A 72,089-nucleotide genomic window follows, 5' to 3' on the forward strand; every position below is an offset into this window, starting at 1 on the left:
TTTCAGGAGTAATCAGGTAAATGTTTTGTTTATAAATGCTTATTAATCATGATTATGATTGTTTTTTAAACAAATGTATAACAAAACATACACAACACACACTGACATACATTACATATACATATCTCATCATATATTGGGAAAGGGAGGGACCATCAGGGCACCCGATTGAAACGATTTGGACAGGAGCTTGGAACTGCCTCCTCCTTGTTGTTAACATTTCGTGGATTGAGGGCGGGCTCTTCGACCCCATCTATTGGGAGTATTCTGTCAATCGAGGGCTTTATTTTGCAGTTGTTCGTGAGAACTTTCTTCTGGAAGGAGATTCTTTTCCCCTGACGTGGGTTTCGTGCAAGTGTCTCTGCTTGCGGGCCCGCACAACCCTTTTTGGCCCTTCATACAGGAGAATGACTGACCACTAACAACAGCACAATCATGATCAAATCGCTTTTCAGATTATTCCAGTGCTATAGGCAGCTGCCTTGCTACAATAGATGGTAGAACAATATCATCATCATGTATGGGTCGTGAAAATTGTAGCAGGAACGCTTTATAAACCCTAGCATGTTATAAGCTTTATGAATAATGGTGTTATAATGGTCTGCGAAAGTAAGTTTAGAGTTTAGAGTTTAGAGTCTAAGATTACTCCTAAGTCCCTAACTCTTACACATCTTTCCACATTCTGATCACCTAATGCAATTGTGATGTTCGATGCTGTTCTTTTTCTGCTAAATGTTATTAAGTTGCATTTTTTCACATTCAATTCTAACAAGCTTTTTTTACACCATAGATAAAACATATTAATTTCATTGTGGAATACATTGAAGTCTTCATCATTTCTAATTTCCAGAAAGAGTTTCATGTCGTCGGCATATATTAATACTTTCATTTTTTTCAGAATGAAAGAAATGTCATTAACATACAATATAAAAAGAAGAGGTCCTAAATGCGAGCCTTGGGGGACACCTGAAGTGACTTGAATTGGATTTGAATATTTCCCGTTGATCTTAATTATTTGTTGCCGGCCAGTTAGATAGGATTGTAGCCACTTCAAAAGTCTTGTTTCAATTCCTATTTTGTGTAGTTTGAAGAGGAGCATTGATATGTCAACACGATCAAAAGCTTTACTAAAGTCCGTATACAGAGCTTCTACGTGGTGTCCATTATCCATTGCATTAAGGTAAAAGTCTACGAATTGCAGTAAGTTGGTAGATGTTGATCGACCTTTAAAAAATCCGTGTTGTGCTTCAGTTATTCTATTTTTGGTTTGAAGAAACAGCTTATCGTTGATAATTGACTCGAAAAGTTTTGGTATGCAAGAGAGAATGGCTATACCACGGTAATTACGTACGTCAGATTTTCGGCCAGATTTAAAGATTGGTACCAAAAATGAACTTTTCCATATTTTTGGGAAACTTCCAAGTTTTAGTGACATATTAAAAATCCAGAATAGAGGGGCTGTTAGTTCTTTAGCCAATTCTTTCATAAAAGCTGGGGGAATTCCATCAGGACCAGGACCTTTTGAGGCATCTAAATCTTTAAGAGCCTGTAAAATATCCTGCACCTGAAGGTAGTTCACACCCACATCACTTGGAAATTCTGGACAAAATTTGAAGAATTCACGGTCACGATCATCTTCAGAAAACGTTGTATAGATTTCTTGGGAAAAAGTTGCAAAAAGATTGCAATTTTTTTTTAGTTATCCCCAACAGTTCCATCAAGATGCATTACTGCAGGAAAATTTTCTGACTTTAATTGGGTTTTGACGTAATTAAAATGTAATTAAATGTTCTGGCGATAATGTCCATGTCGTCCACAAAGCACACAAATTGACCGGATGTTGTGAAAGTCGTTCCACGGCTGTTGCGCTCGGCTAGTCGCATCACACCTTCCAGAGCGATGTTGAAAAGTAGGCATAAGAGTCCGTCACCTTATCGCAGTCCCCGGCGAGATTCGAATGAACTGGGTTGTTCACCCGAAACCCTTACGCAGTTTTGCACACCGTCCATCGTTGCTTTAATCAGTCTAGTCAGCTTCCCAGGAAAGCCGTTTTGGTCCATGATTCTCCATAGCTCTGCACGGTCGATACTATCGTATGCCGCTTTGAAGTCGATGAATAGGTGATGCGTTGGGACCTGGTATTCACGGCATTTCTGGAGGATTTGCCATACGGTAAAGATATGATCCGTTGTCGACCGGCCGTCGATGAAGCCGGCTTGATAACTTCCCACGAACTCATTCGTTTTAGGTGACAGACGACGAAAGACGAGCTGGGATAGCACTTTGTAGGCAGCATTCAAAATAGTGATCGCCCTGAAGTTCTCACATTACAAATGGTCGCCTTTCTTGTGTATGGGGCAGATTACCCCTTCCTTCCACTCCTCCGGTAGCTGTTCGGTTTCCCAGATCCTGACTATCAGCCGATACAGACAGGTGGCCAACTTTTCTGGGTCCATCTTGATGAGTTCAGCTGCGATACCATCCTTACCAGCTGCTTTGTTGGTTTTGAGCTGGTGAATGGCATCCTTAACTTCCCTCAGCGTGGGGGTTGGTTCATCCTTACTCCGCTGCACTGGCGTCGTCGTTTCTTCCGTTGCCGTGGGCTCCCGTGCCTACGTTCTCCACGCTGTTCAGATGTTGATCGAAGTGCTGCTTCCACCTTTCGATCACCTCACGTCCGTCCGTCAAGAGGCCTCCGTCTTTATCTCTGCATATTTCGGCTCGCGGCACGAAGCCGTTGCGGGATGCGTTGAGCTTCTGATAGAACTTCCGTGTTTCTTGGGAACGGCACAGCAGTTCCATTTCTTCACACTCCGCTTCTTCCAGGCGGTGCTTTTTCTCCCGAAAGAGGCGGATCTGCTGTTTCTGCTTTTGTTTGTAACGTTCCACGTTCTGTCGGGTCCCTTGCTGCAGCATTACCGCCCTCGCTGGGTTCTTTTCCACCAAAACCGTTCTGTACTCTTTGTCGAACCATTCGTTCCATCGATTCCGGTCCACGTACCCGATGGTGCTCGCGGCTGTGTCGTTGATGGCTGCTTTCACTGTACTCCAGCAGTCCTTTAGAGGGGCCTCATCGTGCTCGCCCTCATCTGGCAACGCGGCCTCGAGATTCTGCGCGTATGCTGAGGCGACATCCGGTTGTTTCAGTCGCTCTAGGTTGTACCGTGGCGGACGCCAGTACCTTACATTGTTGATGACGGAAAGTTTTGGACGCAGTTTGACCATCACCAGATGATGGTCGGAGTCGATGTTGGCGCCTCGATAGGTCCTGACGTCGATAATGTCGAAGAAGTGACGATCACGCACCTCTGCATATCACCCATTACGATGAAAGCTGTTCCCAGCTCACGTGTGTTGCCGCTACTCTGGTAGATGGTCTGATTACCTCTAAACACCATAGATCCTGTCCAACACACCTCCTGCAGCGCTACGATTCCGAACCCGCGGTCCTTCAGTATATCGGCGAGTATGCGGGTGCTCCCGATGAAGTTGAGAGATCTGCAGTTCCACGTACCGAGCTTCCAATCGCAAGTCCCTTTTCGTCGCTGTGGTCGTCGCCATTGGTATCGGTTCGCATTCTTCTCTTGTTGATTTTCCGGTGCTAGTCTTTTTTACGGCTGGCTCGCAGGGCCTGACACCAACCCACTAACCCAGGGAGCTGGGCTTACCTTCCCGGAAGCTACGGGTTCTGCATTGGCATTTCCTCCAACTACAGTGCTAAATAGCTAGGCTCAAGCGCCTATCTGGAAGATATTCCCGGTTGAAGTTGTTCTTTATGCATGCATCTATACGAGGTTCTTTTGCTTGCCAGCTTAGAATTCCATTTCGTTGGCGCTTGTACACCGGAGGGAGTACGATGTTAACTACGGAGTTAAGTATTCGGTTTGCTTGGTTGGAGATGAAAGTTGCTGGCCCTCAACTTCTTGTCCGTTCGAGGAAGCTGACGGTTTTCGTACTAATTGCAATGACCGCCTTGTACTTAAATGGAAGTGTCCCAGCTTCGGCACATGCTGACGTGCCAGGAGTAGAAGGGAGTAAGCCGGAATTTTCGCGAACAGTATTATTGTAAATAGGCCCCAGTTTGAGAACCATCTCTTCAGAGGCGCGACAGGTTATTTCCGCTCCATGAAATAGCCAATTACTGCATCAGCCACCCGCAGTTGAACTTTCCTGTCAATTCTGGTCCACTTGTTCGTAATACTCTTCATCAAGTTTATCCTGTTTCTACAAGTGTCTTTCACTAAGTTGAAATGCTGTTTAAAGTTTATGTGTCGGTCGAAGGTCACGCCTAGAACATTTACTGATTTCTTCGTAGGGATGGCTTTCCCATCAATCATAATTGACTTTCGAAGCAATGAATGGTTTCCTGAACAGACGTGTGTCCTGATGCATTTTTCAGCCGAAAGTTCAAACCCGATCGTTTTCGTCCAACGCGCAACGGCATTCATTTTCTCCTTATGGCAGCAGGATGTTTACCGATCACCACGAGCAGGATGTCGTCTGCATGTGTACCCCTTTTGGTAGTATTTTAAAGACGCTGTTCATGCTCATAAGGAAGAGTGTTACGGCGATCACTGATCCTTGCGGGACACCCGTTTCCTCATCCATTGCACAATGGGAAAAAATAGGTATAAAACGCGAATAAGTGCAATATCTTTGCTCGGAGTGGATGGATTCGAATGAATTTTTGACACAAACTGTAAAAATCTCTACAGTTTCCGATAAGGAGGGTGTCATTCACCGCACGATGCTGGAAATCAGTGTATAGGGCCCGTTCTAACCCACTCTCACTATGTTTAACTTCTTAGAAAATCCTGGAATGCAAAATAAATGAATCATTCAGTTCGTGTTTGTGTAAAAACTTCCATAGTATCGAATGGACGGCCTTAAAAATTGAAATACCTTCAAATAACCCCGATATCTCCTATTAATTTAAACTTTCACATGCATCTCTGCCAAGCGTGGAACGCAATTAATAAAAGCAGGACCAACCTTATGTCAAATTCCCGATACTAGAAGTTTTTACGCAAATATCAGTTAAATAAATAATTTATTTCGCCCTTCATTCGGGATTTTCTCAAAAAGATGTGACAAAGAGAGCGTAGGGTAAAACGAGATCAATACACTGATTTCTAGCTTCGTGCGGCGAATGCTACCCTCCTTATCTGAAACTGTTGAAATTTTTGCAGTTTGTGGCAAAAATTCATTTGAATCCATCCACTCCGAGCAAATATATTGAATTTATTCGCGTTTTATACATATTTTTTCCCAATGTGCATTGGTTTGAACTGACGGTTGCCTATGATGACTCTAAAACTTCGATCATAAAGGAAGTTTTCGATAAAATTTAACATGTTACCAGTGATTCCCCATGATACAAGTTGTTAAAGGATCTCTGGCGCCCATGCTTGATTGTCAGCCTTCGCAAGATCAAGTGAAGCCATCTCGATATGGCCACCCGCTTCCAAGGCATCATTTAAGACTTGTCCCAATGCGCCAAAGTACGTTCCGGTCCCGAAACTTGTTCGGAAGGCATGCTGTCGAGGATCTAGACACCGGCTGTCCTCGAGATGTTCCAAGCAGTACTTGAGCAATGAGAAGAATAAAGATAACGTGTTCCAACCAAAAACCTTTTTATGGAGTCCTCTAAAAAATGAGACCAGTGCCAGGCCATGAAATCCGGATCTACACTTTTGATAGATTTTACAAATTTTAATTTAAAAACTTTTTGACTTTTCACTTCTTCGTGAGAAATTTGTGCTTCTTTTCGCCAAATGCTGTTCTTTTGAGTTGTTATTAAATCACTTTTCTTGTATTTTTCTTGTAAAGTTACAGGGATAGAAATCAAAAAATAGATACTTAGACGGGAGCCTGCAGGAATCTTCGAAGGAATCTCTGGATCAATCCTTGGAGGAACTTCTGTAGGAATATCTGAAGGAACTTCTAGAGAAATCCCTAAAAAAAAACTCCTGAAATAATCTTTGGAAATTTCCTTGAAGCATCTCGAAGGAATTCCAAGAGGAACCCCCAATGGAATTTTAGGAGGGTTCCCAGAACTAGATATGGGTTACTCACTTGCGAATCGACTGAAAGAATGGATTGACGAAACCGAGTAAGTGATTCCTGATTCTTTTCAAAAGAGTTACGATTTACTGATGCTCATTACAAGTCCAACGAGTTGCCGAAAAGAGTTGGCTTGACTGCGGACTGAAGATTCAACACAGAACATCGTTAGCTTTCCTAATTGATATTTTTTCATTTGAGTGGACGGCTCGCACCAATGATTCGATTCTTTGGTCGAATTAACGAAAATAAATTAATCCAGTTTTGGCATACCGTCAACGTCCGTACTACGATTTTTTACGAAAAAAAATGGGCAGAAATGTACGAAAAGGATTAAATCTCAGAAATGAGTTAATGAATTGATCAAAAGAGTCGACATTTTTTTAAAAGTGAACCGGAAGCGATTCACTCTCAAAATCGAATCAGTTTTCGCATCTCTTCTAGGAACCCTTAATGGAACTCCTGGAGTAATCCCTGAAGGATCTTCTTGAGCGATTCCTAACGGCCAGGAGAAATCACTCAATGAAATCCAAAAGGAATTCCTGAAGATCTTCTCGAGGAATCTTTTGAGAAACTCCTGGAATAATTCCTTGAGGTATTTCTGTTAAAGAACTTCAGATGAAATTCCTGGAGTAACTCCTAGACTTATCTCTGAATAAACTCCTATAAGAAGCCCTGAAGGATCTTGAAGAATTTGAATCATTGATGGATTCAAGGCGGCATCCCTAAATCCTCCTGAAATAATTTCTGAAGGAACTCACGTCGGACTCCTGAGAGATCTTCAGAAAGAAAATCCATGATAAAACTCCTTCAGGCATCCCTGAATCCTCCTGATGAATCTCTTAAGGAACTACTGGAGACATCTCTGCAGGACCTTCTAGAGAAATCTTTGATTTGAAAATTAGAGGGGTGATTGAAAGAATTTTAGGAGGAATCTCTGAACAATCCTGTAGGTATCTTCGAAAGAACTTCTGGATTACTCCCTGAAGCCTTATTACTTTCGGCCGAATGGCTTGACACCTCAGTATGTGGTTGCTATTAGAAATCATGTTCTGAAAAGTAACCAAGTTTTAGCACGCGACCTATTTTGAAATCTAACATTCCCATCATCGACCCCAACTCGTAATCAATTTGATCGCCCTGCTTATCCTATTGGTGCAAGTTTACCCAGAATCAGATATCCATTAGGAAGAGAACTTATCACTCTCCCTTTAACGCCACAGTATTAAAGATGCAAATTCTTCTCAGTCGTTTACAGCTCCAACTAGCATCATATTCGTTACAGTTCCCACCCGTTTATGTACAACAGCGCAGTCAAACACAGAAGAATGTAATACTCTTGATGTCGCGTCTCAAGTGGCCCCACTCAACTACATCGTTTTGCTCCATCTTCTTTCCGTTTTTTCTTCGCTACATGGAATGAAGAATGTTATCTTTTGCCACTAGAGAAAAGCCTCTTCTTTCTATTTGGATAGAGCACTCAGCACAACGATCCTGCTAATTTCCACTTGTTTTCAGACGCCTCCCATCCGTGCATGGATTTCTTTTCTATAGAATGAGTTAACTGTGAAGACGTTTTTAAAGTTTAACGATTTGTATTACTAGGTATTGGTATTAAGCTAGAGATTAAATGTAATCACGAGAAACAAGGCTTGGATAGATAATCGGAAACTGGTTCGAGTCCTGTCTATGTGTAGCGGGAACGCAGAGCGTTCAGTATACTTCCAACTCCGAGTAGATAAAATTAAGGTATAGATCTGCACTCACTGCTGAACTTAAAAAAAAAAATGGATTTTGATTTATATTTCGTTTCTGGTCTAAAGTTTGCTAGAAAACCCTCCCACCGGCCGTAACTGCCGTCCCACCAATATGTTCAAGTCTTTTCCAATTTTATCGCATGAAGAAGAATTTTCGTCCTTCGGGGGACTGACTCACATGCTTATCGCATTCATTCCTCCCACAGTCGTCGTCGCATCGGTGCCGACGTCCATCTAAGCGCCATCCAAGCCCGGTGGCGACGTTGGAGGTACCACCGTCACGGGTGCCGCATTCTTACCGCTGTGTATGCAACTGGACCACAGGAGACCTCCGCAGGACATGCTGATGACGATGTAGATCACAAACAGAAGGATCGCCGCAATCAGGCAGTACATTCGAACCGATCGCCAGAACATGGTCCGAGCTAGGTTGCGCGACGTCTGCCGGAATGTTACTGACTGTGAAAACAAAAACTTGATGTTATAATTTTTATTGAATACTTCCCAGATGCAAAACTCACATTATTTCGCAAATTCTCCGTCTGATTGACGAGCAGTTCCAGCCGTTCGCCCCGGTTCGTGATGTTCTCGATGTTCTTCACCATGATGTCCTTCAGTTCGTCGATTTGGCCGTGCACCTGGCTGATGGCGTCCACATCCCGAGATTCGCTGTAGTGTTTCATGTCCTGGGCCAACGTCCGGGAGAACTCGCTGTTCATGGCGAACGCGATCGCAGTCGCCACCGTCAGGCCATAGGTTTGGATGAACTTCTTCTTGATTTCGGTCAGGAAGAGGAAGGCCCGTGATCGTTCGAAGCCCTGTTGGTAAGAGAAAGGAAATGTATGTAGTTTGCGAACTATTTGATGAAAAAAAAACAACCCTTATTAATCCACCTAAGAGTGATGGCGCATTTTTCATGCCTTCGAAAACTCAAATCGCCATCTTGAATTTTAGACCACCACACTCCGGGTATCTTCCCCATACCAAATATACCCATATTGCATGATTTAAGAGCTGCAAACTCCATTAAACAGCAGTTATCTTGAATTTTGAACCGCCATCTTGGATTTCAGATTGCCATCTTGGATTTCAGACCGCCATCTTGGATATCTGGTCGCAATTTTTGGACTCCAGACATTTTCACCATACCAAATATACCCGTATTGCATGGTTTCAGAGCCTAAAACTCCAAAAAACAATTACCATCTTGAATCACGTGCCGCCGTCTTGGATTTTAGATCGCCATCTTGGATTTTTTACTGCCATCTTGGATATTCTGGTCGCCATTTTTGGATACCGTACATCTTCCCCATACCAAATATACCCATATTGCATGGTTTTAGAGCCTAAAACTCCATTAAACGCACGCCATCTTGAATTTGGAGCCGCCATAATGGATTTTGGATCGCCGTCTTAGATTTAAAACCACCATCTTGGATATTCTAGTCACTATTGTTGGACTCCGAACATCTTCCTAATACCAAATATACCCATATTGCATGGTTTTAAAGCCTAAAACTCTATTAAATAGCCGGCATCTTGAATTTTGAGCCGTCATTTTGAATAATAGGTGTGGCCATCTTGAATTTTGGGCCGACGTCTTGGAATTTCTGGTTTCCAGTGTTGATTTCGGCACAAAATTCGTCAACCACGCTAAAGGTTACAAGAATCGGCGCAGTTCGATGGGGCTTGGTTCAGTTTTATACACGGCCAGTTCTACCGATGCTGGTCCGGATCACTGAAATGACCATAACTCCGGAACGCCTTGACCGATCCGGATCATTTTTGATAGAAAATAATGTGATAAAATTCAAGTTCGATTCGTACCAAGATCCGAAAAATCGGCCAATGGGATGTGCCTTGAAAGTGAGTGACTTTATTTGTACACAGACATACACACATACACACATACATTTGACGATTCGAAATTGATTTTTCCTCGAAGGACCTTTAAAGGAATTCCAGGAAAAAATCCTCGAAGGAATTCTTGATGGCATTCCCGAAAGAATTTCTGGAGGAAATTCTCGAAGGAACTCTTGAAGAAGTTTCCAAAGGATTTCCAGGAGGAATTTCATAAGGAATTCCAGGAGGAATGAGCGAAGAAATTCCTTAAGGGATCCTTAAAGAATTTTCAGGAGGAATTTTCGAAAAAGTTCCTGGAGGAGTTCCAGAAGAAAATGCTGGAGGATTCCCTGAAACAAATCCATGAATTATTCTTGGAACTCCATGAGAAATCTTGGAAATATGCCTCATTATAGTCCTTAAGATATGTTTGAAGGAACACATAGAAGAATCCCTGAAAGAACTCCTGCAGGCATCCCTGAATCCTCCGAAAAAAACACAGAAAGAACCCCAAGAGAGATTCACGAAAGAATTCTCGGAAGAATGCCTAAAGAAACTTCTGTAGAAATCTCTCCAGAAACCTATGGGTAATATCTGAGTTCTCCTAGAGCAATCATTAAATCCTCCTTTAGAAAACTCTGGAAAATACCGTGGAGAGTTCTTGAAGGAATCCCTGAAAGAATTCCAGGAGGAATCTCTGAAGAAAAATGAACACTAATCTTTCAAACTTCTGTAGGAATTTCGGTAGGAACCTCCGAAGGAATCCCTGGAGGAACTCGTAGACTAAAGCCTAAGGGATCTCCTTAGGGATAAATTTCTGATGGATCTGCTGTAGGCCTCCCTGAATTCTCCTGAAGAAAACTATAAAGGACCTTCTTGAGAAATACCTGACGGAACTCCTGTTGAAATAGCTGAGGGAACTTCTGAAGGAATCCCTAATGAAACACCTGGAGGCATCCCTTAATCATTTTGGAACTACAACTGAGAAGATCCCCAAAGAACTTCTGGAGTAATTCCTGAAAGATCTACTATACAGCAAGAATCCTCGAAAGAACTCTTGGCAGAGGAATTCCAGAAGAAATTTTAGGAGGAAACCTTGCTCAAGCAACCATTTGATGCATTATTTTCTTTCAAGAGGTTTTGAGAACTGCCGTAAGACCAAAATGATTTATTTTGGCTTTTTGAAAGTGTAACCTGTTGGAACCTACAGGACTTTAATGTTACTCTGGTGGTGAAATACCGAGAGGGATCTCAGACGGCACTGTGGGAGAGTAGAATTCCTAGAGGAATCCCTGAGGGAACTCCTAGAGAGATCTCTGAAGGAAATCTTGGAGGAATCACTGCAGAAACTCCTGATTCCTGACGGAATTCTTTTAGGAATTCCTGAATGAGCTTGGGAAGGAATCCCTGAAGGAGCTCCTAGACTAATCTCTGGATAAACTACTGATGGCTCTACAGGAAGCATCCCCGAATCCTCCTGAAAGAATATCTGAATGTACTCCTGTCGGAATAAATGAGAAATTTTCTGAAAAAAATATCCATGATGAGACTTCAAGAGGCATCAATGAATCCTCTTGGATGAATCTCTGAAGAAACTACCTAAAACATCTCTAAATGAAGGAATTTTAGGAGGAATCTTTTAAATAATCCTGTAGAATACCTCGTTCGGGGTCGACATGGGACAAAAAGAGAATCTCAGGAGGTGTTGTAAACGTTCCATAAGGCTTCGAGGAGTTCCAGAGGGTTTACAGGGGCGTTCAGAACTAGTTTTAGGTGATTTCAAGCAGTTTGGAGTGGTTTTTGTTGCTTCTCGGGATCTTCCAGAGGTCTCAGGGGGTTGCAGAAGCGCTCTAAGAGAGTTTAGGGAGCTTCAGGGTAATTCCAGACACTTTATATAGGGTTTGAAATAGTTATAGGGGCGTTTCAGGGGATTACAGGGGTATTCAAGGGTGTTCCTGGCGGTTTTAAGAAATTTTCTGAGGATTTAGAGGCGTTCTAGTGGTTTTCTACGGGTCGTAGTAGGTTTTAACAGTGCACTAGGACGTCTCATGGGGCTTTAAGGGCGTTCCAGAAGGCTTGAAGGGTTTTCAGGGGCCTTTCGGGAGTGTTCCAAGCAGGGATGGGAACACTCACTTGCAAAGAGTTACACTCACTTGGTGTTTTCTCAGCACTGCTACAAAGGAACGGTGTATGACGGACTTTTTCCTTGGGATTTTGTCTACAAAATTGCCGAATACAGTAGAGGTTGCACACGCATACCAAAATCGTGACAGGACTATGAAAGCGACTCTCCACGAGGTGAGTGTAATTTACATTCACCTTGTGGAGAGTAGTTTTCACAGCTCCTTCACGTCTTCGGTATGCGTGTGCGACCCCTACTCTGTTCGGCAAACTTATAGACGAAAACAAAGGTAATAGTAGTTTACGCAACAAGGTGCAGAATGAGTTGTTGGAGTTGGAGTTGGTAAGAGATTAACGAGGTTTTCCAAAGTCTCAGTTCGGTTATCACCCCGGTGGTCGGAGACCACTGCCGTATGTTGTTCACAATTCTTAAATACTTTCATTTGATCGGTATGCCGATTATGGATGAATGTCCCTTGCTTATTTAGCTAGCTGCCGTTGTTCACGTACCGCCCACACCTTGGAGTGTGTTTTGCCTCCAAACCCCTTGCAAGGCTTTCGAGGGGCGGCTTGAGAGAGTGAAAAACCCTTGTTATATTCTGAGTATCGTTTTGTGGCACATATGCTGTTGTTTGTTTGGTCTTCCCTGTCGTCCTATAGGGGAAAAACTCGCACTATCCGTGTTTGGCTTGGGTATAGCCTTGGTATGTGCTCTAAAAAACCCTTGTCTTTGGTTGTGTGTATACTTTTGGTGTTCGGGTGTTTGGTTTATATTTTGTTTAGTAGTTCCGTCTCCTTGAGGATTTCAAGGAGGTTTCTTTCGTTCGTTTCTGTGTTATTATATATCTCTAGTCCAGTTATGTTGTATTTTGTTCTTGTTTCGTCGTATCCTGCGCAGTTCCTTATTATGTGGTCTGCTGTTAGTATATAGTATCTTGGTTGGTCTTCCTTGTGTAGGAGGTATCCATGTGATAGTCATGTGTGGCCTATTCTTAGTCTTGTGAGTGTTCTTTGGTCTTTTACGTTTTTTCTGTCTTTCCACGGTAGTGTGGTTGATTTGGATCTTTCTGAGAAAGGTATCTGATTTTCTTCGCCAACGGTATTCGTGGGACCATACTGTTCTTGTCTTGTACCAGTTGATTGCATCTTGTGCTGGTACTGCTTCGTATTTTGTTCCATTTTCCCTGCCTTTTTGTGCGGCTTTATCTGCTAGCTCGTTTCCCTTTATACCTGCGTGGCCTGGGACCCAGCATATTGTTATATCTTTTTCTTCCACTGCCCTTTGGATCTTCTCTATCCATGGGTGGTGGGATGTTCCTTTGTGTAGTGCATCAAGGCAACTTGCGGAGTCGGTGAAGATAAGGTTGGGTTTATCTTCGAGTGCTATATGTTTTGTGGCTATGTGTAGTGCTTCACTCTCTGCTGAGTATATGGTGCACATCTTGTTCAATTTGATTGTGGTTTCGGTGTTGTTGTGGCTTATTCCACAGCCAACTTCATCTTCTTTGAGTGATCCATCGGTATAGATTACATTATGATTTGGATATTTGTTTAGTGTTTTGAGGAATATCTGTTTTGCTATGGTTTGTTGTCCTCCTGCTTTGACTCTTTTCTTTATGGTCCAGTCTATCTTGACTTTTGGTTCGTACCATTTTCTTCCTAGTGGGGTCTCTCTTTTTACTATCTCTGGTAGGTTTTCGCCTGTCAATTCGGCTGCGAACCGGTTGGCTCGCTCTACTAGGAATTTTCGTTATAATCGTGGAGTTCCATCCATTTGATTGCTTTGACTATGATGTTCAGTTTTATTTGTGTGTTAAGGGGTAGCACCCCGGCTTCCGCCAGTATGGATTCTACCGGGCTTGTTCTTAGGGCTCCGGTTATTGTTCTTATCGTTTGGTTGAATTGCGGTGCTATTATGTCCCACATATCTTCTGTACTTGATGAGTCTAGGTGGGCTCCATACAGCATCTTTGATAGGACTATGGCGTTGAAGATATTGAGCATAGTGGTACGGTTTGCTCCTTTGTATCTTCCCCCTATTGCTTTAATCATATTGCATCTGTTTGCTATATTCTTTTTCATGTCCTTCATGTGTTGTTTGAAGTTGAATCTGCAATCGATGGTGATCCCAAGGATTCTCGCGCTTTTTACTTGTGGTACCCTTTGTCCGTCTATTTGTATTTCTTTGATGTTGGTGCTGTGTTTCGTTTTATTGCATATATGCAGGATTTTTGATTTATGTGGTGCTATCGTAAAGCCTCTGTTTTTGGCCCACTGGTTTACTCTTTTTACTACCTTTTGTAGCATGGTTCTTAATTTTGCTTTTACTTCACCTATGACTATGATGAGTATATCATCTGCATAGACTAGAACTTGTATGTTCTTTTTACTTTTATTGTGAGTGATTATTATTGAGTTCATTGCTACAAGGAACAGTGTGACCGATATCACTGCTCCTTGGGGTATTCCGTTTTCTTGGGTTCTGGGTTCCGATCTTGTCGCGCCCAGCTCTACTTGGAAGGTTCGGTCCGATAAGAAATCCTGTATGTATCTTATCATGTTTCCTTCTATTTCCCATTTTTGGAGCTGGTTGAGTATTGTCCTTCTCCAGGCTCTATCGTATGCCTTTGATAGGTCTAGTAGGGCGCATTCGACGTGTTTGCCCTTTTCAATTGCTGGTCTGATTATGCCTTCAAGTTCGGTGAAGTACTCATCTGTACTTTTCCCCGGTCTGAAGGCGAATTGCTTGGGGTTGAGTCTTTGTTTTTCTTCTAGTACCGTTATGAGTCTTGTATTGATCATTCTTTCGAGGATTTTGCCTACGCAGCTCAATAGCGTTATGGGTCTGTAATTTTTGATATCGTGTGGGTTGTCGTTTTCCTTGGGGATTGGGACTACGAGTCCCGTCTTCCATTGTTTTGGTATGCTTCCATTGTTCCATATGTGGTTGTATGTTTGAAGTAGTGCTGTTTTGGCTTCTATTGGTAGGTGTCTTAGCATTTCATAGCTGATTTCATCGATCCCGGTGGCTTTGCCTTCAGCTTTTTCCAGTGCTATTTCGAGCTCTTGCAGTGTGAAGTTTTTGTTGTATTGTTTGTTACTGTTATGTTTGAATTTGATTTTCTTTCTTTCTTTATCTCTCTTTGTCTTTTTGAACTCTCTGCTATATTGCTTTGTAGCAGATTGATCATAGAAGTAGTCAGCTAGTTTTTCTGCTATCTCCTTTGGTTCTTCCGTTGTGCTAGTTCCGTCAAATATTGTTATTTTCTGTCGCTTCTGTTTACCACTCAGCGCGTTTATTTTGTACCAGAGGTCTCTGGTTTCTGTTTGTTCGCTGTTTATTGAGTTGAGAAATTGTTACCAGCTATCTGCTTTTGCTTGCCTTATTGCCTTTTTTGCTTTTCTTTTGGCCTTGTAGAGTTGCCGTAGCAGCTTCATCTTGGTTTGATCATTGGGAAAGTATCTTTTGTATTTACGTAATGCTGTCTTACTTTTCTTTATGCACTCCGCTACCTGTTTGTTCCACCAGAGTACGTTTTTGTCCTTTGGTGGTGTGGTTTTGGGTATGCTTGCATTTGCTGCGTTTGTTATCTTTTCTGTTAATTGTTCAAGTGTGTATTCTACATCCGGTGTGATGTTTGCAATTAGTACGCTTTGGAAGGTCTTCCAATCTGCTTGTATGTGGTTCCATTTTGGTTTAAATTCGTTTTGATCCGGTTGTTTTCCTTCCGAGATTATTATTGGGAAATGGTCGCTTCCTCTACAATCATCCTCTACTTCCCACTTTAATTTTTCTAGCTTATGGGATGTAATCGTGAGGTCTATTGCAGAAAGGCATGTGTCATTTTTGCTTATTTTAGTGCTACTTCCATCGTTCATGAGGAAGAGGTCCATCTCGTTGATTACATCTTGGACTGCTGTTCCCCATCTATCCGTTTTGAAGCTTCCCCATTCCGTGCTGTGTGCGTTGAAGTCGCCCATCAGTATGAATGGTTTCGGTAGTTGTTTTACTACTTTGGATAGCTCTCTTTTGAGTTCTTTGGGTTTGATCTTCCTTGGGGGGATGTAGATCGATGCATATGTTGTTGCCTTCTTTCCTAGTGTTCTGCATGCTACTATCTGTAACTCAGACTCTATGTCGATTTGTTTGTGAGGTATGGATTTGTCTATGGCTAGGGCCACACCATTTTTGGATGGGTTCTTGCCTGTCATTATGTACCATTTATATTTTCTTTTGTCAAGTCTATCTACGTATTTTTTGTTGTTGAACATTGTTTCTTGTAGTGCTATTACTTTGGGTTTGTATTCGTTGGTTATCAGGTGGAGCTCCGGTATCTTTCCTCGGAGTCCGCATATGTTCCATTGGTAGATTGTTTCATGCTTGACATGTTGTTTCATGGGTGGGTTTTTATTGTCTGTGCTGTTGGTGTTTGTTGTTGGTATATGGTCTGCCCTTTGGGCTGGGTTTATTGCGCTTTGGCTTCTGTTACGTTTTGGTTCTACCGTTGGTGCGGCAGTTCCTATTTGTCTTTTGGGGTAACCCTTGGTCTGTCTTGGATTGGGATTAGTTAGGTTTTTTACGTTATTCATATATTTGTCTGGTTTGATAGGATACAAACTGTCGATCACATTACTCCTATATCATGTGACAAGGGCTGCTTACTACATGGTTCGCCCTGGTGCCATGTAGTTTTCCGTTAGCGACTTCTATGTTCAGAGACCCTCCGCCATTCATCCTCTCAGCACGGAGCTTCACACCTTAGGATTGGGTCTTGTGGGGGAATTATTTTTTTTTTGATTCGCATTGATGTTTGGTCTGTCTTATTCTTGTTTTTGTAATGCATTGGTAGCGTTCGCCGTGTTACTAGGTATTATAGGCTACTATGCTATCCGCTGTTCAAACATCAGAACTTATGCAGAATGGAGATTTTTACAGCACGAGTCGTACATTTATCCAACGAGGCTTGCCGAGTTGGATAATTACGACGAGTGCTGTAAAAATCGAGTTCTGCACCGAGTTGCGTACAACGTTTTTTGCAATTTCATTAACCCTCGAGCAGTCGCGTCTTTGACTACCTGTGCACGCGTTGACCGTGCGGTCACCGGGAATTTGTCATCCGACTAAGAAGACGACTAAAACCTTCCCTGCTAAAACTACTACTCATCATTTTATTCAAATTTTAAACCTTATATATAATTACAATTTTTTGGTTATTTTTTTTCTCCCCCCACTTAACTTAACTTAAGCGCCTAGCGTCACATTCTCCGCTCTCGCTCTCTTTACTAAAGTACCAACATTCTAGTACTTCAAAAAGCGCGAGAGAGAAAGCTCGCGTCTCTTACTTAGTATCTAATTGGAAGCGGCTAGAATGCTTCCTTATATGAGTCACATGTTTTATTATGTTATACTCCGGTAGTTATGCATTCTTTTTGGCTTACCGTATGCCAACTAGAACAGGTAGAGACCTGCTGAAGCAAACTAGGTCACCCGCTGACCAACTACCGCGTATGATTTGTTTATTTCGCTTTCGCGCATGTCACATATGATGATGCAATAATTTAAATGTACCGTATGTAGGTAGCTACCATCCTAGCTTGAGTCTTGCTCATGATGATGCAAATGATCAGTTAATGAAAGCAAATAACTAATGAATAATGAATGATTAATTAATCAATTAGTCTATGGTTGGTTCAATATCCCCTTCGTTAATTAGCTGTTTGATATCTTTAATTGAAGATACAAACGGTTAGCGTTGGTTATTATTATTCATGAATTTATAAAATGATATTGGTTATAAAATGAAATGAAATATGTATATCTTTGGAGACAATTCTTCTTAACAAAGTTGGTAGTTTTTTATCCTCGACGCAATTTTCCTGATTAATTTATCGTAACCAATGTACTCCTGAAATAATAATTCTGCAAATTTACTAGGAATTTACTTTGAAACAATTTCCCTTCTACCATTCATGTTGTATGATACGCTTGAGAGCATGTTGTCCTTCGCCTTCGCCTCATTGGTCATCCTCTCGTTCCTCAAGTTTCCATCACAGTTCTGCTTATCACGTTCACATACTTAAACTTGTCCAGTCAGATAGAATATCTTACGTTGGGTGTTAGGTATGGACTTCCTTCGTCGCGATATCAATGCTGCAATCGTTCCTCAGTTGGGTAAGATGTACTTCCGCTCTACTCGAAAAATGAGTTTTACTGTTACTCCATTCCTGCTGATCCATCGCGACTTTCCAGGTGTTGCCTTCTTCTGAGTATTTCCCGCTCATCTCTCGTTCACTTCTCCCAGTTGGTCATGAAAATTGAATTTTCTGATGCAAATATTGTTTTCTTGTTAAAAAAAAAACTTTTTGTTTCAAAATCGTTCGTGAAACAGGTTCGTGGTTTTTAATCGTAGAATGCTTTCCAAAAAAAATGATAGATCGAATGACCTACAGTGCAGAAAATTTCCGCTATGGTTTGAGAACTTCCTTAATTCTCTTTAAGCACATAATTTGGCTTCAATAAACGTCTTTTGACGATATGATTTTTTTGAATAATGAATATTGTTTTGACTCGCTTTCCATATGTGCACCTTCTCGTGTGTGATGGTCTCGTTCTACCAAAGAATATCCAATACCCTCTACCTTCCGTTGACTGCTATTTTATATGTTTGACTGATATGTTGCTCGTGCCAAAAGAACAAAATTAGTGCTGCAAATAAAATTCCAATGAAGATCACAACCACGTCCACAGAACCTTTTGAAAAGATTTTTATGGATATCGTCGTATTACCCGAATCGAATAGCGGCAATAAATATGGATTGGTCATACAAGATGATTTGACTAGATATCTAACAGTAGCTGCAATGGAAAACCAGGAAAGTCAAACAGTTGCCAAAACATTTGTGAATAGTTTTATTTGCAAATTTGGGGCACCAAAAGAACTTGTAACTGATAATGGCACAAACTTTGTTAGCCAATTGATGAGAAATGTTTGTAAAATTTTGAAAATTAAAAAGATTACAACGACTGCCTATCATCCACAAGCAAACCTTGTAGAAAGATCTAACAGAGAGTTGAAAATATATTTACGGCAATTCATTGGCGGAGATCCTCAAACATGGGATCAACTTCTTCCGCATTTTACATTCCAATATAACACTACACTCAATTCGTCTACCGGCTTTACGCCATTCGAATTGTTGTATGGCAGAGCCGCAAGAATTCCAAACTCAATCTACAGAATGAGAGATATGGAATTGACCTATTCCGATTACGCCGGCGAACTAAAATCTACCCTAAAGTACTTTCACGATAAAGCACGTGATAATTTGCTCGTATCGAAACAGAAACGCAAGGAGATTTATGATAAACAATCAAAGGAATGGCAACCAATGTGGGGTGACATGGTTCTTGTGAAAGCCAACCCTACAGGTACCGGCCAAAAATTGCAATCATTATGGAGAGGACCTTATGAAGTGGTCAGCTTTCCTAGCGAACAAACAACTATCATTAAAAACGGGAAAAGACTAGAAAAAGTTCATAATAACAGACTTCGAAAGTATAATGATTAATGAACAGATACAACTGTATGTAAATATGTAAGTTTTAAGTTATATCTAACTGATTAAAGAAATATAAACGTGAACATATATATACATAAATATCTTTTATTTTGACAGAAGTTGGTCAAGCTATACGGTTTCACATATTTTTTTTTTTCAATCAATTCAATATATTTTCCATGAAGACCATTAACCATTATTTTTAATCCTATGCACATTATATAATATTCTTTAGATTATGATTGATGCTATTTTTAAGTTAATATACAATAATTGCAATTAATTTAATTAAGCGTAGTAAAATAATAATAGTGTATATTAAGAATTAACACTGTAAGTAACAGATTAATTTTAAGAAAAAAAATAATCTATGCTAGAATAAGACAAAAAAAAATATAATATTTTAAATATTTAAGCTATTATTTAATTAACAATTAAATATACTACAACATGATACTATAGTAGTGTTTAAGTGGCCTACCCAAATATTTAAGCTAAATATCTAGATAATTAAATGAGAGTTTCCATAATAACAAAGAATTTGAGAATATTTAACGATTTTTATATACTAGTTTAATAACATTGCAGTAAATGCATATACTTGTGTTCATATAATATTTATTAATAATTTAATTGATTATATTTCAATTAACCACAGTTAGCGCTGAGCATTCAAGCTGTATAGACTCATTTCGACGCGATCGCTATTTTCAATCGAAAAGTCTCTACGGTATCGAAAGTTTTCTGGGGTATAAAGTTTGGTCATTGTATCAAACCCCCGATCGCGGTAATGGATTCGCTGAGGAATCAAAATTTCTTCATCGACATTCGCGGAATTCGCAAGCTAAAAGATGAAAGCATCTTCAGCTTCATCGCAAAAAATCTGAAACTAACACCAGTGGAGGTTGCTGCTATACAAATCGATAGGATCGAAGGCAAGGTGTATGTGGAATTGCGGACGCAAGAGGCAGTCCAAAGGGTGGTGGATGAATTCGACAACAAATTCTCATTAAACAACAATGGAGCTACTCACCGCATGAGGCTGTTCGTCGAAGATGGAGGCACCGATGTGATACTACACCATCTGCCTCCAAAAATGCCTGAAGAGTGGATCGTGGAATATCTCTCCAACTACGGGGAGGTCATCAGCATCAAACATGAAATGTGCCGGTCCCAGCTCTTCTCACAAACACCAAGTGGAGTACGTATTGCACGCATCCGTATGACGAGTCCGATTCCATCGTTCGTCAATATCAAGGGATACAGTAGCCACTGCACTTACACGAACCAAATTCAAACCTGCAAACACTGTAATCAGGAGGTTCATTTTGGTGCCAGTTGCTCGGAAAACCGTGCAAAGTTGTCCACCCAGAACAAAACTTCGTCACTGTACTCAAGCGTGCTTGCAGGTCCAACACCAAAACAAGCAGAAGTCGTAGCGGATGGAACAGTGCCACAGCAGCCAAGTACTTCGGTCCAACAACAAAACACAACACAGCAGCAATCACAACAGCATTTCAAACGACCAGCCTCACCCCTTGTAGTGGAGTCGCGGGAGAAAGCAGTTAAAACTACGACCATGGACACCGAATCAACGACTGAACAAAGTGCAAATCAAACATCCAGGGCAGCGACGAGCAACGTGGTGAGTGACCGATCGCGAGTTACACCAACGAACAGCAGATCCAATTCTCTCACAAGAGCAGCGAATAAAATCACGATGGAGATTTCGGAAGACGAGGTTGAAGAGACTCCTGACATCACGAGAACCCGACGATCATCGAGGACCAGACACGACGGCAAGTAAGCACACTCGCTCATGGAAGGGGTTAATAATATACAACACTTTTCCTACACCTTCGCAACCATCAACCTAAACGGTATAAGCAACACAACGAAAATAAATGCGTTCAGGGCTTTCGTCTACTCATTAGATTTGGATATAATAGCAATGCAAGAAGTAGTTGATGCTAGTATTAGTATCCCAGGCTACTACATGATAACGAATATCAATGAAACACAGCGTGGTACAGCAATAGGAGTTCGAAATGGTATAGAGGTTAGGCGAACACAGCGTAGTTTGGATTCAAGGGTCATATGCATCGAGCTGGGAAACCAAGAGAATCTGATCAAAGTCTTGAATATATATGCACCATCGGGATCAAACAATAGGGCCGCACGGGAAGATTTTTTCAACCAAACTGTTTCACAATATTTGCAAAGTTATTCGGCACATACCATTATGCTGGGCGACTTCAATTCAGTCATCAATTCAACTGATGCAACGGGTGTTTCTAACATGAGCCAAATGCTGAAAAGATTATGTGACAGTTTGAACCTGAAAGATGTCTGGAAGCATTTCAACCGCCAACAGATTGACTACACTTTTGTGCGCGGAAGGTCAATGTCCAGAATAGATAGAATATACGTTACACCAACGTGCCTCCCGAATACGCGTTTCTGTAGACTTCAACCAAACTGCTTTAGTGACCATAAGGCTGTTGTGGTTCATATGGTTCTTCCATTGCAAACAGACACCGTGGGTCGTCCATTCTGGAAATTAAACAACAAGTTAATGACGGTTGAAAATATGAATGAACTAAGAGCAAAGTGGAACTATTGGACGCGCCAAAAGAGGAATTTTGCTACGTGGACTGACTGGTGGGCATCCTATGCTAAACCAAAACTGGGGTCGTTCTTTCGCTGGAAAAACTCGATTGCAGTACAAACGTTCAACAATACCATGGGATTCTATTACTCCTGTTTGAACCGTGCGTTCGAACAGCATAGGGAACGGGACTGCACAGCCGAAATCAACAAAATAAAAGCTATTATGCTGCAAAAACAGAAACATTTCAATGAATCTCGGAGAAGCTCTAATCTTTCTTTTCTGAGAGGCGAAGAAGTGTCAGTATTTCAAATTGCGGATCAAGAAAACAGACGGCGGGAAACGAATATTACTACTCTGGAAGTAAATCAGCAGCGAATCACAGGCAGCGCGGAGATCAGTCAATGCGTTCTAGAGCATTTCCGAAACCTTTTCGACGAAGAGGCTATCGAAGAAGACGACCTGTTTCATCCACGAAGAATCCTACACGCCAACAACGATGCAAATGATCATATCATGGATGATTTTGAGGAAAATGAAATTTTTTCCGTCATAAAGAGGTCTGCAGCCAACAAATCGCCCGGCAAAGATGGTCTTACAAGAGAGTTCTACATCGAAGCGTGGGAAATAATCAAACGTGAATTTGTCATGGTGCTAAACGAAATAAAAAGCGGAGTCATCAGACATGATTTGCAGGACGGGGTAATTGTGCTGGTACGCAAGCGTGGAGGAGACAGCAGCTTAAATTCTTTGAGGCCTATCACACTTCTGAATGTAGATTATAAAATATTCAGTAGAGTGATGAAACATCGTCTTGAGCAGATTGCCACAACCGTACTCTCTTCGCACCAGAAATGTAGTAACGGAGACCGTACAATATTTGAAGCGACGTGTACCATTAGGGACCATATTGCACTATCAAAGCAAGAGGGTACCAGTGGAATTATCATCGCATGTGACCTTAGCAACGCTTTTGATAGGGTCAGCCGTGCGTTTTTGCTGTCAACTATCCGTATGATGGGATTCAACAACCGTTTTGTAAATCTTCTGACTGACCTATCAGCCCAAACCAAATCGCAACTAATAATAAATGGACGTACGAGTGAAAGCTTCCCAATCAAAAGATCAGTCAGGCAAGGCGATCCACTTAGCATGTTGCTGTTTGTGCTTTATCTCCAGCCTCTCATAGACGCTTTAGTGGAAATATGTGATGGACCAGGAGAATGTGTCATAGCATATGCAGACGATATTACAATCATCATTCGCTGTCCATCGAAAATTCAACGTATTCTGGATTGCTTTGAGCGTTTTGGTGTTGCAGCAGGAGCGAAACTCAATATGAGGAAAACTGAGGCAATGGATATTGGGACTCCAATTCAAAACTGGGATGGTTTCATAAGAAAAGATGTCATCAGAGTTCTCGGTGTCTTCTTCAAAAATAGCATCAAGGATACGGTCAATCACAACTGGGAAGCAGTTTACCGTAATGTCAATGGCCTGTTATGGATGCATCGCCCGCGTTTGGTTAATATAAAGCAAAAAGTCATCCTTCTCAATACGTATATTTGTTCAAAGCTTTGGTACATGTCATCAATTTTGCCGATGCCAAACAAGTACGTTGGACAGTTCACAAAGCAGATGGGTTTTTTTCTGTGGAATGGTGTGCCAGCTCAACGTGTCAAAATGATAGACGTGTTTCGTCCGAGAGCGCAAGGAGGACTAGGTCTGCACTCGCCAGAACTAAAGACAAAAGCTTTATTAGTCAACCGTTATCTAAAAACGCTGGGCGTGGCACCATCCTTACAGCGCTACATGCAGATGCAGCAAATTCCATCAGATCTTCTGCATCTCAAAATCCTAAAGCCAACACTGGAAAGAATTCCTCAGCAAATAATTGACAACCCAGCAGCCAGTCTCATCTACAACCATCTGTTGAAGCAGCTCCCGCCCGTTGCAGTTACATTGTGTTCCAACCGGAACTGGGAAATTGTGTGGAAAAACATCAACAGCCGCTTCCTTTCGTCTGAAGAGAAGTCCATCTTCTTTCTATTAGTTCATGGTAAACTTCCTCACAATCAACTACTTTTTAGACAGGAAAGAAGAGATAATCCAAATTGTCAGCAATGCGGATCTATAGAAACCTTAGAACACAAGTTTTCCGTATGCCCCATAGTAAACAATTTATGGCAAACAATAATAACACATATTCATGATGTTACCCAGCAAAATAACATTAATTTTGAGAGTTTACATTACGCCACGTTAACTTGTAGTAGAACACTGAAAGGTAGAGCCCTAAAGATCTTCATCAGATACATAATGTATAATTTAGAATTTCCTGACAATGTTAGAAGTAATGAATCACTTAGACATTATATTATGATGTATGTGTAAACTGTAAATAAAGCATTTTAAAAAGAAAAAAAAAAAACCAAAACATTAAAAGGATAGCGCAAACCAAGGCGCAAACGCAATGAAATATAAAACGAATATTTTTTTTACAAAATCTCAATTATAATCAAGCAGAGACTTTAACAATAAGACCGAGCAACGGTAATGGGAAAAATAATATACAAATGGGGAGCATAATATATTTTTGGGAACTATAATTTCTTTGGAAAGATCCAATTACAAAATATGGGATAAACACAATTGAGAGGATAAAGCTAACACAAGAGATAAAATGAAAAGAAAATTTATACAATCAATTAAACTCTAATATTTACAGGATATACTTGGAGAAATGTGGACTATGGAAGTTCATTATTTAGGACATAATGATCCTTCAGATTTTTGTTATGAACAAATACATTATACATTGAAAGTTAACAATATGACTTAAACGATTATGTGATGAATATATTTTTTTTAAAACGAATTATTGAATTTCTGAGAAAACAATGAAACATGGGCCCATATACAAAATCGTATGCATATACAAAACACTATATTAACAGACACAACACACTACAAAACAATGACAATAAAATGTTCGAGTGCAGATTAGTGTTGGTAAACTTATGAAAAACTAACTTATGATGAAATATCACTCATACTCAATTGATACATAAAATTTGGTATAGAACCATGCAATATATATAAAAAAAAAAGAAATTGAATGAATAAATAAAAGTAAATACAAAGTAGTATATATTTTAATAACAATCTTTTGAGTTTTTCCAACACTAATGCTGAAGAAAGTATGATTGGACAAGGGGATCGCGACCCCGGAATGTATTTGTATGTATGCGAAAGAATGTATAACTCACTGACAATACACACACGACGAAATCAACAAATGAATCAGTTTTTGGATATAAAGAAAAATGAGATAAACAATAATAATGTTCAATAACAATACTTATCAGTTATTTATGAAGTTCAGTAATGAAATTCAAGCTAGTAAGACCGATACGGGAAGTTGGGGGAAATCGGCAGCAAAATTCAAAAAGAAATACAAAATGGCATGTAAGACCGGTGCGAAAAGGGGATACCGGCAATAACCAAAATAAGAAAATCAATGGGGCAATTCAAACATAATACACTGTCTATGAAAAAAATACGTACATCATTATAATAATGTAAATACATTATTTGGAGTTCGATTCATCGTAATATTACCATTTTCGAAAAAGCTCAATTAAAAATAGTATGAAAAAAATATACTTATATAACGAGATGAACCAGCCGAGGGCTAAAAATCTCCATTATAAAGATAAATAATAATAATATAATTATATATGAAGACTTTTTGAAAAAAGAGTGCGAATTTGTACTCTATGGTCACTATTGAAAAAAAAAATGTATTAAACACAAGATCTAAGTATCGTTACAGGGTCAAATCATATCGGAGCATTGAAAAGCTACAGCAGCGAAAGATGTCTAAAATCCCTTAGACGCTGGAAGAAGGAAAATGGTGAAAGCAAGAAATTGTCTTACAGGCTTAGACAATGGATATCCTACACCACCCATGAAAAAGCTGTGGAAAAGGGGGAGTATCCATCCAGATAAACCCGATAAAACCGAAAAAGTGTAAGTATAGTTCTAACGGAAAAGATACATTTCTATTTTGGACGAGAAATGTTACATTCCATTGGAATTTCATTTTTGGAAATCGTGAATACTACTCAAAATTTTAATCAAAATTCCTTTACAAATGTACATTTTGTACAGATTTTAAACTCAAACATTAATTTCAACGCATTTCAAAATAGTGAAACAACAATCAATAATGGTCAATATCCCAACTATAATGATTAAAAATTTAAGAGATAAACAGACACATAAAGAGTCAATAAGGGTCACAAGGGACCACATTAACCAATAAGGGGATAAATAATCAGGGGAAAATAAGAAATACATTTTTATACAATACAAAAGGGATCACTAATTAGGGAAAATAAGAAATAGGTATTACCGCGCAAAAGTGACATTACATATACCTTGAGAGCTAGTGACCAGAGAAGACATCATCATTCGTAGCCGACATACCGCGGGATCGAAGGCAAGCAACATATCAGTCAATTACACAATCATATAAAAGAGCAGTCAACGGAAGGTAGAGGGTATTGGATATTCTTTGGAAGAACGAGACCATCACACACGAGAGGGTGTACATTTGGAAAGCGAGTCGAAACAATATACATCATTCAAAAATCATATCATCAAAAGACGTTTATTGAAGCCAAGTTATGTGCTTAAAGAGAATTAAGGAAGTTCTCAACCCAAATCATAGCGGAAATTTTTCGCACTGTAGGTCATTCGATCTATCATTTTTTTTGAAAGCATTCTACGATTAAAGACCAGAAACTGTTTCACGAACGCTTCAGAAATATACATCATAACATGTTTTTCAACAAAAAAAAAACACAATATTTGCATCCGGAAAAAAATTCAATTTTTATAACCAACTGGGAGAAGTGAACGAGAGACGAGTAGGAAATACTCAGAAGAAGGCAACATCTGGAAAGTCGCAATGGATCAGCAAGAACGGAGTAACAGCAAAACTCATTTTTCGAGTAGATCGGAAGTACATCTTATCCGACTAAGGAACGATTGCCGCATTGATATCGCGACGAAGGAGTGTAGACGAAGGAAGTCCATTCCTAACACCTAACGTGAGACACTCTATCTGTGTGGACAAGATCGAAATTAGGAGAACTGGGAAAGTAATTTACGGAACGAGAGGATGACCGAAGGCGAAGGACAGCATGCAGGATGACCGAAGGCGAAGGACAACATGCTCTCAAGCGTATTGTACGACATGATTGGTAGAAAGGAATTTGTTTCAAGGTAAATGGTAGAAATTTGTAGAATAATTATTTCGAGAGTTTCGGTAAATTTTACAAGAAATTTGGTTAAAGATAAAATATGACTAAAACTGATAATGAGAATTGACTCCAAACATATATCATAATACAACTTTTACGAACTTTCCATTTTATAACCAATATTATTTTATAAATCCATGAATAATAATAACCAACGCTAACCGTTTGCATCTTAAATCTTCAATTCAAGATATCAAACAGCTAATTAACGAAGGGGATATTGAACCAACCATAGCCTAAATGATCAATTAATCATTTATTCTACATTAGACATTAGCTTTCATTAATTGATCATTTTGCATCATCATGAGCAAAACTCAAGTTAGGATGGTGACTACCTACATACGGTACATTTAAATTATTGCATCATCATATGTGACATGCGCGAAAGCGAAATAAACAAATCATACGCGGTAGTTGGTCAGCGGGTGACCTAGTTTGCTTCAGCAGGTCTCTACCTGTTCTAGTTGGCATACGGTAAGCCAAAAAGAATGCATAACTACCGGAGTATAACATAATAAAACATGTGACTCATATAAGGAAGCATTCTAGCCGCTTCCAATTAGATACTAAGTAAGAGACGCGAGCTTTCTCTCTCGCGCTTTTTGAAGTACTAGAATGTTGGTACTTGAGTAAAGAGAGCGAGAGCGGAGAATGTGACGCTAGGCGCTTAAGTTAAGTTAAGTGGGGGGAGAAAAAAAATAATAACCAAAAAATTGTAATTATATATAAGTTTTAAAATTTGAATAAAATGATGAGTTGTAGTTTTAACAGGGAAGGTTTTAGTCGTCTTTTTAGTCGGATGACAAATTCCCGGTGACCGCACGGTCAACGCGTGCACCTGCAACGACGCCACGCTCACGCTATGCACCACAAGCGTACATTTTTCATGGTGCGTGTACTCAGTACACGACGCGACCGCTCCTGGGTTAATTAACACTTGAGGATAGTTTTTTAGCAAAACTTGATCATCAAACTGCACACTGATGTTCATGACCATGTTTGAAAAAGACTGATCATAGCAAGTTATGCTGTGCAGTTAGGGAATCGCGCCACTTGGGCGGTGGCTTCTATTTTCGTCTGTTTTCCGCTATAACGCAGTCAAATTTGAACCAATTGACACAATTTTTGGAATGCGGTGAGATAGGTATAGTATCTACCCGTGTACAACATTTCAAGTCAATTGATTCAAAATTATTTATAGTTATAGTGGAAAACAGACGAATATAGAAGCCACCGCCCAAGTGGCGCGATACCCTATCACAAATTTTCAAACCTGCGTCCAGAAATCATCAGGAAGTTGATCAAAACTGAAAACAGTGCTGGAATGGTTCATTACGCAACGCAAATCAGTGCTGTAATAAACCATTACAGCACTGTTAATTTGGTGTGGTAAAGTAGGCCTTTTCCTGGCAGATTTGCGTCAGGTAAAACAGCCTATTACGATGGGAAATTGCAAAAAATATATTACCGAAATCGTCGGATGTAGAGACAATATCGTTCTCGCTGTTCTATTAGACTGCAAAGGCCGAGAATATCACGTTTCCCAGCTTAAGTTCCACAGTCGACAAGCAACCATTTCCACAAGGCAAAAGTCGTCCATAAACTATTTCTTGATAGCACGCTGCTGAGCTGAGAAAATAGCAAGTGAGTGTAACGCTTTGCAAGTGAGTGTTCCCATCTTTGGTTCCAAGGAGCTTCGGAGGCGTTTCAATGGATGTCAGGAGCGTGACTGAGAGTTCAAACGGTTTCAAGGGCATTCCAGGAGATTCTCAGAGATTCCAAGAAGTTTCAGAAGCATTTCAGGGAGTTTCAAGGTGTTTCAGAAGCGTTTTTCGTTGTTCCGAAGAGTTTTAGGAGCGTATTCCCAAGTAACACAGAAAACATCTTTGAAAATGAGATTTGTAAAAGATGTTATAATGTAGTTCTATAATCGTATCTGAATACATCTTGTGTTGAAATCATGTTTTATCTATGTTTGACAAAAACAAGTTTCCAAAAAATCTTATCAACATCATCACAAGTTAGAATAACATAAATTTAACGTTGATTGAACAAGATTTTTGTATCATCGTCTGTTTCAATTAAAGATGTTTTGTTAAACATTGACAGCACATAGTTAAAACCTTCGGTTCCAAATATGTTATCTTAAAGTTATTTTAAAGTATTGAATACGTCAATATACAAGTATATCATTTCAGTCTCGTCTTGAAAATCACTGTCATGAACATTATTAATGGAACAACTTTTACAAATTAAAACACACGGAAATTAAACCACAATAGCATCCACACTCATATTTATTGCTTTGCCATTTGTTGAAAGGTAAACACAGGCACATAAATAGGTTTTACAATGGTTGGCAACTGTGGAAATTACTGTGGACTGTGTGCCTGTATAGATCCGAAGAAGGAATCCATCACTTCTAACTTCACCTAAATATCCTAATCACTTTAGATACTTACGTTGCGGCTTAATCCCACTGGAAAGCCCAGTTTGAACACTATAAATGATCCCGCGAAACATTAGAAATTAATAATAATAATTTATTGATATTGGCTACGTAAACTGCACACTGAGATTGTTATTGTTATAATAATGTTCAAAATAGGTATCCAAAACAAAAGTTCCATCCATGTATATGCTATTTGCAGATGATTGTTTGGAATACGTTGAAATGATGTTTTTTTAATGTATTATTGAAGGTATTTGAGAAACATGTTATTGAGACGTCCATGAAATGTCATTTAAACGTATATCTAATATTTTGAAATTTTCCATATCAGGCCAGATGAATTACAGTGCCTGCGAAAAAGTTTCACACTGTAAAACTTCAGCCGTTGATTTATCTACATTTTTTTCTCAAAATAATTATTTGTCTGGGAGAGTTAAAACATTGATTGAAATAATATATTTTCCTTATCCTTATTGCACATTCTAAAAACACATCATTAAAGCAATATAAATGAAAATAGTTTTCCAAAACTTCCTGACGGTACTGTGTCAAGAAGCCACCATGTTGCATGACTGAAAATGTGTTCGAAAAACTCAAACAAGCCTGAGAAATGACAAAAATCCCAAATGCCTCCCTTCTTGTTTTTAATCCAATGGAAAGCGCAAGAATTCATGAAGAGTGGATGTGTTTATTTCACCATAAATTTTGAATGGCACATGAAATTAGATCACATCGAGATGGTAAATTACAAATGAAATGAGAGGATTAATAATGATGTTGACCCATAATCATAATAGTTGCCATATTTATTTACACAATGTGTGTTTGATTATGATTTCTCTGCGAGTTAAAAATAAGTTGTTACGATGTTTGCAGAGAACATATTCAATACTTAATTTTATGTTATAATAATGTATTGAAAAACATCTTTAGTAACATCGAAGATGTTTTATAAGCCGCCATTTTTTGCGCTTTTTCGGTGATATAAGTGTACTAAAATACGTTTCCGATACTTGGAACAAAACATCGGCGTTTGTATGAACAATGTATTATTTACATTATTATAACAAGTGGTGTTACTTGGGTTGGAGCGTTCTAGGAGTTTCAAAGGGTGTCAGGAATATTGCAGGTGGGTATTCAGAGGGGTAACAATTGGTTTAATAGGTTTCCCGTGTTGGAATATAAGTAGCATTGAGCTCTGAGGTAGCATCGAACTTTCAGGTGCGTGAGCATTGGTAGTATTGCGAAATGGTATAATGTTTGAATGGAGAGATGAAAGAGGTATTTAGTTATGAGGGAAGTTTATTAAATCATATACTCCTACCTCTTACTGAATAAAGAGTGTGGTGGTTGTTGATTAAGGTATCAGTTGACAACGGGTGTTAGATGGAAGGTGATTACTGCGTTCTTATAATTTGTCTAAAAACACGACCATCAATAGGGAGAGGCTAGGACGTACGTGGCCAATGGCCATGGTGGACTAGTGCCAACAGGTTATGGGTCCAGCAGCATGTTCCACAGCACGTATCGACCTGAACAAGGACCGATGAGTCGCAGTACATGCTCCTTAGGCGGATGGGTTGGCTGTTATGGAAGACAGGATCCGTGATAACGAAAAGCAGTATCGGTCAACCAGATGACTGCTGTCTGCTCAACGGAAGGAGCTCGGAGAAGGTTTTATGGTGCAGTAAGGCCGAATGGAGTTCAGCAGCTGCACCTCATACAGACTAAACTTCAGCAAATATGGAGAATCTGGATGGAAGGTTGGCGACAGGAGAAGTGATCCTGAAGATAACTCGAGCTTCGAGATGGAATGAGGAGGGAGCTTTCATCCAGGAGCAGATCATCATAGTTCTAGTTAAATCTAGAACCAGAGCAAACACAAGTTAAGACGTATGTATACACAGTTGGTTCGTAAAATTTCTGAAAGCACTTATAATTTCATCCCTCTCAGAGTTGAGGGTTTGAACGCCATAAATCTTTCTCAACTGTATACAATACCTTGAAATACATCGAGAATCCCCTGAAAAGTTCTGAAATGCTATGAAAAGTCTGTAAACACCTCTGAAAACCCACTGAAATTTCCGTGAGAGCTCCTTAAATCACTTTGAATCCCTTAGGAACCCCCTGAGAAGCCTTGATATACCTTGACGCTCCTCTGACACATTCCTGAGACCCCCTTGAAAGTCCCCTAGAACCTCCGGGAACCCTTCCGAAACCCTTCTATAACTCCCATGGAAATCTGAAATACCGGGGACGTGGCGGACGTAAACAAGTCCATTAAAGTAGGGAATATGAAGGTGGGCTGAAATGCCAACTGACCTTTCATGAGCCACCAAAGGTTTGCTTCAGGTGTCTGGAATCAAGACACAAGGCATGGGACTGCAAAGGCCCTGCTAGGAGCATGGTGTGCAGTCCACCCAAGTGTATGATTTGTACCGGGAAGTCCGCGAACAGCAAGCATCCAACGGGAGGTTCAAATTGCCCGGCCTTCAGAAGAGCCACAGCTGACAAATCATAGTGCAGGTAACGCAGCTGAACCTGAACCACTGTGACACAGCCCAGCAACTGTTTTGTCATTGGGGGACGGATATCGCCATCATAGCGGACCCATACCGAGTACCCGCCGGCAACGGCAACTGGGTCGCGGATGGGTCCAGAAAAATGGCAGCGATATGGACGACGGGTAAATACCCCGTCCAGGAGTTAGTGTCTACTACCTATGAGGGCTTCGTGGTCGCCAAAGTAAACGGGGTCTTCTTCTGTAGCTATTTGCGCCTCCGCGGTGGCCGATCGAGCAGTTCACACAAATACTGGACCGCATAACAACCGTGCTAACAGGGTGAAGGCCGGTGGTAATAGCGGGTGACTTTAATGCCTGGACCGTGGAATGGGTAAGCCGTTTCACGAACCAGCGGGGTCAGACCCTGCTAGAAACACTGGCCATATTAGATGTCGACTTGGCTAATGTCGGTACCTTGAGTACCTAGAGTCGAAACGGAGCGGAGTCAATTATTGACGTGACCTTTTGAAGTCCTGACTTAACAAGTAGTTCAAACTGGAGAGTAGACGATAGCTTAGCTACACTCGCAGTGATCGCTACAGTATCGACTACAACAACAGCAAGCAGCGGGTAGAGGAAGTGGCGGCTAGGCCAAGGCCAAGCCCTCGCAGCTGGAAGACGTCATACTTCGACAAAGCGGTATTTAGAAATGCACTCCGCCGTGAGAGTAACCTACTTGGTTTAGATGGCGACGAGGTGGTAGTGGTGCTCTCACGTGCGTGCGATGTTACCATGCCAAGTCCACCTTAGAAATGGGAGACCACCGTCCACCGACTTACTGGTGGACTAAATTGATTGCGGAACTGCGCCGCACCTGCCTACGGGCTAGGCGGCGGATGCAGCGAGCACGATCTGAGGAAGCCACTGCAAAAGCCGCGTTGAAGACCGAGATAAGAGTAAGCAAAAAGGCCTGCTTTGAGGGTATCTGTCCGAGTGCCAATGCGAACCCGTGGGATGACGCCTACAGGATCGTGATTTCCAAGACAAGGGGTGTAATGGCTCCTACAGAGCAGTCTCCAGAGATGTTGGAGGGGATCATCATGGAGGTGATCCTAGTGTTTAGCCTCCTTTCATAGGACAGACGGGGACTGGGGCTGGCGATGAGGAGAGGGTTACCGATGTGGAACTTGCGGGGATAGCAAAGTCCCTTAGTGTAGGTTAGGCCCCAGGTCCGGACGGAGTTCTGTACCTGGCCTTAAAAGTAACTCCCGAGATGATCAGGTCTGCTATGCAGAAATTCCTGGCCTAGAGAGTTTTCCCAGAGGTTTAGAAGCGGCAGAACCTGGTCCTATTGCCAATGGCGGTGAAATCACACGGAAACTCGTTGGCATAAAGACCAATATGCTTGATCGACACGGCGAGGAAAGTGCTCAAAAGATCACCCTCAAAAGAGTTTGGAGGAACAACGAGGGTGTGAATGGTCTCTCGAGGAACAGTTCGGCTTCCGGAAAGGGAGGTCGCCCATAGACACTATCTTGCCGGCTATAAAGACCGCTGAGATAGCGCTTAAGCATAAGAGAAGGGGGAATTCGCTACTGTGCAGTAGTGACGCTGGATCTAAGGAACGCGTTCAATAGCGCTAGTTGGTCGGCTATTGCCGATGCGCTCCTGCGTCTGGGGATACCCGGGTACCTGTACATGATTCTCGGAAGTTACTTCCAGAGTCAAGTACTAGTTTACGATACAGAGAGTGGTCGGAAGTGCCTTCACATAAGCTCAGGAGTCCCGCAAGGTTCCATCCTGGGTCAGGTGTTATAAAATGTCTTGTACGACGAGATGTTGAGGTAAGAGTTCCCGGTGGGAGTGAAGATCGTCAGCTTGGCTGACGACATTACGCTGGAAGTCTACGGTGAATCGTTTGAAGAAGTGGAGTTGACTACTACCCACTCGATCAAGGTTGTGGAGGCTGGAGTTGGCTCACCACAGCACTGAGGTGATGGTTGTGAACAACCTGAAGTCGGAGCAGGGAGCAGTGATCAGTGCAGGCGATCGCACTATCACTTCGAAGGGCTCCATCAAACACTTGGGAGTGATGATCGACGATAAGCTTACCTTCTTTCGGTAGCCATGTTGATTATGTCTACAAGAGAACCTCAACAGCTATAGTGGCACTGTCCCGGATGCTGTCCAATAGCTCGGCGGTGTATGCTAGTAAGCACAAACTTCTGATTAGTGTCTCATTGTCTATATTAGATTATGGTGGCTGGGCTTGGGCCACGGTGCTAAATACCGACAGCTGCCATGCTAAGCTGGAAAGTACTTGTAGGCTCATTCGCCTGAGAGTTGCGAGCGTGTGCTGTACCGTATCTTGTCCAGAGGATGTGTAATAACGAGTTTGGCTAGATTGCCGTTTCATCGACAATCAACCACATCTTCTTGGAGCTACAGAGGAGGTGGCGCCTGGACTCGGAGAATAGCTAGTTTAGACGCTATACAAGAGGTGCTTCTAGAGATCAGAATCTGCAACGTAGATTATACCTGTGCCCTGCGGTGGAAATCGAACTTTACGGCAATTAAGTGGCCGCGGAGAGAACATCCTGGTGCTGTCGTGATGTCGGCAATGCTTCCTTCCTTGTCCTCCCATTGTCGGGGATATGGTAGTCCTGGCTTCTGCATTGGTAGTCGAAGACGGTCCCTACGCCCATACAATCTGGACCTCCCTGTTCAGGTGTCTGTGGAGCAGATTATCCTCCCATTGCTTAGAAAAAAAAGGGCTAGGTCGGGAAAGTAGCCCCTTTTCTCCTTCTATGCCGTCAAAAAACCGAAAGATATGATGTCTTTAAGTCAATAATTATTAGTAGGGGCTGTCCAAAAACTACTTGATCATTTCTTCAGAACTTTGGACTTCCCGTCCTTCTCTTTCCATCACCTTTTGTGGCTACTATTTCTGCTTAGGGGCTGTTTATAAATCACGTACACCAAAATTTGGCAATCTTAGACGTCACCCCCTCCCCCCTCGTAGACTTTTGTCCATATAAAAATTTTGAAATTTGTATGGAGCGTAGATTTTGGCCTGAACCTTCCCCTCAAAAAGTCTATGTGGTTTATGAATGGTTCCTTAACAGTCCTTGACCTTGCCACCATGGTATCTACGGGAGTTATAGTTGCGGGCAAAATTATTTGCTGTAGATAACCATAAAAACAGCTGAGCTATCTTATCTGTGAAGGTTTGCACACGCAAACGTTGGTCAAACATAGTTTTGCTTTTATTTAGACAAAGATCTAATCTGCTTAGTGTGCAATTTGCACACTGGATGTACAAAGTTTTGTGAATTCGTGTTCTAAGATTTTTCTTCTTAAATACAATCATCACATCCTTTCAATACTATGATTATTATCAAAGATATTTTTCATTTCACCTTTCACTTTCGAAAATTTCATCATATTGCTCAGATTTGTTGAACTTTGAAATCAGCCTGTTATGGTTTAATTACAGGTCGTGCATTCAAGTGGCTATTCTGTCAACCTCGCTTAGGAAAGCTCCATACGATGATAACTTCACCGTATAGGTCAACCGGCATTATTTGTCCCAAAAATACTGATTAGCTCCTCATATCAATGCAACACACTGACTGTCATAAGTCCGAGCGTATACAACACGCAACATTGTGTTCACGATCATAAAATAACATCCCCTACGTGACTCAGATCATTTCTAAATTCAACACCAATCATCGCAATTAGAGTCGAACACCCTCGCTTTCATGTAGGTACTTACATCGTCCGTAATGCACATGTAGATGATCCGATTCTCGCAGATGTAGTGAATCAGATAGTTCCCATGCGAGTAGGTCAGCTTGTGGTCGTCCAGTTTGATCTTCGGTATGATCTGCTCCGTCACTTCGGCAAAGTTCCCAACGCACTCGGCGTACTTGGCCAGCACCGTGGGCCCTCGTGTGATGACGCTGTACAGGATCGGCATTTTGCCTGAAATTTGAATGAGGAGAAAGTGAAAAAAGGTCACTGAACTTGTCAACTGCTTTGATATGTGAAGTGAGCAAGGGATTCCACCTTGAAAGTCAGCCCAGCTCGTAGGGTCAAGATCACCTATGACGGTGCCGCTGGTGGCGCGCGCAGCGGCGTAGAAAGAGACGAAGGACCAAAACGCACCGCGCGAGGACACCTTATCGCGTCGGGTCGCCAAGAACGATTAATACATAATTTAATTACAAATTGCTGCTCGGTGGCGACGGCGAAGTGAGTGAGCGCAAGGCTCCGGACTAGAAATTATGCTGGTTAGCGTTCTTTGAAACCAGCAGCGATACACATGTAGCGGAGAAAAGCCATACAAGGGCCTTCTTTCCACCGCAGTGAGTCAGTTGTGTATGAAGCGACATTCTTCACAAAAGGGACGACCAGCATTTCTTGAATGCTAGTGATACCTCAAGTAAATGCAAGTTGCGCGCCCTAACGGCGACTGCAGTCAATTGTCCAGTAGTACACAGTGGGCGAAAATGAACAAAAAACGAATCTCTGGTTACCACATCATTTATTTATTTAGTTTTACATTACCTCGAACAAAAACAAATACAAAAATTAGAAATGTAACAAACAGCGCTTTATTCATTTGTTAGTCATAGAATGAAAATGGGAGCCACATGTTTAATAAGGGAACCAATACCCTATATGTGGACAGTTTATTGCCAATATTTTTTCTGGGATTTTTTTGAAAGTTTTTCTTTTGGATATTACAGATATTGATCTAAGAGGCATTTCCTTGTGGTGTTCCTCCGGGAATTAATTCTGGGAAATCTGAGATTTGTCAAGAACTTTCTTGGAGTCTTTCTTGGATTTCTCCAGAAGCTCCTTCAAGGATTCCCTCAGAAGTTACTTTACGAATACCACCTTTCCTGAAGTTCCTTCTGGGATTCCTCTAAGATTTTCCTAAATGGACCAGAAGTTGCTTCTGGGATTTATCCAAGTGTTTCTTCAAAGATACCTCTCTCTGGGAATTTCAACCGTGATTTCTCCCAGTATTTCTCCAGAAGTTTCATCCGGAATTCACTTCTGAACTCTTCAAGAGCTTTCTGGGATTGTTCAATAAGTTTGTTGAGATTCCGGGTAAATTCCGAAGTGACTCTGGAAAACTCCAACGTGATTTTATATGAGTTTTTCAATTGATATTTTCCCAGGGTTCCATCCTGGATTCCTTCAGAAGTTCCCTCTGTGGTTCTTTCAGATTTTTTTAAACCTTGAAGGTGTTCCATCTGGTACACTGAATCCTCCATTTAGGTAAAATCTATTTATGTCCCTCCATTTAGGTAACGTTACCTAAATGGAATTCGACTGTGTTCAGAGCAGTTAGAGTACTCAAGATTACATATAAAGTTGGTTTACGCGAAAAAAAGCAGAATTAAGAGTTAAGGGACGTTTACAGAGTTTTTAAGGGTTAACAGTTTAAAGGTATCCGAGAACACTCTGGAGTTTACGCCGACTGATCTACAAGCGTACTCACTCAGTGATCTATTGGAGCATTATGAGTGAAATTTATGCTTGCACAGCTTCATGTTGCTATGTGTTGTCAAGTGGTGAGTTCGTTGTCAGTTTGAGAATCTCCAAGAGCTTCCTTGCGTATAGCTCATCGGATCCACCAATGGTTCTTTAAGGTTGATGATGATGATGATGATGATGATGAAAGTGTACCCACCATCAGCGCAAGGATTACCTATGGCTGCAGAATCGTTCCGGAAGGGAATGATCTACCTGATGGTTTGTTGTAGCAGGGTGAGCTAAAATCCCTGAACTCCTTCGGTAGTCAACGAAACGTTGCTATCTCATGACAAAAGACTGGCTACTCCACGAACTTAAGTCCGGTCATCAGTTCATTTAGCTCCCTTAGGCTACCCCTCCCCGTGTGTGTGAACCCCGCAATATAAAAATGGAAATTATACAATATCATAATGCATGATCAATGGAAGGTAAAATAGGATAGATCTCACCAAAAATTCTCTCCAATTCCTGAATGCGTAAAGTAATGCCAGTAATGCACGTCATCTTCATCTTATGAACTCCGAAAGCGGCAACTTTGACCTGCTGCATGGTGGTTTTTGTACGGCCGATCATGATCTTCTCCCGAATCGTGTCCTCGTAACCTCGTTTTCCCATCAACCAATGGTTCTTTAAGGTTCTCCAAAAACTCCATTGAGTATAGGTAATCGAATCTACGAGGGCTACAAGTTGTATTTAAGAATGAGGTTTATACTCATACAACCCTAGGCATCTATATGCTATCAAATGGTGGGTTCTATGATTGTATAGCATATCCGAGAACTCCCTATAGTTAAGACCATTTCATCTACACGTGTAATCAGCGATCTTTTGGAGTATTATGAATGAAATTTATGCTTGCATAGCCTCATTCAACTATGTGCTGTCAAATGGTGAGTTCGTTATCCGTTTGAGGATCTCCAAGAACTTCCTTGAGTATAGGTCATCGGATCTACTAACGTATTTGGTTGTCCATAAGAGATTTACGACTAAGCTTCATACTCACACAACCTCAGGAAACTATGATCTATCAAGTTTTGAGTTCGAAGAATCTTTAAGGGTCTCTAAGAAATCCCTTGAGTATAGGTCATGGAATCTACGAGGGCTAAACGCTAAAACGCCCTGAAACGCCTTGAAACACTTTGGGACGCCTCTTGAACCCCTATAAAACCTCCGGAAATTCACCTGAGAGCCTCTTAAGCCTCCTAAAATCCTTGTTAAACCTCCTGAAATGCAATAAAACGCCCTGAAAAGCATTGAAACGCCTTGTAATACTTTGGAACGCTTTGAAACCCTCATTTAACCTCCGTGAAATTTACCTGCGAGCCTGTTAAGGCCCGACAAACTCACCGGAAACCTCCTGAATTGCCCTGAAACGCTTTGAAATACCCCTGAAACCCTTTTAAAACCTGGCTGAAAGTCACCTGAGAGCCTCTGATGCCCCCTAAGGGGCTGTCCATAAACCACGTGGTCATTTTTTTTGGGACTATCCAACCCCCCCCCCCCCCCCGCGTGATCATTTGTCCATACAAATTTTTTTAGTTGTCCATACAAAACGGTCATTGGCCGAACCCCCCACCCCCCCCCTTCATGACCACGTGGTTTATGGACAGCCCCTAAGGCCCCTGTGAAACCTCCTGAAACGCATTAAAACACTGTGAAACACATTGAAACGTTTTGAAACGCCTCTTAAACCCCTATAAAACCTCCGTAAAATTCACCTGAGAGCGGCTGAAGTCCCCTAAATAAAACCCCTGAACGCCTCTTGAAATGCTCTGAAACGCCCTGAAACGCATTGAAATATCTTGAAACGCCTCTGAAACCCCCATGAAACCTCTGTGAAATCCACCTGCGTGCCTCTGAAGCCCCCTTAAGCCCATGTGAAATCGCCTGAAACGCCTTGAAACCCATTGAAACGCCTCTGAAATCCCTATAAAACCTCCGTGAAATTTACATGAGATCCTCTGAAGCCCCCTAGAACACTTGTGGAACCTCCTGAAAGGCATTGAAACGCCTAGTAACGCTTTGAAATGCCTCTGAAACCCTTAAAAGCCTCCGTGAAATTCACCAGCGAGCCTTTTGAGCCTTGTTAAATTCATCGGAAACCTTCTGAAATATCCTGAAATGCCCTGAAACGCCTCTGAAACCCCCATGAAACCTCCGTGAATTTCACCTCCGAACCTCTGAAGCCTCCTTAAGCCTCCCTTAAACATCCTTAAACGCACTGGAACGCATTAAAACGCCCAGAAACATCTTGAAACGCTTTGAAATGCCTTTAAAACCCTATTGAACCTCTGGCAAATTCACCTGCGACCTTCTGAAGGCACCCTTAAACCACCTGAAACTTCCTAAAATGCTGTGAAACGCCCTGAAACGCATGGAAACGCCTTGAAACGCTTTGAAACGCCTCTGAAACGCCTCTAAAACCCCCATGAAACCTCCGTGAAACTCACCTGAGGGTTTCTGAAGCCACACAAAATCTCTCTGAAACCTCCTTAAACGCCTTGAAATACCTCTGAAACACAAATGAAATCCATGTGAATCCATCCACCTGAAAGCCTCTGAAGCCTCCTAAAATACCTCAGAAATCTCCTGAAATACCCTGAAACGCTTTGGAACGCTTCTGAAACTCCCGTGAAGTTCACCTGACAGCATATGAAGCCCCCTTAAAGCCCTCTGAAACCTCCTGAAACGCCTTGAAACGGTCTGAAACGCCTGGAAACGCCTCTGTCCCCCTCCTTCAAAACTCCCTTGAAATCTCTCTGGCCATCCTCCCTTTACATCTGAAAGCTTTGATCCCTTCCCATTTGCAATTGCAAGCCACTTGTCCTTCTCAAACTTCTTTGCAACCTTGAAATCCATTTAATGAATCCATTAAGGTAAAAATTATATTCAGGCAGTTCCGACTCGTTACCTTAATGGAGGTTAGGGTGCATGTATCCAGGAGTACCAGGAATTCTCCAGGAATTCGTTTTGAGATTTCTTTAACAGTTTCTTCAGGGAATGGTTTTCTTTGCGAAATGTCTTCAGAAGAACTTTTATCGGAAACGTTAGGATGCGATTCCAAAGTAATTCTGGAAGAAGTTCCTGAGACAATTCTGGAATAATTTCTAAGAGGAAGCCCCCAAGAAGTTTTGCCTGGACGAATTCTTGGAATTTCTGAAACAATGTCTAAGTAACAAATTTTAAAAAATGCCTAAAAGGAACTTCTTAGGCAATCCCGAAGAGAACTTATGGAGGAAACCTGCAACATTGACCAAGCAGATAAAACAGCATAGGCAACTTGTTCGAGACAAGCGAGGTTGCGACAGCGGCGATGAATAATTAGAAGATAATTAGAATAGTTCTAAATAAAAAATACTGGAAGAAATTTCTTGAAGAAATCATTGGAAAGTTTTTGGAATATTTGCTAAAAGGGTATCTCTGAAAAAAATTGATAAGAAATCCCAGGAGAAATGTTTGCTTTTATTCCTGAACGAATCTACCTGGCAATTTCTGAATGACTCGGCCAAAGAATTTCATTGAATCGTATGAAAAATTCTCAGAGGATTCGTAGGAAAAAAAATCTGGAAAACCTTGTGAAGTTCCTGAGGGAATTATATCAAAAAATCCAGGAGAAATCTAAAGAGGAAAATTTTAGGATAAATGCTTTGATGAAATAAAAAACGATCTCAGAGGAATATCTTGAATAAGCTTAGTTTTAATTCCTGAAAGCACACTTCGGGTAAATTGATTGATTGATTTGTCTTTATTTGAGAGACCTTTAGCCCTTTGAAAGAATTCCTGCATCGAACTGCAAAACTTTTCGGAGATTTCTGAAGGAAATCACGGGAGAGTTTCTGAAAGAGCTTCAGGGGAAGCAGTTGGAAATTTGTTGGATGAGCCCGAGAACAAATTATTTGAGGAAATCTTTAAGATTTTTCTTAAAAGACTCTCATTTCCTGAAGAAATCTTCGAAAGAATTCTTGGAAGAATCCCTCAATACGTTTCTGAAGATAACCCCTTACAAGTTCCAGGGGGAATTATTAAAGGACATCCAGGACGAATATTTCAAGGAATTCCTTGAGCAATTTCCAGGGATGTTCCAAGAGGCAAGCCCATACCCAATGAAGGGGTTTAGAGGTTTTCATACACAATGCAATTGTGTATTGCGAATAACAAATTATAAAATTCCTTGAAAAAACTATATCCTTTGAAGGATTCCTGGAGATATCTTTGAAGGAAATCCCATAGAAGCTATTAGGCGAAAATTCCTGGTGTAATGTTTTGAATAAATTATTGAACAAACCCTTCAAACGATTCCTAAAGAGACACTTGGAGCGATTCGCGCACGAAATCCGGCTTAGCATGTTTTCGCATATAAGAGCGTCTGTGATAGTCGGAATTTCTCGGACACTGAACGATCATAGTCACGGTGATAATGAGCACTGATATGGCAATGGATACATAATGTTCTGTACGATAACAACATTTACCCGACAGAAGAAAAAAACTGTTACAGTTATTCTTCTGGATTAAGAATGTATTTATTGAACACTAAGCTACACTAACCTCACTAGGGTGATCACCTTTTATTGGAAGTTAATTCTACATTGTGGTGAAATTTAGCAGAAAAATACTACAAGTTTTGCGAGAGCGTGAGTGCAATTGTCTGGTTTATTTTATCCGAACTTATCCTTTCTGACATGAACATGAACATGACATGAATCCTATGCATGAACAGGATGAACTGTTTCTAGAAAGAGGTATTGGAAGAATCATTGAAGGAGTTCTTTCAGAATTTCCCGTGAATGTTCCTCCTTTTATAATAGGATTGTGTTTCTTTGAAAACAGAAATTTACCCAAGTGAAGTTTGCAAAAAACAATTCCAAAGAATATGAATTTTAGAAAGAATTCTTGGAAAAATCCAATCTGGCGTAACATGTTTCCAAGAATTCTTTCTAAAATTCCAAAAATTATATTTTTTTTGCCCAATTACTTCTTCATTGACTGAAGAATTTCAGGAGTTTATTCAAAGATTTCTCTAGGCCATTCTGCCGAGGATTTCTCCAGAATTTCAACAAAGACATTGAAAATAACTAACAAAATTTGACTCAAGAGTTATCTTAAACCGGGATCAAATTGATCTCCGGGTCGAAGTTGATCAGACGTTTTTCAGTCATATAAAGCATACTTTGAATAGTTTCCTTTCAAGTATAGTGCTGTTGGAATCATATACTAATTGACACTTCGAAGAAAACTATTTAAAGTATGCTTTATCTAACTGAAAAACGTCTGATCAATTTCGACCCGGGGATCAATTTGACCCCGGTTTACGGTACTCAAAAAATAATCCAAGAAAGTGCTACTCGAAAGAATCATCCAGACGTTTTTATAAATGCTGTCAAGGATTTCTCCAAGAGCTGCTCCAGTACCCCGTTCGAACATTCTCTATAATTTCCTCTAAAAATTTCCTCGAGAATTCCTGTGGGAATTCCTGCGACTGTTTCATTGGAAATCCAGAAATGTCCAGGAGGATTCCGCATAGAAATTCTTTGTGAAATCCTTAAAAACAAGCTTTTGAAGTTACTCCGAAGATAACCTAGCCAAAGCATTGTCTAGGAATTCCATTGTGGACTTTTTCAGCATTCCATTCGAAAATGCTTCAAAAACTCCTTCTGGAAATTTCCTTCTGAAATCCTCCTGAAAATGTTTCAGAAAGTTCTACGGAGATTTCTTATAAATTTTCCCATCAACACCACCCAAATATATATTTCTTTTAATTTAAGTTTTTGTGTATTTCAATATCCAAATAAACTTTTAAAAGTACTCGAAGGATAACTTTAAATTTTTCCGAAGATTCATCTGAAATTTCTTCCATAGGGGACGTTAGTAAACCAAGTAGACATTGGGGGGGTTTGAGTTTTGGCCAAAGTCTACACTCCATACAAATTTTGAAATTTTTGTATGGACGAAAGTCTACGAGGGAGGAGTCTGAGATGCCCAAAATTTGGTCTACATGGTTTATGAACAACCCCTAAGTATCTAGGATTTAAAAAAAAACCCAAATTAATCCACCTAGTGGTGATAGTGCCTTTCTCGTCGAACATGTTCACGGAGAAAAAAAAATAAAGTTACGCCAATCATATTTTGGTCGCAAACAAGCATATTTGTGCACTGACTTTTATATAATCCCTTTTTGAGATTGTATTACGCATTACAATAGGACGAAGCATAACAGATGCTTGAAATGACCGAAATTGATGATTTGATTAGAGCAACAAATATGCCTGATTCAATCATATTTTGCTTCCATCAACAATATTTATTGTTGATGGTTTGACAGCTCATTTATTCCCATGGTAGATTCAAGCATGCTTATGCTTAACTTAAAATTCAGATAAATGAGGTTATGTTGTTTTTCTGGAATAATTCAAAGTTTTCAATTTCCATAAACATTACTATAATAATCGTATTTTAGTGCAATATGTTTTAATTATAACCTAAGGCTGATACAAATTTTATTTTGACTTTTTATCTTCCCCCCCTTCAAAAATTTTTGGCTGGATTTTGCATTTTGAGGGGGCAGATAAAAAAATATTTATCAAAATATCAGGTCTTTCTAAATATTCTTTAACAAATCCGATGAGTTTTTAATATTTTTCAAATTAAATACTTTATTATTTTTATCCCCCCCCCCTCGACCAGTCAAAGAGTGGTGGGACAAAAAGTGAAATAAATATTTGTAACGGCCTAATTACACTAAAATACGACCATTATAGGAACGTTTAATTAGTAAAGCATTTCCTTGCACATTTTTTATTTTTCTCAATGATCATCTGTTCGAAATTTGACCGGAAATGGAATCCACGCAGGGACCAGGGCGTAGCCTGCCAGTGACAGGCTTCCAGGCGTTCCACCAGTGCTAAGATATTATCGTCACTTCAGCGCATCACGTCAGCGGTCACGTCGTCCGTCATTGGTTTTCGAACCTTCCGTGGGGTGTTTGTGATATGTCCGGCCGTAGGTCTGATGGATCGAATTATCCAAGTTTCTCGGCGTGTCCGGGAACGTCCTGAAGGCATCCAAACTGGCGATTTCATCAGGATTGCGTGATGGCTAGCTCTTGTTCCTGCTGATTTATGTGGAGGAATTCTGCGGAGTACATTTTTATTTTCCCTTGGAAGAAATGATTCACGTAAACAAGCAAGCCCAAACGGCACAGAACTTACGACTTAACACGACACGCACCTGTAGCAGTGGCAGACAGTAACGATTATATTATTTAAAATCAAAACACAGCGACAACATCGTCGTCGTCACTGAACTACCGCGGCCATGATGAACAATGATTGAGCAGACAGCAGTCAGGAGGCTCGGGTTCAAGCAAGGCTTCAATTAATGACATATATGCTTGGTATAAACATTTGATGGTTGGTGTTCAATGATGTTTATTTAAACAAAACATATGCTTGATTTAGACATCATAACATTGTGAATCAACCGTTTTAAGGAATTATTCCAAGAATATCTTATAGGCTTGAGAGAACTAAAGGTTATGTCAGTCAGGCAACATTTCTGTCCGTGTTCTCACAATCTTTCCGACAACGTAAGTCAAAGTGTTTCTGAATGCAAATATTTTTATAGAAAAGCAAGCATTTTATCAAAGACATCTTTGAACCAATGATGCAAATTATCACCTCACTAGTGCTCATCACAACTCATCAACTGTATACTTATCGCGTGCGATTGAACTGTGCACTGATCAGCGATGACCAGCAGCAAAGAGGTGGCAAAACGAACATGATGTAAATCACAAACGATTTTGCACACATCTGACTGTGCCGCCACACGCTCACCCGAACAGCCGAACCATACCGAATAGGTTGGTTTGCGAAGCTACAGCACGAACGCTCGACACGCACACAGAAGCAACATTCGCATGTACCGATACCATACTAATAAAGCTTCCAGCCAACGATGCTTCGCGATAAGCTGTCGAAAAGCATCGAAAGCGATGAAAAGAGATGCTTGGCTAGAACGCAACGGCTCAAAGGCGAAAAGGAAGAGTCAACTATGCTGATCAGTGTTGAGTCCGTTCGTGTGCTACTCGTATGGGAGGTTGATTGAATAAAGCGAGGATGGGTGAAAACGTATTCGTTGTCGAAAGCAAATCGCATCATTTCGCGAATGTGTTCATCAAATAGCAAGCTTGCTTTGAATGACTTAAAACTTATTGATTGCACATAGCCCGACGTTATGTTCAACGTATAAGCAGGGCTGAAAAATATCAGACTTCTCAGTTGACTGCTTGAGCACTTTGTTGAGCACCTTCACTAACACTGGAGGCTGATCAATATCAAGACGATACTAACAAGCTAAGCTATAACTCTTTACACAATCACAGATCACAAAAAAATTTTCTGAACATTTGGGCTATATCTTATTGACCGTTGAAAACAAGAGCGATAGGAAGTGAGTATAGTGCGACGTCTGTTTGTATGTGGGTTTAATTTGTAAGATTTTGTTCTCTTACACTTATTTATCGCTTGCATTGATTTTATTTACTTTCGTAGTTCCGGCGAAGCACTAAACGCTGGTTGTGCAACCCTACCGGTAGTCTGTAATGTGGTGTGAGCCTATTTTCTAGTTAACCGTTCCTCGGGTTATTCAAAAAGCCGTGACATATTACGTTGCATGGTACATTTGGTTACCTTCGCTGCGGTACCGGAACAGGTTCCGGAGCACACCGGGTCTCCCAAATATAGTCTGAGACTATTTCATTGCTAACGTTCATTAGGTTACCCAAAAAAACACGATTTGATTTATCTCATGCATGGGTGGGTATAGATCACTTTAACATTTGACCACTTCCAGTGGGACACCCAGAACTGGTTTCGGGACACTACCGGTTGTCTAAAATATGGTCTGAGGCTATGTTCTTACGAATCGATCATCGTGTATTCAAAAAAGCTGCTATTTGATGTACTGTCAAACACTTATTTGTGCATTTCGCAAGTTCCGGCGAGACACTCGAAAGTGGTTCCGGAACACTACCGGTAGTCTTAAAGTGGCCTGAGACTTTTCTTGCTGACCGTTCTGCGCGTCATCGAAAAAGCCGATATTTAATGCACGGTGTGCATGCGTTTGGTTCTGTTCTACATTTGACCACTTCCGGCGGAGCACCTGGAACCGGTTTCGGCACAGTATTAGTCTATGATTGTTTCTCTTGTTAACCGTTCATCAGGTTACCAAACAGCTATTTATGGGGTTGGTTCTCCTTTACATTTGATCACTTCCGATGGGGCACCCTTAATCGATGAGGAATACTACCGGTTGTTCCAAATTTGGCCGGAAACTTTTTTTTTTGCCAATCAAGTTACCTAAAAATCCGCGATTTAATTTGTCGCATGGGTTTGGTTCACTTTTTTGTTTGGCCATTTCCGGCGGGACACCCGGAACCGGTTCCGGATCACTACCGGTTCAGATACATATGGTCTGAGAATATTTTCCTGCTGATTGTTCATCAGGATATCAAAAAAGCCACTATTTGATATGTCGCATGTATGGGTTTGGTTAACTTTTAAACTTGGCCACCTCTGGCGGGACATCTGGAATCGGTTCCGGAACACTACTGGTTCCGATATGTTCTGAGAATGCTTTCCTGCATACTGTTCATCAGGTTATCGAAAAAGCCGCGGTTTGATATGTCGCATGCATGGTTTTAGTTCAAATTCATATATGGCCACTTTCAGCGGGACACCCGGAACCGGTTCCGGAACACAACCGGTTCAAATATGGTCTGAGAATATTTTCCTGCTTACCTTTCATCAGGATGTCAAAAAAGTCACTATTTGATATGTCGCATGCATGGATTTGGTTAACTTTTACACTTCGCCACCTCCAGCGGGGCATCTGGAACCGATTCCGGAATACTACCGGTTCCAATATGATCTGAGAATGTATTCCTTCTTACTGTTCATCAGGGTATCGAAAAAGCTGCGGTTTGATATGCCGCATGCATGGGTTTAGTGCACTTTTATGTTTAGTCACTTCCGGCGGAACACCCGGAACCGGTTCCGGGACACTACCAGTTCAGATATGGTCTGAGACCATTTTTCTGCTTACCGTTCATCAAGTTATCGAAAATGCCGTAGTTTGATGTGTCGCATGGATGAATTTGTAGCGTTTTCATATCTGGCCCTTTCCTGGGGTACCGATCCGGAACACCTAAATGGCCATAACTCCGGAACGGCTGGACCGATCCAAACCATTTTCAATAGGAAACAATGGGACCAGATTCCCCGTCGAATGAACCGTCGGTCATTAAAATCGGTTCAGATTTACTGCCAAAAAGTGATGTGAGTTTTTTTGTACACACACATACACACATACACACACACATACATACACACACACATACATACACACAGACATCACCTCAATTCGTCGAGCTGAGTTGATTGGTATATGTGACTCGACCCTCCGGGCCTTCTATCGAAAAGTCATTTTTGGAGTGAACATATAGCCTTTACAGTACACTTAGTGTACGAGAAAGGCAAAAAAGACACTACACCGTCTTCAGCCAGAGGCTGCACAGACTGAACATTACACATACACGAGACAACGGACAACACACATAACACCCAGTGGCCCAATGGAGAATTTTCCGTTCGACGAAAAGTTTTCCCCAACTGGAGCGGGAATCGAACCCGCACTCCGAGGCTTACGAAACGCCTAGACGACTGACGCCGCTAACCGCACGGCCACGAAGCCCTAGAAATCCCTCCAAAGATTCTTTCCACTATTTGACCCAAATATTTCTCCAAAAGTTCTTCCGAGGATTCAAAAGTACCATCGAGAATTCTTCCAAACGTTCGTTCAGAAATTTTTCAAAAGAATTAAAAACAAAAATATCATCGAAAAGTTTCAAAAAAAATCCTCGAGATTTTGTTTTCATTTCATTTTCTGAAAATAGCTTCAGAAGTTTCTTCCAAGATTTCCCAAGAAATTCTTATACCGGTTTGTTTTAAAAGATCATTCACACCATACTTCTGAATATCATCAGGAATGACAGCGGGGGAATGTTTCTATAAATTATTTTCTAGAAATTTCCGAAAGCATTAACATGGACATTTATTCAAGAATTCATACAAACAGTTTTTCACGGATTTCCTTAAAAGTTTTCTCGGTCAACGTGTGTCATTATCCGAGGATTCTTTAAGGATTCCACCAAAAAATTCTCCGAAAAATCATGTACACAATTCTATCAAGAATTCTCCGGAAAGTTTCCGAAACAGTTTCTTGTGCAATCCCCGTGAAAGTACCGGGACAAATTTCCAATAGAATTATTTAAGATACGAGAAACGAGTTTCTGGAAGAATAATCAGCAAATTCCTGAAGAAATTCTCAAAAGAATTATAAGGAAAAACTTGAAATAAAAAAAAATTGATGATTTCCTGAGAAAATCCTCAGAAAGCACTCTTCCAAAATTTGCTAAAAAGTTGCATGGAAAAACTTCTGGAGAGATCTTCGACGAATTCCGAGGGTTTGAATTTTCAGAGGGTGAAATCACGGAGGAATATTTGGGTGAACTATTGGTGGAATCCTCAAAGGCCTTGAAAAAGGTATTTTTGGAAATAAACATCTCTAAAGGATCTTCGGTACATTCCTGAAGGAATTCCAAGAATCGTTGAAGAGCATTCTTCAACAAACCACTTCAAAATTTGAGCGAAATCGATTAAGTCTAAGAGAGCCCTCAACGAGCTTGAAGTTTGTATAGGAAAACTTGGCAAGGTGTACACTCATTGCACAATTATGGGCAACAATTATTAGTCACTTAATTTTTTATTCGGCGTAAAACCATCTGTCAAAGAAACGCTTCGATTACGAATATCGGAAAGTGCGAGCCCTGCTTTCGTTAGCTCTGTAAAAGCGAACTTTAGAGATTTTCAAGGGCGAAATGGTATCGTCACCAGAACAAAGGTATAATTTACGTTCTACATCTAGAAATTCATGTGACTGCATCTTATTAAAGCTTATTTCAGGCAAAATTTAAGGAGAAACTTCAGAGAATACAAACATGGCTGCCACAATGGCCGATTTGGTCCTCTACTCACGTTTTCAAGAGCACCAATCTTGAAAATTTGTAAACAAATGCTCTCAATTTGTAAAAGCTGCCTCTTTTTAGAAGTGAGCAAAGCCAGGAAAAACAAGTGCGGCTTGGTTCGATGCTTTGTTTGTCAGATTTGTGCCTCTAAAGTTTGTATGAAAAATTGCAATGGGATTTATTGATGTTTCACCTTAAGTGACTCATTATTGTGCCAAGGAACACCGAAAATCACACATTTATGGGTCACTTTTTGTGCAGCATAATATTGACAGTTCAGCGTACATGGGCATTGCATACTTTTAGGCGTTTATCGGTGGTTGTGTTGGAGATTTTGTCCCAATTTTGAAAAATTGATTCCAAATCGTGAAAATTGATTTCCAATTAAGAGGTTTGAAACCAGTTTTAGATTCTACTATAGTTAATATCTCGAGAATAAGTGATCATTCATAGAAGGAATAGACAAAACATTATTGTTGAGACGATTCCTCTTGAGTGACCCATAATTGTTACACAGCCAATTTTGACCCATTATTGTGGTTTTCATTATTCACCATCATTTTAATAATTTTAACGAACCAGCCAAGGGCTGAAAGTCTCTCAAATAAAGATAAATCAATCAATTGTAGGTGAAAATATGCCAATCAACTTTATCTGCTGTGTGGAGCGGACCTGGTGTGATGGTTAAAGCACCAGACTATCACGCCGAGGACCTGGGAACGAATCCCACTCCCGACAAACTCACAAACTGTTCTTCCTTCGGAAGGGAAGTAAAGCGTGGGTCCCGAGCCTAGGGCTAAAAATCTCGTTAATACAGATAAAATAAAAAAACTTTATCTGCTTTAGACTGCAAAGTGATCTTTATTTCGCATTTATTGGCTTGACCGATTCAACCGGTTCAACTGAATGTTTGCAAAACTGTGTCGGTCTTGGTGTCAATACAATGCTAATCAGAACAGTTTTATGTATCGAAACTTGCAATAACAATGAGGAAAAAAAATAGTGCGGTGTGCAAATATTAGTCCGATAACGTGTAATATCCTTAGGACAATCTGTGCCGATTCACGCCGTGACGGAATCTCATCGAAATATCCTCTTTTGCCCACTGTGCAATATAAGCACAACCAAAAGACTCTGCGTACAACAACCCAATCAAGTGGAACATATCATATTTCAAGTCGTTGTCGCCTTATCAGTAGGTAGCACTCGAGCCACTGCTCGGCATTCGTTGTTGACGCACTGGGTCTGGCTGGCACTAAACTCCGAGAGCCGAGAACCACCGACAACGGAGACTGGATTTTGAATTTTCTGGAAAACAATGAATGGCAGAGAAAAGTAAACAAGCTAAGTGTAGTCGCTGCCTGCCGTTCTGCTGCTCTTAGGGCGTAACAACATTCAAGGATGAATCACTCTCACTCTATGTTCATATAGATACCAGACGATGCACTCTGGCTGGCAGCCATTGTCCGCAGTTCCTGTTCCGCCCAGATACTTACCAAAATTTTGTTTCCTACACACAAAGCTCACAACACGACTTGCTCGAACAAAGATTTCACTTTAGCAGCACCGAAACGGGGTCAAAGAACATCCACTCGTCAATACGACATTCGTCGCGTCCCGTCGCATAAATGCAAAGGAAGTCTCTAAATCACAACTCGGATAAAATTACACACATTACACGAAATATCTTATCTTCACGCACTCAACTTATATGACTCGACACGAACCGTACGGGAAGAACGAAACTGCTATCGCAGCGAGATTATATGGTAATCAGTTTGTGAGTTTTTTCCCTTGGATTAACTTACACCACCAAAATCACTGCAAAATATTATGAGCCGTGATTATCTTATTTTGATGCACTCCGCGACGTAGATCGCTACTGTACTGCCTGGGACGACAGACGAGCGGAATAAAGTTTACTTTAACAGACAGTGACAGCTGTCATATGCTGTTGTTGTTTGTGCTACATCTGGCATACCATTCATATGTGTCGCCATCTTTCATTTGAACCACGAAACTGGAATCATATTGGAGAAGTTCTGATTGGATCAGCGGTCCAATTGGAATCAATCCCGTTCGAATTTATACGATTTATTACCCAAGTAATCACGAGGCACTATAACGTACCTCGGAGCTAGTACAATGCTAATAAGGAGCCGATACGCTCTATATTGGCCGCTTAGTAGCCCTGGGTGCCAAAAAGGCGAAATGTAGTGTTAATGGTTACTTGCAGACTTGGTCAAATTTTGGGGGGCAAAGCCTGTTTTTTCTGTTTTTTTTGTATGGGAAAATTTAAAAATCGTCAAATATTGGGGGGCAAACCTATGATTGCACCCCCTAAGTGGGCGCCTATGGTTACTTGGGTAGTTTTATACTGCAGGTTTGCGTGTTTGACTGTTTAAATGCATTGAATGTTGAATTTCTCGGCTATGCAGTTGACAAACTCCTTGGAACGACATCGGTTTAAATTCGTCCCTACGTTTGTACATGGTGCATTTGGTGCGTGGGTGATTTTTTTTAGACCGCAGCTTCTTCTGGAGCCCGTAGTAGGCCCGACTTCCGCTGATGATGCGCCTTCGAATTTCACGACTCACGTTGTTGTCAGCCGTCAGTAAGGATCCGAGGTAGACGAATTCCTCCACCACCTAGAAGGTATCCCCGTCTATCGTAACATTACTACCCAGACGGATCCGGTCGTGTTCGGTTCCACCTACCAGCATGTACATACTTTGTTTTTGACCGGATTTTGTAATAGTCGTTTCCCGGTTGTTGAGCCCAGCTCGTTGCATCACATCATCTTTCAGAGCGATGTTGAAGAGTTGGCATGAGAATCAATCACCTTTTCGCAGTCCTCAGCGAAATTCAAATGAATCGGATAGCTCACCCAAAACCCTTACACAGTTTTGCACAGCGTCCATCGTTGCTTTAATCTATCAAGTCCGCTTTCCAGGAAAGCCGTTTTCGTCAATGATTTTCCATAGCTCTGTGCGATCGATACTGCCGTATGCCGCTTTGAAGTCGGTGGACAGGTGATGCATTGGGACATTTCTGGAGGATTTGCCGTACGGTGAAGATCTGGTCCATTGTCGACCGGCCGTCGTTAAAGCCGGCTTGATAACTTCTCACGAACTTATTCGTCTTAGGTGACAGACAACGGAAGATGATCTGGGATAGCACTTTGTAGGCAGCATTCAAAATAGTGATCGCTCTGACGTTTTCACATTCCAAATTGTCGCCTTTCTTGTGAATGGGGCAGATTACCCCTTCCTTCCACTCCTCCGGTAGCAGTTCGGTTTCCCAGATCCTGACTATCAGCCAGTGCAGACAGGAGGACAACTTTTTCTGGGCCCATCTTGATTAGTACAGCTGCGTTACTATGCTTAGCAGATGTTTTGCTGGTTTTGCGCTGATTAATGTCATCCTTAACTTCCCTCAGCATGGGAGTTGATTCATCCAGGAAAGCATGCTCAGGAATAATATGCAGAGGTTTTATACAACTGTCAATAACGGATGCATAATAGTACTTCAGTACTCGCCATCGAGGATTTGTTGAATTGTAACTGGATCACCAGAGCTTTCAATCTTGCCAGAATTCATTCGGAATACATCCGACAATACGTAGATCTTTTTGGTTATACATACACAAAGATTAGGTGGACCAGGTACTAGCTTTCTTCAATGCTCAAAATAAGCACATAAAATTCACATCCAAAACAGAAGAAAACCGAATCCATTCGTTCCTAAACCTTCTTGTGATCAGACAGGAGGGCGGAACTATAAAAACGGACTGGCATGCCAAACCGACCAAGTCAGGACCGATTCTCAATTACTTCTCGTTTTATCCCGCCGAACAAAAAGTGTCAGTCGTCAACAATTTCATTGATCGAGTTCGGTCTCTAAGCACAAGCACAATCAGGTCCAGAGAAGAGCAAGACGAGTTATCACACAACCACCTGCCAAGAACGATTACCCCATTAGTGGACTGATCAACAAAATGCTGTGCCAAACACCAATCGCGAACCGTAACGAAGAAGCAACATCGTACAGGTCAATACCATACATCCATGAGCTAGCACCATCTCTCAAGAAAATATTGCAGAGCAACAACACAGTTATGGGCCAAATCAACGTAATCTCCAAAATTGACTGTCGAGATTGTCACAGAAACCTTATAGATATGACAACAAACAAGCTTCAAGCCCGCATGTATGAACCTTGATATGGACACCAATCACACATCAACGCCTAAGAAAGATGGAAATAGCTACACGGACCCACAAATACAACATCTAAAGGAGAAAGCAGCGCATATTGATGTCTCCAAATTTAATCTCACGAAACCTACTGCAAGCTTATTGCAAAGACTTCTAATGGTTTCGGCTTGCAGTCACAGAAATAAAAGAACCAACGCTTATTTCTGTGACTGCAAGCCGAAATTATTAGAAGTCCCACAGAAATCAGTCACACAGATGTTCACAAAGTTCTTACAAATTCTACACAGGGAATTTTAACACAAATCATAGTTGGATTGGTCAATAGAACTCTGCATTATCCATCAACACCGTTTCAACGTGAACATCCCATCCATCATAGACATGACCTACAAACGTCTAGATTTGCCAGTGTTGGAGATGTGTCACATCGCTAGTATGTCCAACACCGTCAACCGTCGGACAGATGCCGATCATCTCAGCTATACGTTCGCAAGATTCGAAACCATCAGACGAAGCAGAGAGGAAAGCATTTTGTTAACAAATCGTTTGCGTAATACACAAACTCATGATAACCACATTCCCACACAACCAACACTAGTTAACCCACCCACCCAACAGCCTCCCAGTATCAGTAGGTCGGCTCAAGAGGCACGTTCTCCTCCATTTGGGAAATTTGTGCCATCAGCCTCCCATACGTTACAACCCACACAGACGTCGAACAGTGTGTAAATACCCCCATTAATTAGTTTCGCATTTACATAGCAAGGGTAAAACATTGTTAGATAGGTTTTTATTGATTACATCTCCACAACAACATTCTACAAAATTTTTAAACTGTTCAACAGTGTTCAACCTCAGTGAGATGATTTTACCAAAATCACGACATACTTCCATGTATATGCGACACTCCGCAAGTTGATTTACTTCGAGACGAAAGAAAAAAAAAAAGAATAAACAACAAGCCCTGAAGAACATTCATACCCGACGATCGAAACGTCGGCAATGAATTGAAAGAATCAACACTTATTTCTGTAACTGTTAACCGAAACCACTGGATGTGTCATAAAAATTAATCATCAAAGAAATAAACTTTGGATGAGTTTCTTCTGGAACTTGTTCTGGAATTCCTTCAGCAGTTCCTTTGAAACTCGTTGACCCCGGGAGTATGCTGAGGCCCTGAAGGGAACTCGCCTAGACCCCAAGCTGCTGGTCCAACCTACGGCAGCTTCCGGGGTGGGCACAGAAGGCCTCTTTTGTCCCGGGTCCCAGGGCGTAACTGCGTCGGGGAGGTTTTCGGATGGTGGGGATCCTACGAAAATTAGTGAAAATTTACCAGGATATATTGTTTATTGGCAGATCCTGAGAAGATGGGCGATGGATTCCGGGCAGGTGGTGATGGCGGTGTGGCAGGACGCTCGATTGCCGGACGTCCAGTGGTTGGCCGACGGGCGGCCGGTGGGTGGCCGGCGGGCGTCCGTTGAGATACCGGCGGGCAGCCTGTGGGCGACCGGTGGGTGGCCGGCGGGCAGCCGATGGTTGGCCGGCGGGCGTCCGTTGAGATACCGGCGGGCAGCCGATGGGCGACCGGTGGGTGGCCGGCGGGCGGCCGGTGGGTGGCCGGCGGGCAGCCGATGGGTGGCCGGCGAGTGGGCGACGGGTGGCCGTTGAGATACCGGCGGACAGCCTATGGGCGACCGGTGGGTGGTCGGTGAAGGAGGTTGGCTCCCCGGAAAGTCCTTAGGCGACGCACGTGTCGTGCCGTGCCGTTCAAAGCCGTGATTGCCGGGCCTCAGGTAGTGGGAGGCCGGCGTGGAGAGATTGCTGCTCTTGATCAGGAGCGGTGGAACACCTCCGGGATCGGAGTAACGTCGGTTGTACGGTCCACGGACTTCAGCCGCCGGAAGAAGTTCCGTATTCGGAACGGTGACGCTGTTAGCAGAGGGAATTCTCCCCCGAGGTTTCGCAATGGCGATCGGTGACCGCGTGTTTTCGACGATGGTCACTAACCGTAGGCGGTTGATTCCTGATAATCGGTTCACTCGCGCGACTTCACACAAATTGTTTCCTCTGGAAGACAATCTACCGTGGTGGCGTAGAGGAAAACTCTTGGAGAAACAACTCCCGAACTGTACAAATGGTCGCGCGCTTCCCGAAAACACTTTGGTAGTTATAACTTTTCTTGGCCTTGTCGATTGTAACGAGGTTGGCTATCGAATGACACCGGTTGCTCGCTCGGTTCCATTCACCACCTTCGAGCACCCGATGTGTGTGTTTGCGATCGAATCCTTCCGCCAATCCATCACAGCTCACTTCAGGTGGAGTTTTCCAATCACCACCCGCAACGAAACGATGGAAATATTTCGTGCGCAAATACTCCATCATCGCCCACTTTATTTAAATTGACGGTTTCCTACTTTCGACCTTAACAAATATCTTCCCTGAATTCCCACACCAAATAAATAAAAAACAAATGTTGCCATTCGGTAACATCTCCCCCTCTGATCGAACAAAAAAAAGGAATTACAATTACTTTTTTTTATGAATGAAGTGATAATAACTAAACTAAACACTAGATAGGAAAAACAACATTAAACTACACATGCCTCAACACTGGATCATAATCAAAACAAACACCATTTCAAGTCAAAATCACTTTTGCAGACTCAGCCAAAACGAATTATTTAGTCAAAGCTTCCAGTTAGGGATGATTTCAAATTTCGTTGTCAAAATTGTGATACTCTTCAGGGTGGGTCTTCACAGCTGTTACCTTCCTATTTCCTCTTTACATCTGTTTTCCCCCGGGTGCATGCCGTGGTCCAAAATCTTAACGCGCCACCGACTGCCTCGCGGGACCGATCGTTTCCGTTCGAAAGCCCGAGCTATACTAACTATCTAATAAGGTATTCGACCCGAACCCTATCTATCAAAATCTAGTATATAATGGAACAATAGACGACCGTATATGTAGCGTGCACAACAAATATGTTCTATTATTTGAATTTTCAAGTGGGTTATGTACGTACGAATTACAATTGAACAATTAAACGATTGTTTTAATCGGTGGTACTCAGCTGAGTTACTCTCTTTGAGAGCCATGTATTCGAATTTCAGTGTTCGGTTGGCTGCCGTCCATTATAGGACGCAGCCCGCGCGCGCGCGTTGATTTGGTGTTTCCCATTTCTCGAGGACGTCTCCTCCTTCGCAGGGATATAATTTCAAATTGTGCCACTATGAGAACTCCTAACTACCGATTAAGCCTAAGGGCCAGCTCCGCGGAAAGCCAAGCCCAAGGCGCAGGGGCAAAGGACAAAAGGGTATGGTTGCAATTTGACTAATGGAAAATCATAAATCAACTGTTCGTTGACTTTTCTCTCTCTCACTTAACTCAGTGACCCGGAACGATTAGCTGCCACTGAAGCGTAACGAGTCTGGACCTTATTGTTAGGCGTGTTTCAACAGCTTGGCTGGCCACACACCAATGTTGCGACCGTTGCCGTCAGCCAACTCATAGGAGGAAGTCCCGTGTTTAGCTAGCACCGTACAAGGTACATATTGAGCACCTAGTTTAGCATTATAAAATTCGTTAGCACTAGACAACTTTGTATTCCTTTTGTACACGTTGTCGCCGACCTTGAACGGTTGAGCCGGTTGGTTTGTGCGTAGATTGTACACTTTAGCAGACGTTTCATGCGCTTTCTGTAAATTCTTTTGCACGAGGTTGTATAAGCGGAGATTTTGCTCTCGTATACGAGCCAGCCTCCCCTCAATGGAGGATTCCCCTTCGCCTTCAAACCGACAGTGATCTGTTCCTTTGAGGATAATCTCCTCACCTTTGGCAACTCTAAATGGGCTAAGTCCGGTGGATGTGTGGATAGTGGAATTTATTACGACTTCTATCTCCGACAATCGAGAGTCCCAGGTCCTCTGGTTCTCTCGTGCATATGACCGAATGGCGGTATTAATTCCGCGATTAACGCGTTCTACCGGGTTGGCCTGTGAATGGTAACGTGAAGTTAACCATTGCTGGATTTCAAACCGTTCAAGCAGCTGACGGAATTCACGCGAAGTGAAGGTGGTAGCGTTATCGGTAAGAATGATCGCCGGTACGGAATTTCGAAAAAACCACTGGTCGGTCAATACGGAGTTGAGTGTTTTGGCAGAAATTTTAGGGAAAGCTTGTAGCTGCACCCATTTACTAAATAAGTCCAAAGTTACTAGGATATACTGTTTTCCGTTTGTGGTTCGTGGCAGTGGACCGATAAAATCAAGAGCGATTATTTGCCAAGGGCGTGATGCTACTCGCATATCTCCCATGATTGGCGTAGACGAAGTATTAGGGGGTTTTATCTGTTTGCATTCGGCGCATTTGCGAACATACTCCCGAACATCTCGGAACAAATTCGGCCAATAGAACTGCTGTCGGATTTTCGCCGCCGTTTTATCGACACCAATGTGCATTTGATCGTCGTGATTGGATTTGATAATTCTTAGTTGCGCTTCTGGGCAGGGAACAAGTTTCCAATCAAATCGATGATCTGCAAGATCATCGTTTAACACATATTTTAGTAGCTGACCGTTCTGGAGGCGGAAATCGGGGTATTCATCTGGAGATTCCTCCACTTGTTTTACGAGCGAGTTATACCACTCACAATGTGATTTCTTGGATATGGCCATCACACTCCGCGACAACGCATCAGGCACCACATTGTCCTTGCCGCGGCGGTGTACGATGGTCATATCGTACATTTGCAATGCCAAGCTCCACCTACTGAGCCGAGATGAACTTCTCCATCTGGAGCGCATTATGAAGGTGAGCGCAGACGAGTCCGTAACGAGGACAAAATGACTGCCCTCTATGTAGCCTCTGAAATGTTCTATCGAAAGGAGGGCCGCAAGGCCTTCCTTTTCGGTAGCATGATATACTCGCTCAGGTGTGGTGAGTTTCTTGGAGTAATACTCCACCACTCGCTCTTGCCCATCAATCTTTTGTGTAAGTACACCGGCTATTGCGTGGTCGCTAGCATCGGTGTGTACTGAAAACTCCAATTCAAAGTTGGGGCTTGTTAGGATTGGAGCAGTAATCAACTTTTCTTTTATCGCTTGAAAGGCCTCTTCGGCTTCTGGAGTCCATTTCAGGGTTTTTGCCTTCGTTTTAAGAAGTTCTGAAAGGGCTGACGTGGTCCGACTATAATCTGCTATAAAACGCCGATAATAGTTGGCCATGCCTAGAAAGCGACGAAGTTTGGAGAGGGTAGAGGGCCGTTCATACTCAACTATAGGTTTCGTTTTCTCCGGATTAACTCGCAATCCTTCAGAAGACAAGATATAGCCGAGGAACGGGATCTCTTCCAAGCAGAAATGTGATTTTTCCAGCTTTATAGATAGATTGGCCTCACGTAGGCGTCTCGCAACCTCTTCAAGCAACCGTACGTGATCTTCGAATGTCTCTGTCACTATGACGATGTCGTCTAAGTAGACAAAGACAAACGGTTCCAGTGCACCCTGGCCTAACACTTGGTTCATCAATCTTGCCAGCGTCGCAGGACTGTTGACTAAACCAAATGGTAGGCGGGTGAACTGGAACATCCCCTTCCCTTGCACACTGAACGAGCAGTACTTGCGCGATTCCGGCGCAAGCGGAATTTGCAGGAATGCCTCTGAGAGATCAATAGTAGAGAGGTAACGCGCTCGAGGCAAGCGACTGAGAATTCGTCCCGGGTGCGGAAGGGGATAAGCATCACGTACGGTTCGCTCGTTGAGTTTGCGAGCGTCCAGGCACAAACGAATAGCCCCAGATGGTTTCCGAATTGGAACCATATTAAGAGACCAATCAGAGTTTGACTCTTCGATAATCCCTCGATCTAGTAGTCTCTCAAGTTCTGAAAATAATCCCTCTTGAATTTTCGGAGCAATTGGGTAAGGGTACAGGCGTACGGGCTTAGCCGTCCTAAACTCTTCTTTCAGGATGATTTTGTGTTCACAGACGTGTGTGGTGTCTAAAGTTTCACCAGATGCGACTTTGAACAACTGCTTGGTTCTTTCTAAGATCTCTAACTGTTCAACAGTGAGAGCTTCTTTTGGTTTTTCTTGAATCGGGATTGAATCTTCCGAAATGGAAGTGATGGAAGCGATGGCGGGGTAGATTCCGAAGATTCTCCAAAAGTCCATGCCACAAATACATTGTTTGGTAAGCTCCGGTGCCACTAGTGTCGACAACACCCGGGTTTTCCCATCGAACGTGTAAGGCAACAACACTTCTCCGAGAACTTGTAATCTAGATCCATCTGCCGTTTGAAGTTCGACCGGATCGGCGGGTTCCCTGACCTGCACTCGTCGAAACTTGTTGAAAAGTGACTGGTTTATGAAAGTTAGATTGCTTCCACAGTCAAGAAGAGCAGTGATTTCGATGTCGAATATTTTGATCTTCACATGAGGACGATCATCGAGAAAATTGTGAAGTGTAATTTTATGGATCTGAGGTGAAGAAATTTCCTCCTCTGGTTTATCTGAACTTGTCTCGTAAAACTCGGCAAGTTCCGATAACCAACTGCGGAAACTATCCTCATCTTGCGCTTGCGGAAGTTCCAGCGGCTTTAGGACTTCCTCATTTGGTTTTTTAGACAGTACGGGCAGTTCTTTCGGGTGAAACCTTTGAAGGCACATGCCTCGCAAAAAACCCGACGAGGGATGGGGCAATCCGATAGGTCGTGTTCCTCACCACAATTGAAGCATTCGCCCTCATCGGGAGGGGAATAATTAGAGACCATCTTCAAGAGAGCACTGGGTTGACTAGGCCCTGGTGGTGACTCTTTTGGGGGCGGTAGGAACTTTGAACCTTTTTCGGGTGGTTTTTGGTCAACCTTTTGATGGGAACTTCTGAAAAACGTTCCCTTTGGAGGATTTGTATTATTTTTAAAACTTTTTCCTTGCTGATTTGACGCATTTCCCACTTCTGAAGGTTTGTTTCGGGAATAAAAGGTCTTTGAGCCGCTGGACCCGCCACCGCTGGAAGAGTTGATTGCGCAAGATTCGCGTTTGGGTGGCCCAAAAACCTTCGAAAAGGCGGAGAAGTCAGTTGCGTCTAACTCCTTGCCTATGTTTAGCAGATCCTTCAAGGTCCGAATATTCCTACCAACAAGAGCTTTACGGCAATCATACCGCATATTGGTTTTCAGGACCTCTACTTTCTCGGTATCGGACATGCACTGATGCATGGCCTGGAAGAGTTTCTCAATCTGCAAATAATATTGCTGGAAAGATTCGCCCTTCTGCTGTCGCGTCTGATAAATCTTTGTGCGAAGTACGGAATCTAAGTCCGGGTGTCGAAACTCATTCCTGAGCTCCTGAATCAAATGATCCCACCCCTGCAGTAAATTTCGACTTCGACCCGCTGTGTACCAGCTCAGGGCGGCCCCGTCGAACAAGTGAATTGCTGAATCGAACAGGTCGTCGGCCGACGCATGCTCCGAAATGGCTAACTGGTGGACATGTGAAAGAAAATCGTTTAACCCGAGGCCCTGATCGTTTCCTGAATACTTCTTTATTTTCCATTGCGATACCGGAGTAGTTTTACGAGGCTGAGGCACGGGATACGGCTGAGGAATATATCTGACGTTCGGCCCAACTGACATCGGTTCGGCCTGGCTAGGACCGTTCCCTCCTACTGAAGACGTAAACGACAAATCGTCTAGTCTTCGTATGAAAGAACTATTGAGGGCTTCTGTGCCCACCAAGGTGGATTCAGGAAGTCCTGTACTTTGCTTGTGGGGTGGTTTTGGCAGCCTCGTTCCACTTTCGAAATCAGCCCAATTCACCCGAGGAGCAGTTGGGTTCACTTCCGGTACCTCCGTGGGCTCAAAAAAGGGATTGGTGCTGTTAAGTTTCGGAACTGGTGGCGGCGCGGTCGATTTCTTCACGTCTTCCTTAAGTCCACTAATTTGTGTTGACAGGGCTTTGATCAAGCAACCAATGTCAGTCATGGCTTGATTAAATTGTTCCACTGTCACATAGTTAGATTGTTTTGGTTGTTTTGGTATGGCTCCCGTAGATCGGTCACTTCGAGCAGTGTCTGCTACACCTGTACCCCCAACTGCTTCATCTAGGAGTTCAGACTCGTTTTCGGAATCTGGTTCAGACTGCGCAAAAAAAACGTCATCTGACCAAAAATGCTCTGAAAAAAGGTCTAATACTCCCCGAAACGCTTCTGCAGCTTGCACTTTCAGTTCCCCAATCGCATGATTCTTCACCACCGCTAGTCGATGGCCTAAATGTAACAGTCTGGCTTGATAAGGGATTTTCGCATGCGCACTAGGGGCCTGGGTGAGTTTTCGTTCGAACTCTTTAAACATATGCTTGCACGCCTCAAGATCCATCTCGGGATCCTGATCATAATGAATGATAAACTCATGCCCTTCCCTTTCGTCCTTCAGTATTTGCTTAAGTCTTCGGCGTCGTTTACATCGCGATTCGTCGTCACCAATTACTACATTGCGAAGAAAAAGTTCGTAGTCGAGTTCACCGGGGGACAGATGATCTACCCGTAATCCGCGATAGAGAACTTGGAAGTCTGGACCCGATACTGACTGTCGAGACGGCATAGTTACTCACGTTGGAACAGATGTGTTGGGAAAAGATACAATTTACCACTTTTTGGTTGATGTAGATCGACTTTGACTCAATCACCCCTAAGCTCACAATTTTGATTTCAGATTAATCAAAATTTTACCCACGAAAGCGACCAATATTAGAAACTCGCGAGGAAATTGACCCAACTTGGCATTAAGCTATGATCTTCCCCAGCGGGCACCCTTAAACGCAAATGTTTTCCGTATCTAGTGCGATCAGAGTGGTTTTGAGAACGCTAGTATCGAAAACTCCCCCAACGCTAAAAAGGAGAAAACATCCTGAGATGTTTTTTCCCTCCTGAGAACCTCAAAAGGCTTATTTTTTTTTTAGTTGGGCGCCAGTGAAACTCGTTGACCCCGGGAGTATGCTGAGGCCCTGAAGGGAACTCGCCTAGACCCCAAGCTGCTGGTCCAACCTACGGCAGCTTCCGGGGTGGGCACAGAAGGCCTCTTTTGTCCCGGGTCCCAGGGCGTAACTGCGTCGGGGAGGTTTTCGGATGGTGGGGATCCTACGAAAATTAGTGAAAATTTACCAGGATATATTGTTTATTGGCAGATCCTGAGAAGATGGGCGATGGATTCCGGGCAGGTGGTGATGGCGGTGTGGCAGGACGCTCGATTGCCGGACGTCCAGTGGTTGGCCGACGGGCGGCCGGTGGGTGGCCGGCGGGCGTCCGTTGAGATACCGGCGGGCAGCCTGTGGGCGACCGGTGGGTGGCCGGCGGGCAGCCGATGGTTGGCCGGCGGGCGTCCGTTGAGATACCGGCGGGCAGCCGATGGGCGACCGGTGGGTGGCCGGCGGGCGGCCGGTGGGTGGCCGGCGGGCAGCCGATGGGTGGCCGGCGAGTGGGCGACGGGTGGCCGTTGAGATACCGGCGGACAGCCTATGGGCGACCGGTGGGTGGTCGGTGAAGGAGGTTGGCTCCCCGGAAAGTCCTTAGGCGACGCACGTGTCGTGCCGTGCCGTTCAAAGCCGTGATTGCCGGGCCTCAGGTAGTGGGAGGCCGGCGTGGAGAGATTGCTGCTCTTGATCAGGAGCGGTGGAACACCTCCGGGATCGGAGTAACGTCGGTTGTACGGTCCACGGACTTCAGCCGCCGGAAGAAGTTCCGTATTCGGAACGGTGACGCTGTTAGCAGAGGGAATTCTCCCCCGAGGTTTCGCAATGGCGATCGGTGACCGCGTGTTTTCGACGATGGTCACTAACCGTAGGCGGTTGATTCCTGATAATCGGTTCACTCGCGCGACTTCACACAAATTGTTTCCTCTGGAAGACAATCTACCGTGGTGGCGTAGAGGAAAACTCTTGGAGAAACAACTCCCGAACTGTACAAATGGTCGCGCGCTTCCCGAAAACACTTTGGTAGTTATAACTTTTCTTGGCCTTGTCGATTGTAACGAGGTTGGCTATCGAATGACACCGGTTGCTCGCTCGGTTCCATTCACCACCTTCGAGCACCCGATGTGTGTGTTTGCGATCGAATCCTTCCGCCAATCCATCACAGCTCACTTCAGGTGGAGTTTTCCAATCACCACCCGCAACGAAACGATGGAAATATTTCGTGCGCAAATACTCCATCATCGCCCACTTTATTTAAATTGACGGTTTCCTACTTTCGACCTTAACAAATATCTTCCCTGAATTCCCACACCAAATAAATAAAAAACAAATGTTGCCATTCGGTAACACCTTGGAAGATTCCAGCAGGAGTTTGTTTAGGAAATGGAATTGAACTGGTGACTTCGTTCTATAGATTTCTAAAGGACAAGGAAGTTCTGCTGAATTTCTTCCAGAATGCAGTTTGCAATTTCTCCACGAGTTTCAATTAGATTTCCTCCAGGAGTATCTTCTGGGAGTTCTCAAAGAGTTTCTTCTGGAAATCCTCCAAACCGAAGTAACATTTTTGTTTGGCAATTTGTCTTGTAGCGGTTTACAGAACCATCAAAAAACCTTGTAGTATGGTTTTACGAAAGTTATAAGACTCGCTTCTAGTCAAGTAGGAGTTGCTTCTGGAAATTCACTCAGAGTTTCAGGACTTTTTCCTCCATGAGTCCACCGGAAGTCCTTCTTTCTTAGAATAATCCAAGAGCTAAATTTGAAAATCTCCCAGGAGAAATTTCAGAAAATCCTCCCATAAGTTCCTCTGGGGTTCTGTCATGGAATCTTTTCTTGTTCCTTGTTCTTGTTGGCTTCCAAGATTTTTTTTCTGCATTCTCCAAAAAATTCTCTCAAAAGTTCCAGCTGGGATTTTACAGACGATCCTTTTGGAAAACCCTTGGAAATTCTCAAAAAAATCCTTGAGGAAATCTTTTAGGAGCTCTTTCTGGAGCTTTACCGAATTCTTCAATAATCTAATGTAATCTAATCTGATCTAATAGAATCCTTCAGGAGTTTATAGAAACCCTGCTCGGATTAATTCTGAAAAACTTCTTGGAGTATTTTCTCTTAATTTTTCAGTTGTTGCTTCTGAGAATACTCCGAGAGTTTCTGGAGAAATACCTAAAGATAATTCTTCACATTATTTTCCTAAAGAAATTATCGGTGATATTCCAGACTACATTCCTGGAAGAATTTCATATTTCCTGAAGAAATCTAAAGGAGGAATACATAAGAAAAACTTCATGAATACACAGATTCAGACGACACCGGCAGGGTTTTTCTGAAGTGATCCCCAGGAGGTATTTCTGAAGGAATTCACAGATGGAGCACCTGGAAGAGTCCCCAGATGAAATTGCTGGATTAAGCCCCTGAAGAAACGTCAGTAAAGGTGCCCCAACACAAACAAATACAATAATGGAAACGAAAATACAAGAACCTACCTCGATTACACAAGCTCCGGGAATCCTTAAAAAATTACATCCGAGATTCTCCTAATAATTTCTTTTGGAATGTCTTCAGATGTTTTTACTTTGACTTCCAGAAGGTATTTCTGGGAACTCCAGCAAAATCACTAAGGATTTTTTCAAGCATTCCTCCAGGAGGTTTCTAGGGGATTGCCTTAGAAATTCTTTCCGAGATTCCTATAAAACCTCTTTTCAAAATTCCATCAGGGAGTCCTTCCAAGAATTTCATGCGAGATTCCTCCCGAAGTTCCTTGCTGGGTTTCTTCAGGCATTCTTCCAGAGATCCTTCCAGGAATACTACGAGAACTTCTTGCACTATTGCTCCAAAACTTCTCCGGAATTATTCGAGGAACTCCTTCCAGGATTCTTCCGGGAATCACTTTCGGGATTCCTCTGGGAATTCATTAGGTGATTCCTCCGGTTTTTTTTTCCAATTCTTCCAGAAACTGTTTCCTGGATTTCTTCAGAAAATTTTACCATCACTCATCTAGGAACTCTTTTCTGGTTTCCTCCAAGAGTTCCCTTCGCATATCCTGCAAACCCTTCTGGAATTCCTCCGGAAGTTCGTTCTGGAATTCTTTCACATGTTTTGAATGGAATTACTCCAGGAGTTCATTAGGGAAATCATTCAGGAGTATTTTATGGAATTCCTCCTGCAGTTTTTGTTTATGGAATTCCTCATGAAGAATCTTGGGAAAATACCCCAGCAAGTTCATTCTGGTTTTCCTCCAACAGTTTGGAGTAACAGGTTCCTTCAAGAATTCCATTTTCCCGGGAATAGCTTCTCAAAGTCGAAAAAAAAAACACTTGAAGAAATTCCAGAAGAAGCTGATAAGAGAATCTCGGATGGAATTCCAGAAGGAACTCCTTGATGAATCTTCGAAGAAATCCCTTGTAGTACCAAAAGGAATTTCAGAAGGAATCCTAGAATGATCTCAAAGAGAACTCCTAAAGCAACCCCAAAAAGGATATCAGACATTGCTCCCTGATGAATGGCAGAAGTAAATCCTTGATGGATTCTAGAATAAATTTGCGTAAAACATCCGGAAGGAATCACGCTGATAAGGTTATCCTAGAAGTAGAAATCCTAGAGATATCTCGGAATCAATTTCTAGAGCAATTTCGGAAAGAGTTTTACTGAAATCCAGAAACTTCTAAAGTAGTCTCAGAAGGTATTACTTGAGAAATCCAGGAAATAATCTCTGGAAGAATATCGTGGAAACGTCCTGGAGGATTCTCCTAGCAAGAGCTCATGAAGGAATTCCAGACGCAACCTCTTAAGGAATCTCGCAAGAAGCTTCTGAAAGAGTCCTGGCACAAATTTTTGGGGGAACTGCGAAGGATTCCTTAAAGAAATCTCGAATGGAATTCCTGTAGAATCCCAGAAGGACCGACCCTCTGGAGGGGTGACACGGTGGTAATCAAGTCATAAATCAGCACACTTTCCCACGCACGTGAACCTGGCACGTAAGCTGGTGGAATTTTTCCAAGTCCGAAACTGACGAATTGTTAACAACAAGGCCATGAAACATCAAAGACACAGAAAAAATTACCTTAGCAACTACGACATGCAGTGCCCTATAGAGAATCTATCCAACAAGCATCTTTCGAACACTTTTTTTTACTACAGTGATGTTCCGATTTTATCACGGCCTCCACGCGTCAGTCTTTCATTTTTCAGTTATTTTCTGTTACATTTGAGAGCAATTGTTTCCCCTTTCCTTCAAGATAAATGTTGATGGCGCGTTGTGCAACGTTAAAAATATTGAAAACTCGTATAGGTTTTGTAGAATATTTAAAAGACTTTTCAAAAAGGGCCGTGATAAAATCGGAACAATACTGTACAACAATTTCTTTTTTACAGGATTATTCCTACAATTTCTCCGAGAATGGCTTCAAGTATGTTCCTCTTGATTATTCCTCTAGAAGTTTTCATAAAATTCCATCAGTAATTTCTCTGAGAATTACTTATGAGTTTTTTAAGAATCCCTGCTGAAGTTACTATGAGAATTCCCCCAAAAATGCGTTAAAGATATCATCTTAAAATTCTACCCGGCATGAGCTCAAAAATGTTTTATAGAAATGCCTTTCAGAATTTCTTCGGATGATTCTCCAAAATACATTGATTGAACCATCAATATCATCAAAATACATTCAGGATTTACTGCAATGATTTTTCTGTTTGTATTTTTAGGTTATCCTTCGAGGAATGTTTATGGAAATCATTCCTGTGGAACGGACCTGGTGTGATGGTTAGAACACTTGACTATCACGCCGAGGACCTGGGATCGAATCCCACTCCCGACAAACTCGCAAAATGTGAGTTCTTCCTTCGGAAGGGAAGTGAAGCGTGGGTCCCGAGATGAACTAGCCTAGGGCTAAAAATCTCGTTAATACAGACAAAAAAAAAATCATTTCTCAGGGGAATGATTTCAAAATCTTTTGAGGAAATGGAGGAATATAAATTCTTCCTGGAATTCCATCCATCTGCTCTCACAAAACTGCTCATAAATTTTTGCAAAACATTTTGAAAGGATTTCTCTGAAATTTCCGATATAATTCATTCAGTAACTACATCTAAAAATCATTAACAATTCAAAAGAATTGTTCAACGAACTCATTTGAAGTTCCTTTAAATTGCTTCAGAAATGTGTTCAAATACCTCTTTCTGTTTTGCAACAAAGTCGCTGGAGAAGATCAACTACCAATCGAGCTTCTAAAATACGGTGAAGAAGCACTGGTGAGAGCAGTACACTGGGTCATTACCAATATTTGGGAGGAGGATGTATTACCGGAGGGGTGGATGGAAGGTACCGTGTGTCCCATCTACAAAAAGGGCGACAAGTTTAATTGCGGGAACTATCACACTACTAAGCGCTGCCTACAAGATACTCTCTCAAATTTTATGCCACCGTCCATCACCGATTCCAAGAGAATTCGTGGGGCAATAGCAGGCTGAATTCATGGGTGAACGCACTACAACGAACCAGATATTCGCCATCCGCCAGGTGTTGCAGAAATGCCGAGAATACAACGTGCCCACTTGTTCATCGATTTCAAATCGGCGTATGATACAATCGATCGAGAACAGCTATGGCAGATTATGAACGAATACTGATCCGATTGATCAAGGCGATGATGAATCAAACTTAAGTGATGTGCGTAGTTCGAGTATCAGGGACACTCTCGAGTGCCTTCGAATCACGTAGAGGGTTACGGCAAAGTGATGGTCTTTCGTGATTGTTGTTCTACATTGCTTTAGAGGGTGTAATAAGGAGAGTGGGGATAAAAACGAGTGGAACGATTTTCACGAAGTTCTTTCAGCTATTTGGTTTCGCTGATGATGTTGATATTATTGCTCGTAAATTTGAGACGATGGCGGAAACGATCCAACTAAAGAGTAAAGCCAGGCGAATCGGATTAGTCATTAATGTGTCGAAGACAAAGTACATGATGGTAAAGGGCGCCCGCCACCCCGAGTTTATATTATCGTCGCACCACCAAATCGAAGTCGTCGCTAGAAGCACATGCGAATTTGCAGCTGCGAAGTAAATTTGAATCTATTTTTTCTGTTGCGCATCATTAAGCTAATTAAGAGCAACAATATGCACTAATCCAAATTGAGTTGCGACATTTCTAAGTAGGTTAAAAATCAATTATCGCACGTTCGGTCACTTTGTATTTCGACCAAAAGCATAATATCGACGGTAATGAAATCGAGATGATTGAAGAATTCGTCTTCTTGGGCTCACTGGTGACCGCCGACAACGACACCAGCAGAGAAATTCAAAGACGCATTGTGACCGGACTTTGGACTCCGCACAACTCTAAGATCGAACAAAGTTTGCCGTAACACGAAGTTAACGATCTACAAAACGCTGATTAAACCGGTAGTCTTCTATGGGCACGAAACATGGACTCTACGTGCAGAGGGCCAACGCGCCCTTGGAGTTTTTAAACGGCAGGTGCTGCGTACCATCTACGGCGGAGTGCAGATGGAAGACGGGACTTGAAGAAGGCGAATAAACCACGAACTGCATCAGATGCTGAGAGAACTGCTCCACGAATTCTTCTGAGTTCCTTTGAAAATTTACCCAGAAACTTACTCCAGATTTTTTTTTTCAAATATCTCTCCAAGGTTTCAGCAATGTTTATAAGCATAATGCTTGAAGCATTATTTTATGAATTGACTGATGATTCCTTAGCATTTCTATTGAAAATTCTCTACAAACTTCTATAAAAGCAAAAATCTGTCAAGAATTTCTCCTAGCATTCCTCCAAAACCTTCTCCAAATGTTTTAAAACCAAAAGACTGATCATGAAATGGGTTCTGGAAGGATTCAAATCCACGTGTCCGTATACCTAGTACGAAGCTTTAACAAACTAAACCATAGAACAAGTTTCTGCAGTTGCTCTTGTGTGCCTTGAATAGACATAATCTTTATGTTGAAGCAACATAGTTGATGGCGAAACGAGCATAGTTTCTAATAAGAATCACACAGATTTGAAGTGAATTAGAAACAACTACAATCCACTAGCAACGCTTCCGCATCCTCCTACGTAAATGGAATCTACATTTCGTAGAACTTTCTCTACCCAATCTCACAAATTCAAACGCAAATGCTCACCATTCTGTCACTACAAGCGACATCATTTTGTTTGTTTCCTCAACTTCGCATACAGATCGATACAGAGTACAAACAAACATCACTACCGGTGGTGTATAAGCCACAACGGAGCGAAGACGAGACCCAATAGCATTCGTTTATTAAGTCGATAACAACTTATCACAGAGATAAGCGACTAATAAGAGGGTCGTCCGTCGTCTTCTCCGTAGCTCGGCTGAAGATAGGCCTTATCGGGGGTGTATCTTGTCTCACGGCGGGCCTGATCATTGTGTGTCTTTCAGCTTTATTTTGCGTAAAGTGAAGTCGTGCAGAGGGTGATTTTGGCGAACGAGAACAAGTGAGTACCTAAGAAGATGTGTTCAATCTTAAGGAATGGGGAAAGAAGTGAAGTGAAGAGTGATGTGTCTATACCTACATTGCTACTATCGCATTTCTCACTTTGCTCCACTATCTACTATCCCGAGTCAGTCACGCTTTACAGCAAGATGAGTTTGTTCAATTATCACCTTTTCGTCATTCTTGGTGGATGACTATAGCGATGCGGAACGAATCTTATCTTATTCTCAATTCCGATACGCCTGACTAAGTCTCTAATGATCGATTTCTGTTCGATACCCTTCACATTCAAGCATCACATTGCCAGAGGAACCGACCCGGAGATGATGTCCAGTAAGTTACCGATTTTTTTCCAGTTTTCTTCCAGTAGAATTCCCATTATAGCTAGCCAGTAGACTCATAATCACATTCTTTCATCCACATTCACATTGCTTATCCAATTGGACTTGTTATCGCATGGGTAAAATTTGGTCACGCTTCCAATTCGAATCATTTCGAATATGAAAATATCATTCAAATGAAAATGTATTGAACTAACGCAGAAGTCCCTTTCGTGAAACTTAAAATAGAATTGTTCGATGAGACAAGCTCCAGTGGTGGAAATGCTGTTCGGAATGCGTTACTGGTAGCAGCCGGAGTTGGAGTAGCCACCCTAGCCGGGTATGGCATCTACAAGCTAGCGCTGAAATACCTGGAAAACGTTCCACCCAAAGAGTGAGTAACCGTATCTCAACACCAGTCCTCGGTAGTTCAACAACCCGTTCATCCTTCCGTAGATGGCGCCGGGTAGGCGAGATAACCGACCTCCACGTCTACCCCATCAAATCGTGCGGTTCCGTCCGCGTCAGCGAGATCAACTGCTCCAACCTGGGACCTCGGATCGCTCTTCTTCGGGACCGTATCTTCATGGTGGTTCAATCCGATGGATCGTTCATCACCGGTCGTGGCCACCCTTCGCTGGTAATGGTCCAGCCTCGGTTTGACGAGAACCACGAAACGATGACCCTGTCGGCGCCGGGAATGATGGACATCAGTGTGGACGTGAAGCGATTACTATCCGTAGAACCGGTTAAGGCCTCCGTTTGGGGTCAGACTGTGACGGCGGTCGATTGCGGTGAGGAAGTCGCCCGGTGGTTGTCCCGATTCATCCTGAGCGAAGATTTCGGTCTACGCTTGATGTTCTATCCACTGGACTACCCCACACGAGATGTCCGGGAGAAGAACAAGATTCACCTCAAGTTGACTGCTCGGGATTCGGGGGCTCTGCACGACGCTACCAGTTATATGTTGCTGTCGGAAGCGTCGGTTACGGATGTGAACTCGAGGTTGGAGAAACCGGTGACGGCTGTGCAGTACCGGCCGAATATGGTCGTGAAGGGACCAGGGGCGTTCGAGGAAGACGACTGGAAGTGGATCAAAATTGGGGAGACGATCTACAAGAATGTGAAACCGTGCACCAGGTGAGTCAGATATGATAGCATGGTGATAGCCTTGACTTTGTCTAGTTCTGGTTGTAGCTGGCTATACTATCAGTTATTGTTTTGTCAAACTGTTGTTATCGGGATG

General features: G+C 42.1%; 2 protein-coding genes across 4 annotated transcripts in view; one reads left to right on the forward strand and one right to left on the reverse strand.

The window, feature by feature from the left end:
- Nucleotides 1-7,638: 7,638 nt before the first annotated feature.
- On the reverse strand, nt 7,639-51,676 carry LOC109402081 (vesicle-associated membrane protein 7). 2 transcript variants are annotated; one of them, XM_019674693.3, is made up of 4 exons: nt 51,371-51,676; nt 36,018-36,226; nt 8,342-8,638; nt 7,639-8,279 (listed from the first exon to the last, which is right to left on the reverse strand). In XM_019674693.3, exons 2-4 carry the CDS (start codon nt 36,219-36,221, stop codon nt 8,055-8,057), a joined length of 726 nt encoding a protein of 241 aa, XP_019530238.2. In that variant the 5' UTR covers nt 36,222-36,226; nt 51,371-51,676; the 3' UTR covers nt 7,639-8,054. The 2 variants fall into 2 exon arrangements, with proteins under 2 accessions (XP_019530238.2, XP_019558454.2); XM_019702909.3 differs by lacking the exon at nt 51,371-51,676 and adding an exon at nt 36,311-36,335.
- An 18,575-nt stretch (nt 51,677-70,251) lies between these two features.
- Nucleotides 70,252-72,089, forward strand: part of LOC109427363 (mitochondrial amidoxime reducing component 2) — a 2,444-nt gene continuing 606 nt past the window's right edge. The window contains exons 1-4 of one of the 2 annotated variants that reach the window (XM_062845837.1): nt 70,252-70,524; nt 70,817-70,856; nt 71,093-71,237; nt 71,300-72,089. The exon at nt 71,300-72,089 is cut by the window's right edge and continues 606 nt beyond it. In XM_062845837.1, coding sequence (XP_062701821.1) covers nt 70,847-70,856; nt 71,093-71,237; nt 71,300-71,987 — 843 coding nt within the window. In that variant the 5' untranslated portion in view covers nt 70,252-70,524; nt 70,817-70,846 and the 3' untranslated portion in view covers nt 71,988-72,089. Of the gene's footprint in view, nt 70,525-70,765; nt 70,857-71,092; nt 71,238-71,299 lie in introns of those variants that run through there. The other variant, XM_062845834.1, reaches the window with a different exon arrangement.

Source organism: Aedes albopictus, chromosome 1 (genome assembly GCF_035046485.1).
Source record: "Aedes albopictus strain Foshan chromosome 1, AalbF5, whole genome shotgun sequence".
NCBI classification, from domain to species: Eukaryota; Metazoa; Arthropoda; class Insecta; order Diptera; family Culicidae; genus Aedes; species Aedes albopictus.

Bases quoted from the DNA above. Each gene is read 5' to 3' on its own strand.
- LOC109402081 (XM_019674693.3), bottom strand. From the start codon at position 36,221: ATGCCGATCCTGTACAGCGTCATCACACGAGGGCCCACGGTGCTGGCC. The intron at 8,639-36,017 runs GTAAGTACCTAC...TCTTACCAACAG, and splicing joins ACATGTGCATTACGGACGAT to GGCTTCGAACGATCACGGGC. The intron at 8,280-8,341 runs GTGAGTTTTGCA...TTGTTTTCACAG, and splicing joins CGGAGAATTTGCGAAATAAT to TCAGTAACATTCCGGCAGAC.